We start from the raw sequence: 57,425 nt of genomic DNA, 5'->3' as shown, positions 1-57,425 counted from the left end.
TTAGGGTTGCCATAAATTGGAAACGGTTTGAAGGCACAAAACAACAACAAGAAACATAGTCTCATGAAAAATCCACCCAGTGCCCAAATAATTTTATTTTGGAAAACAGGTCCATTTGTAACATAAGGTGGCTTTTAGAAAACTGCGGGTGTGTTTTGTACTGGTTGTGCAAATGCCTAGTCTCCCGTTCTCTGACTGCTTCATTCTGTCTCTAAAAGCCATGGTGATGTCACAGTGAGTTACCACAGAATGCCCCACAAAGGATTCCAGGAAGAAAATACGAGACTGGCCCAGAAGAATGACTTGAGACGCGGGCCAGTTTTCCTTATGAATCTGTTACCGTTTATGATCTTATCCTTATTGATATTTACAAGAGCTACTGAAGGTAGGGTCTCTTCAAACTCTATCTGTCCCCTCTGAGAAATGTCTTGTGATATTATTACTATCTTAAAACTATTGTGTGGTGTGTTGTTGTTACTGATGCCGCTGTTGTAATACTTCAAAGCAACACCACAAGCAAAATAAAAAATTGAGTGCGTGTGGGCAGCATAAACAACCTTTGTATGGTACCACTTTCTATCCTGAATTTAATCTAGACCTCTGTTTCAGCTGGAGCTTTCTATCCTGTTTCCAAGACTGGGGAACATTTGGCACACAGATGCCACTTTATTGTTGGCCATTCTCAATGGGGCTGGTAGGAACTGTAGGTCAAAACATTTAGAGCACCGGTCCCCAAACTTTGGTCCTCCAGATGTTTTGCACTTCAGTTCCCAGAAGTCCCAGGCAGCTTGGTCAACAACAGGAATTCTGGAGCTGCAGTCCAAAACATCTGGAGGACCAAAGTTTGGGAACCACTAATTTAGAGTGTCAGTGGTTCCTCACATCTCTTCTATGAGCATGTTTAACATTCCTCACTAGATATTTTAGGACTGTTCCCTTTTATTTCCAACACCTCTGCCCAAGAAAGTGTCTGGAACTAGGTAGCTTCTCTTCCTTTACCTCTCCTTCAACTATTATTCTTTCCTCATTCTCCAGTAATTTTAAGATCATAAAAGAGCCAGTAGATCAGAGCAAGAGGCCATCTAGTTGTGGGGTGGCCAACCTCTGGTCAGCTTATCATGTAAAACATCTCCTGAAATTCCTTCTTCTATCCAACTATCAAAGGCTCCCATCCTCTTTCACATCTGACCTACTTGTGGAGCTCCCAGTATTGTTACCTATAATTCCCATGAACCTTCACAGTTGGCTATGCAAACATGGGGTGCTGGGACTTGATGTTGGGAGGACCACAACCCACTCTCTACCAGGACCTAGTGCTTCCTGCACAGAAAACCAGATGTCTCTGGAAGCCCACAAACTGAGTTAGAATGCAATGCGCATCCTATGCCCACAATCATTTTCCATTTTCCCAGTGGCATATTAGAGGTTCAATATTGACATTTTGACTAGCAACCAGCCACTTGTAGGCTTAGCCTCTGTAAACTGGTAACTCTAGCCCACCTTTGAAGCCCAGGGGAATCATATTTTGTGGCAGTGGACTGTACAATACAAAAAATTAAGTGCTTTGTAAAGAAGTTCTTATATCAATACATCCCAAATCTTATTGCCAGTCAGTTTCACTGGACAACTTCCAAGTCTCTAATATATGATCATGGACTAAACCTCTCTATCTCCACTCCATACTATCCCCCCACCACTTAACCTGGAACATGTTGATAAAGAACATGCCTCTGATCCCAAGCAACAGTTCTCCACATCAGACTTCAGTGTACATCTCATTGAGATGAATGAAAAGGGTTATGAAAAAGCTAAGGCTAGAGTCTTTATTTTTTTAAATGTCTTGGGGAAAGAAGTTTCTTTGATTAATGCTTTTTCTCCATCACAGGCCCTGCAGCAACCCTGTAGAAATAACTTATGTGCGGGTTGTTAGTTTTTTGACATGGTGAAGCAATCCAAATTGATTTTTATCTGCTGAACCTCTCCTGAGGAAACATTTTTCTGTGCCCTCGGCCTATCTTATCTTGTAAGCTAAGCAGGGTCAACCCTGCTTAGTACTTGGATGGGAGGCTGCCAATGAATATCAGGTGCTACAGGGTATATTTCAGAGGAAGGAACTGGCAAAATCACCTCTGAGTATACCTTGCTTATGAAAACCCTGTGGAATTAATTGGGCTGCCGTTAAGTCAACAGACAACATGAAGCCACATACACACACAAGGCTTTTTCATCCTTTCCCGTGTTCTCATCTGAACACCAGGGAAGGTACATGGATCTACTACAGACTCAACACCTGAGGAGGTGCATTGGATCTGTATGACCACTGTGATTCCCATGAGCATAGAACTATTCTAAGTCAAAGCACTCTAGTGGGGTCAATTCCCACTAATAGTTCCTTTAGTAAGGGTTGATCCTATGCAACAGGACCAATGCAAGATACTTTTTGCCTGAGGCGGAGCAGAAAATGATGTCCCACCACAAATCACCTAAGATCTATGGCCCCATACAGACAGGCCAAAATAAAGCTGCTTTGGGTCACTTTGGAAGTATTCTGTTTAAATGTTGCATGCGTCCTAAGAGTCCGGAATCCACGCCAAAGCCATGATCCAGTCCTAAGGACTGGAGTGCAGCTTTGGCTCAGCTTCTGGGCTCTTAGGACACGTGCATCATTTAAACAGAGTACCTCCAAAGTGACCCAAAGCAGCTTTATTTTGGCCTGTCTGTATGAGGCCAATATTATCCAAGTCCAGTCAAGTTATTTTGGAACCAAACCAAAAATACATCTCTATTTCTGGTAATAAAGTCCCAATCATTGCATTCACTACCAATTAAGTAACTAACATTGTGCTGCCCTTTCACAGCACTCCAAATCTGTTGCCCGAAGCAGACAACTCCCCTTGCTTAATAGAGCCATTGCACACAACTGAGGTGTTTCTGAAGGTCCCAGTGATAAGTAAAAATTGACCATTGAGTGTGCAAGAATGGTGAATCAAATGCTATTTCTGCATGTTTAAATTGGAAGTAAGTCCCAAGTGCGGGAAATAAGTCCAGTGGGGTTTTCTTAATAGCAAAGGCATTTAGAATTTCATGCTTTGCTAAGGATATCACAACAAAAATGGACAGAAATTGTGTTTCCCTCCAGAGGTTGTTGGACTGCACCTCCTAGTACAGTGCTACCTCGGGTTACGAAATTAATTCGTTCCACGGCGCCGTTCGTAACCCGATACATTTCGCAACCCGAAAAGGCTTTCCGTTAGCGCTGGAAAGCCGCTAGCCGCGCTTCACATTTGAATTTCGTGCCGAAATTAATTTCGTAACCCGAAAAATCTTTCGTAACCCGGAACAGTTTTTTCCAATCTAACTTTTTCGTACCCCGGAAATTTCGTAACGCGATCAATTCGTATCCCGGGGTACCACTGTATTCTTTACCACTGGCTATATTGGCTAGGTTTTATGGGATCTGGAGGACAGTAGGATTCCCTGCCCTGATCTAAAAGTCCAAAACATGTGTTATTCTGTAGAATCAGTATGTAGAGAGAACTTGTAGCACCTTTGAGACTAACTGAAAGAGAAGTTGGCAGCATGAGCTTTTGTAGCCTTCAGTCTGAGTCTACAAAAGCTCATGCTGCCAACTTCTTTCTTTCAGTCAGTTTCAAAGGTACTACAAGATCTCTGTACAACTTTACTGTCTATTGACATTTGGGACCAAAGGGACTAAGTATTTAATATCTCCTAAGCTTTGGTTCCCTTTACAATAGCTATATCAATCTTTTGCCATCTGCCATTTTTCAGTAAGTAATTTTGCCCTCACTCATTTATCTTGTCCTTTGGCTCTAGGGATGAGGATAGCCGGATACATGCATTTCTGCACTGTAATTATTATTAGCGTATTATGCAATTTCTATTTCGTTATCATTTGTTTCAGTGGTACAAGTAATGTGTTCTCCTCCGTGTTCTTGTTTCCTTGTCTTGTGAAGTTACAATAAAGCCTGATTTTTTTACAGTTGCCAATTAATAGAGCTCAGTTAAATTCTGTCTTCATCTAGCACTGTTTTACGTGAAAGACTAACTGTTACTAAAACATTACATGTACTTAATTCATTTAGCGTCTCCCAGACTATTTGTTACAATAAATGATGAGAAGGAAGAAAAAGAAAAAGAGGCGGCGGGTGATACACAGCATGTCATCATACAACCTACTGTACATATTTATATAAAGAAAGGTAAACTTACAGTAGTGACCAAAAAATACTGTACTGGCTGTAGTGAGTAACCACCTGAGTTTAAAATCAAACATCCTCTTTCAACCATAGTTGTCACTTGCCTTATTAGATCAGCCTCCACTAAATGACTCTCAGTCACAAAGGCTGTCATTTTTATCACTTGCCTCAGCTGTTTTCTACTGTATGTTTAGGGACAAAGGAACCAACAAGAGACTTTTCCATTTATTGTATTTTTGCATGTTGTTGTTGTTGTTTGACGGTGCACAACAAATAATAACCCAAAATCTAATGTAGTGTAAGGGAGACCAAGGCTCAAATCCTCACTTGGCCATGGAAACCTACTGGGTGATGTTGAGCAAATCACGCTTTCTAAGCTAAAGAGGAAGGCAATAGCCATGTTCCCCTGAATAAATACAGTGAAGAATATGATGGGGTTGCCATGAATCAGAGTCAGCATGAAGGCACATAACAATAGATAAATAATAACAAATACTCCATTTTCTGTACCTCTCCTCCACTTGCAAGGCAGCTTCCAGACATCTGGACGGTGCTGCCATGACCATTTACTGGTTGAATGGGGAAAGTAGGAAGCACTCACCCATCATCTTGCAAAGAGCTTATATAGCTGTTTCAGATCTCCAGGAAGTAGCTGGAAATCAAGGAGAGCAATGTCAGCTCTTTTCTCCTTGCTGTAAAACTGCAACTGGGTGCTTCTTGGGTATTTCCATTCACTCACTTGTCCAATAAATGCCCATGGCAGTGGTGTTTGGAAGTTGCTAGAAGTAATGGAAATTGCACAAGGAGATACTGATTAACTCCTTCTGCAATATCAGGAAAGGAATGTATGTACAACCCCTGTTCTATGTCCTGACAGAATTACAGCCATCACCATTCACCAGTTTGGGGAGGAAAGTTAAATTGAGAGCTGTATAGACTAGTGACATAATTTCATTCTTGCAGGCATGAATGAATACCCCCCCCCCAAAAAAAAAAAAAAAACCGATGAGATTATGAGAGTTTCTGTACATTTCTGTCCATGCATGTTGGGATTATTCTTGTGTGTGTGAAAAAACATGTTTATTCATGCAAAATAAACTGTTAAAAAAGGGGGGGTTCCAAAGTGTGGCAAACTTCACAAATAGTTGCCTGTTTTTTCAATGGGTTGTTTCATTGGGTCCAGGCACTTTTGCTTGTTGACAACAAGAAAACGTATTCCTTGAAAATGCATTTTCTGAAGATGCCAGCCACAGATGCTGGCAAAACGTCAGGAATAAACTCTTCTAGAACATGGCCACATAATCTGAAAAAACCACAAAAAAATGGAAAAATGTATTAGTATTCTTTATATCCTGGCTGTGGATTCTATACTTAGAAACAACCAAACAAACAGGGGGAAAAAATGAACTGGTAATTTTCAGCAAGGCAATTTTAGTTGCTTGTGCAGATCATGAAAACAAAACGAAAACACTATGCATGTGATCTCTCTCATGTTGTGTAATTCTGCAACTTATTTTTTTTCAAAGTGTTACCAATTTTTACTCTGAAAAATAGCTGTAAAGGCCATTGTCTCTCTGTAACCCACCTTCTCTAGGATGTTTTTATAGGGGGAGGGGGGAGTTGGTGAGTTTTTGATTTTTGTTATTCGTTAATAGTAAAAAACAACAACATTATAACAACTTACCCAATTATTCACTTCAGAAACTGGAGTGCTTTCTGAGATTACATAAAGCATTAGGCAGTTTTGAGACTACATTACCAGCAATGAAAACTATTCCCTTGTGATTCTAAGAAATAAACATGTGGTCATGAGGTTGTGACATGTCTCTCAAGGGACTTTTAAAATGTGGGCAAATGTAGCGAACAAAGATCTTGTATCTTCTAGCTGGATGCATAACTACTGCCAATAAACCTATTTGATCTAAGCAGTTGGATACACAGGTACCCAGCGGCACCCCCTTTTTGCCTTGTAAAGGGCTTTCTGTTCTGTGGGACATTTACATACAAACAGATAGGATGAGAAAATTATGGATTAATATGAGGATTGCAGCATCTGCAGCACAAGCAATTGCCACATATGCCCTGTCATGTTCACTCCTGTCAGTAGATCTGATAGTTCAGTCCACTGTACCCCTCCTGGCTGGCTTTTAATATTATGGCCTAAGGGTAACAACCATCAATATGTTTTTGGTTTGTTCCTATTCCTCAGATATGCCAGATCTTCATGCAGAAGCTAGTGGCAATAAAAATAATGAAGCCTTAAAGTTGCACAATAGTTTGGAGAGCCTGCGAGAGTACTGTAAGTAAGAAATGAATGTGTGCCCATACAGTGGCAGACATGTGTAACAGTTTCCACTTGGTTTTCTTTTACATGTGGTTTGCTAATCCAGTTTATCCACCAATCCTATGAGATTATCTAATTCCAAAGAAGGGAGAAAACAGTGCCATAAGTCTGTTCAGTATATATTTAATAAAATCATTGTACTGATCTTCGGGCTTTTCCTAATCCGTGAATCCTTTCTACATTCTTGTCTGCTGAGAAATGTGTTAAAAATTCTCCCCAAAGGGGACCTTGTATTGCAAATTTGGAAAAATGAGCTGAGATACTTCACTTGGAGATGTAGCTACAGAGACATAGCTATATCTCTGTAGCTATGGCTGCATCTGCACTACAGAAATAATGCAGTTTGACACCACTTTAACTGTCATGGCTCAATGCTGTGCAATCCTGGGATTTCTAGTTGTGACACAAACTTTGCTCTCTGACAGCGAAGGCTAAATATCTTACAAAACTCCAAATCCCAGAATTCCACAGCACTGAGCCATGGCAGTTAAAGCTGGGTCAAACTGCATTATTTCTGTGGTGTCTCCTGGTGCTATTTCCCAAAATCTATGTTTTAAACTGTGCAGGACACACACACACAATAGCAATTTCAGTGTTGGCAGAAACACATAAAAGAAGGTAGGTTTTGAGGGGATATTTGGTCACTGAGTGCTTGGAAAAGATATAGGACCTGTGCAGTGACCATAAAAGTGAATTGCAATGGCATGAGTGATACTTACGCCATCGTAATTCATGAACACGGTCACAGCTGCATTCTGGAGTACAGCTCATGTGGAACACTGGGCCAGTCCTACAAAGTCTTAGCACTGCCCCATGTAAAGTAACAGGACAACTTCAAACAGTGGTTCCCAACCTTGGATCCACAGATATTTTTGCCATTTAATTCCAAGTCCGAGCCCAGAATCCTGTTGGCAACTTACATTGGTGTAAATGCCTATGCTGTCTTAACTGGTATGCAGGTGCAAGGCAACTTCTGAATGGTGTGTAATGATAGTGGGAGGCAGCAGCAAAGGCCCTTTCTGTCAGGAGAGAAAATAGCTCTTTTCGCTTCTGGGCTGCTTAGGCAGGACATATTTCTCTCCTGTTGAGGATGGCTTTAGCTGCTCCGTATGCCCTTGCATTGTTGCAGCACCCTTGACCAAGTCATCTTTGCTGCTGTGCCATTACTTATGTACTTCTTACACTGATGTATTTATACCCGCTAGGGTGCAGTGGGAACGGCAGCCAGTTGCTTCCCAAGTGACCAGGAAATGGATCCCTGTCAATCACAACAGCTGCTTCCTCATAAATAAAGACTGGGGGACTGTCATGGTCCTTACATACCCCACAAACTAGGGGCTATTTGGGGGGGGGGACTATGACTATAGCTTTAGGAATATAGAAAACTGCCTTATAAAGAATCAGATCATTGGTCCTTATAGTTTGGTCAATCTAGACAGTCAAGGGATCTCTAGGATTTCAGGCAAGATTCTTTCCTAACCCTAACACCGATGGTTTCATGTCCAGGCTTGAACCAGCTTTCCAAAATCAGACAAATGTGGATGTATTCAAGTTGGGGTGTGTTGGTATCAAGGTCAGTAAGATCATTGTATTGCAGACGATTTGGAAAAATGAGCTGAGATCTTTCACTTGGAGATGTAGCTGCAGAGACATAGCTATATCTCTCCATAATCCATAATCTATTGATTTTCCAAAGTGGCAAAAACATATGTAAGGATGGGCTACACAAATATAGAGAAGTATAACTAAATTGGTCAGTTAACTATGTTTATTTTGCAGTGGAGGAGATTAGCATGAAAAAGACAGAAGGACCAAATTCTAAAACAGAACTTCCAGAAGGTAAGATTTATGAAGGGCACATCATATGAATTTATTGCTGCTATTTAATTTGACCTCCAAGGAATTGACACAGAGTTGTGTGAAGGCAACACAGAACAGGGCCACCTCAGCTATGGCATCCAGACTTTGGCACTCAGGAGGCCTATTACATACCTTTTCTCTTGGTTTTCCAGATATTAATGAAGACTATCTTTACTAATCTATTCTATGATCACAATTTCTACCCCTACAAGGGAGAATAAATTTGAAAACCTGGAGATGATCATATCCCTGACTAATGTTGGGGAGACATCAGAGTCCCCAAGTCTCAATCCCATTATCTTTTATCAAAGATAATGCGAAGAGCTAAATTTCAAAATGGCAGGACAGTAGTATTTAATAATTGGTTCTTTATGCTTAGAAACCCTAACATAGTTATTGTAACTTATATATGTGGTGTTGTAGGCATATCCACAAGGGGGTCTGCAGGCTTTTGCTGAAGTAGGTTGTTAAACATTTCAAGATGAAGTAGGATGTTAAAATCTTTCATTTTTACTGGTGAGAGTCTGAGAAAGGGATGGAGTGGCAGGAAAATGATCAGAACAAAAGTAACTGGACACTGAGATGAATCGTGTCAGACAGAAGATACTGAAGAAAGTATGTCTTTGCAGCAGACACATGGAGATTCTTTCTATTACACCAATTTTAGGTGGGCTTTCAATTTGGATTGATTCTGGCACTTCTGTTGTTCTATTTTGCTGCTCTTTTTCTTAATTGTGAGAATTATTTCATACCTAAATGTGACTTTATTAATTTTGAGAACGGGTTCTTGCTGTAGAAAAATAGTGGAAATCTACCTAATATATTTTCCATTGCAAGTAACATGCACAAAAATTATTTTTGATGCCGTTATTTTAAATTTTTAAATCTCAGCTTTACGTGATGAATTTGGACCCCATTATCACACTATGAATACAGAAGAGCCTCCACTGGAACTACCTATAGAAGGTATGGGACCATTAAAATAAATATAGTTATAAAAGCCTAAAGAGAATGTTTAGTTTTGAAATATACTCAAACTAAATTACCTTAGGGCATGCTTAAAAATATAAATAGATGCATTGTGTTGTTTTACACCAAAGATAGGCAATTAAACCTGTTCCTCAACAGAGCTGGGTGTGGGCTGTCCCCTACTCTATTAATTTTTTTACTCAGTCCTCTTGACATGAAGAACCCTTTCCCCATATTTTCATATATCCTCCTACATTTCACAGATGAAAACTGGAACTCATGTGGACAAGCAACATCAGAGTGTGATTAAGATGGCAAACGTTATTAATAAGAAAGAACACACAAGCTAGGATAGGCTTCAGCAGTTTGCTTTTACCTGAGCTTACTGGGAAGGGCCAGATTCTGCCCCTCCTCTACTGTCTCACCTGCTGAGTATACTGAGTGCAAACTACTTCTGAACTCTGAACTGAGTTTGCAGCAACTGAAGCAAACAGAGGGCAAAGGGAGAAGGAGAGAAACAGCGATATCTTAAAAGCATCCAAATAAGTGGGATGATGGAAGATTGACTGGGACTTTCCCAGCCACACTGGGACATTTGGAGGGTATGTTTTCACTGTCTGGGCTGTTTTGTGCCCAGGAGAAGTTTTTCTCCCTTTTCTTTTTAAAATAGTAAATGAGTGGAAGTCATATCTGGTTTGGTAAAAAGTTCCAGGTTATAAAACAAACTTGGGTGGAAGCAAAGATATGGTGAAATGTCTCCTATGGCCCCAGAAGGATGGGGGGGGGGCATTCTGAGCAAAAAAGGAACCTTTCCCCCCAAAAAATAATAATTTAGGAGGACTAGATTTTGTCCACCCTGTGTTTATACAGTCAAACCCCATATCCATGGATTTTTTTATCCATGGATTCATACATCCATGGTTTGAAAATATCTTTAAAATATATACATTCCAAGAAGCAAACACTGATCTTGCCATTTTATTTTAAGGGACAGCATTTTACTATGCCACTGTATATCATGGGACTTGGGCATCCATGGATTTCTGACAACACTGCCAAGGTGCCATTACTGTCCTGGAGCGTCGCAGTGACGTGTCCTGTGTGCCACGCCATTTGGATGTGTCGCACAAGACACGTCATTGGTACACGTTGTATAAACATGCATGCACCAAAATGGTGCCGCCAGCATGCACTAGGGCTCAGGAGCGTGCAGTTGCTGTGTGCCCCCAAACCCTAGAATTGGTGCCAGCACTCCACTTCCTACCCGTCTATACTAGGCCATGATCAGTTTTTTGTGGAGAAAATTGTGTAAAGAAATTGGGAAATCTCGTTTGCAAAATTTCAAGATATACATTATATCCAGTAGCGTCTTTCTTCACATTGCAAGGAGGATAAAATTGTTTTGGAAATGTGTTTCATGTACCAGTCATACAAAACACAAATGCTCAGGAGTGCTAGTAGGGGCACGCAGACCGTTCCTACCAAATTTTCACTTCAATCACATGAAACTATGTACATGTAAATACATTTAGGCTGTGTATATGATATTGTAATTTAAAGGTATAATTTTAATTTTGCTAGTTTATGTCACAACTCTTGTCATTACATTCGGTGATATATGGTAATTACTATTTATGAATAACTTCAGTACAATTTTTTTCTAAGGATTTTGTATGGGGTAATATGGGAGAAGGTCAATGAAGCGTGACACCATGAGTTATTGCACCAGCTGCCCCCAAGTGTATACTATAGACAATACTCTTGATTCCCATGATTATTTTATATAGGTATCTGAGCTGGGCAACACAAAAAGAATTGAATGTATTAATATTCTTGTTTGCATGTTTATTGTGGGATGGTTAAATGCTGCTCTGAAGTTCTGGATTACAAAAGCCTAGGAACACTCAAAATGATAAAGATAAATTCTATTAAGAGACAGAATTCTTAAAAAGAGATGTTTTAGGAAAACTTTTTAAAGTTGGCTATACTCATACCAAATTCAGCTTGGCAATTAATAAAACAATATTATTCAGAAAATATAATATTAATTTTTAAAATTTGCTCTGATGGTGCAATCCTATACTTTTATATTTGGAAGTAAACTTTGTTGCATTCATCAGTATTTCTAGATATAAATCTTTGGGCCAAAACACACTGCAGAAATAATCCAGTTTGAGACCACTTTAACTGCCCTGGCTCAGTGCTAGGTAATACTGGGGTTGTAGTTTGTTGTGGCACCAGAACTGTTTGACAAAGAAGGCTAAATATCTCTCAAAACCACAGTTCCCAGAATTCCCTAGCATTGAGCCAGGACAGTTAGAATGGTATCAAACTGGATTATTTCTGCCATGTGTTTTGGCCCTATAGCACTGGAGCTTCAAGGTCTGACCTTATTTAACCCAGTGATGATAAACTGGTCTCATGATACTCAAACCTACAAATTAAAATGCAGATATCAAGAACTGATGCTCCTTTTAATTACTGTGGTTACAGTTAGCCCTCCACATTTGCAGGACCACCAGGAGAATGTGAAAACTACAAATACAGTTGCTGCCAACAACTCTCTCCTGAACATAAGAGTTTTGGTCTGGGGAGAGAGGACCAGTCTTCAACCCTGTCGTCATCACTGACATACTCCCCAAGACCAAGGCTGTTCTGTGTACATTGTTGTGTTGACATGGCATCCTTAGGTCTCTGGAGATGGGCACCGGCTGCGGAGGGACAGTGGCAAATTCACGAATAATCAAATCCCTGGATGTCAAACCAGCAAATGTGGAGGGCCAACTACACTCAGTTCATTAATCAAATGAACTACATGCACGAGAAAATACTGGACAAAGGAAGTAATTGCTTTTCACTGAATTGTCTATGTATTGACTTTATTACAGAATTACAGGTTAACGAAGTATTCGAAGATCGACCAAAAGATCTCTTTTTCCGTCCAGTACCACGTAAGGTCACAGATTAGCAATATTGTTTTCCCTTTTGATCCATCCTTAATTGATATCATTAATTGCCACAAGAGGGCTAGCATCTTGTTAGTCTGGGGTCTATAATGACCCCAGTGCTAATTTCTAGGGTTGGAAGAGAAGATTGAATAGGTTACTCTTTTACTGTGTTCTTTTTCCTTCCCCTGCAATGCCCTCGAGCTTTAAACAAAAATTCCAGGAGGTTACATCATGCTAAATGTTGCACATACATGAAGCAGCTGTTGCATTGTTAAATTCAATTTCTCTTGTTTAGGAGAATTTTGACCATGATTTCAAAAGTTACAGCAATAATATAACTAGGTGGTGATGGTGGTGGTGGGGAGGAATTATGACAATGCCTCCCTCCCCCCCAAAAATTGTTCCCCCATCCCATGGCATTTATTTTTAGTTCCCAAATTTCTAGCACTGCTGAGGTGAGATCCTGAGAATCCGTTAACACCTAGAACTCCCATATTCACTGTGTTTGCATTCCCTTGGTAACTTGGCCTGTCCCTTTTCTTTGGATGTCCAAAGGCTAAATGCTCACCTGAAGTTTTAAGTAACTGCAATGTTAGAAATTTGGAAAATTGAAGGAAATTTTCATTGGGGAACATAACTCTTATTTGAGGGAGTAACACCATTATTTTGCCATTGCCACTCCCCAAAGTAACATCTCTGGAGTTTCTCACATTAACACCTTTAATGGAATTTTCTGAGGTAGAAGAAAAAATAGAAGAAGCAGCTGGGGGGAAAGGACATTTATGAGCAGAGCACAACATTGTGTGACATTCCTATAAAATTCAGTGAATACAATGGGGCCCTGTCAGCATGCGCCAAACAAAACATCCTTCCCTTGTCCTCTCGATGGAGACTCCAGATGACACATAGCTGAAATCCCCATTGTGGTACAAACCGTCCACATGACACCCGATCCATTCACCACTAAACCCTCCATATGCCCCCCCCCCTTATAACGACTTTTTAAAAACTCACCTTTTGCTCTGACTCTTCCCAGAAGACCCTGAGCCCGCTGTTGCAATGTTGGGCATGTGTTAACAACACACACTCCTGTGCCACCCAGCACCACCACTGCTGCAAGTTGCTTGCTCTGAGGTCAGAATGAGGTGCCCATCCATGTGATCAAGCCTGAGCACTTCGTTCTGACTTCAGAACAACTGACACATGGCGGTGGCCATTCTGGGTTGCTCAGCAGGATGCATGTGCAAAGAGCCATCCAGTGGCACAGTAGCAGTGCCAGGTAATGGGGCGACATCGAAACAGCTCCCAGGCCAGGATACTCTGGCTTGATCCTAGAATATTCTGGCCCTTGAAGACCAGGACATGGTGACAGTGTGATCCAAGCCAACTCTGGAACTTCTGTCATTGAAATAATATCTCTAAAATGAGTCATGATGCGTAAGAAACCTATCCTCTGAAAGTCACATGTGATTGCCGTTTTTGGGCCACATCAGGTGGAGGGGATGCATATTTTAAAACTGCCAAATTCCCCACCCCACCCCTTGCCATATACATATAATGCCAGCATATGAGAACATTACTTTGAAACCTCTTCCATAACAACGATTTTGTACTGTAGGCACAATGATGTATAGATGAGCATTCAGCTATTTGATTCTCTACCAGCTGTCTGAAATGGTGCAGGCTGGGGAGGCATATGGATTGTCTATAAAGCCCATTCTGAATACTTCAAAATTCATGGGAAGATTACATATAGCTGTTTTCTTCGGTAGTGAGGAAACATTTAAACTGCAGATACTCATTATAGCAGTCACCATGGTTCCCCATAGAGGATCCAGAAATGCAGACTAGTGGTAGCATTTCTCATGTCCACTGGAAGCAGCCTTTTGTAAAGCAGATGTGTCTTTCTTATCCACTCAAATCAAACTATTCGAAAATGCTTTTTTATTGCAACAGGGATAGCTCACCACAATATATGTCCGATGAGGGGAAAAACTATCTCCAACATTGGGAACAGAGAAGGCTGAGGGATGTGTACATGATGCCATCACTCTTGCTAAAATAGAAATGTCCTTGTGCTCCAACCTTGTAACCCTGGGCCCTCTGTATCAATGCTTCCTAAGTTATTTGATATGGGGGACCAACAGGATTCCCCCCCCCCCACGTGCTGTGGCTGGCACCATATTTGTGCCCATTGGCTACAGTTGTTTCTTCCCTAAAACTCATCAGGGACCAGCATGTGATGGCTCATGGGTCAGCACTGGTCCACGAATCACAACTTTGAGTAGCACTGCTGTCAACATCACTGTTTTCCTTTCTGTAATGCTAGCTTTGTTTCAAGTTGTATCAATGAACTAGCTCCATTTGACTCTTTTTTTTAAAAAAAAATAACTTTCTCCCACCCCTTACTCCAAATTTAAGTTTCAGACAAGGCAGAGGAGACTCAGGAACGTGTACAAAGAGTAATGAATGAGGATCAACACGTCCGGGAAACAGTTCTACTGGGCGTATCCTCTGCGACACTTGCGATTTTATTACTGCTCACAATATGCTGTGCTGTATCTATATACCACTGTTCCAAACAATATACGTAAGTTTACTCAGTGCAGCCATACTGAATCCCCTGCTTCCATTATGCCAACAATACATGCATTCTAAGAGTATAGATCTTAATGTATGCAAAATCGCATCATCTATGCAGAAGAGGGTCATAGAAGCATGCTTTGGAAGCCTCAAAGTTTGCAGAAAGACAATCAATATGTCAAGGGATGTTTTAGCACCTTAGAGACAAAAGAAAGAAAGGGAGAAAGAAAGAAAGTAAGTCTCAAGTCTACAAAAGCTCATGCTACCAGCTTGTTTCACTTGGTCTCAAAGGTGCTACAAGGTCCCTATGCATACTGAATGACTATTGGAAGAAAAACACAATAGTCATACTGAATGACTATTGGTGGAAAAATGGGCTGAGGGGAGAATGAAATAGAGCTGTGGTGGTGAGCCTATGGCATGCGAGGCAACAATGGCACATGAAGCCATTTTTCAGGGTACGCGGAGGGCAGGGAAGAGGAGGAACAGGCGCTCACCTGTTCCTCCTCTTCCTGGCTGTCTGGACCTTCAGCTGCCTCTGAAGAAGCAGTTGAAGGCCCAGGAGGGTGCAGGGGGAGGAAGAGGAACCTGTGCGCCTGTTCCTCTTCTTCACCCCTCACACACACCCCCTCGGCCTTTAGCTGTCTCCAGAGAGGCAGCTGAAAGCCCTGGATGACAGGGGGAAGTCCTGCCCCAAGAAGGTGGTAGTCTTGCCCTGGAATTCCCGTTCCCCACCCACCCGTGCCGGATGCCTTTTAGTTTGGGCACTCAGTCCCTAAAAGGTTCACCATCAGTGGAATAGAGTATTTTCAAAGAAAGAAAGCTGGGAGGCAGATTGAATCTACATGTTCCATACCTACTGCAACAACTGTGTCTACTGAGTTAGAGTAGTAATTGAGCCCCCCCCCCCAAAAAAAAGGGGGGGAAAGCTACTGAGAAAAACAAAGGAGATATCAGCATTAAAGTTTGCATCAAAGAAAGCTGGTGATGTGGCGGGCAAGAAACAATGTCACTCCTAAAATATCCTAGTGAAAATTAAATCCACCAGAAGTTGTGACTCTGACAGGTTGGTTAACCTCTGTGTGAAATACTTCTCAGAATCTCACAAAATCACACAACCCAATCTTCTGCATGCTTACTCAATAAGGCCCACTCCAAGCTAAGCACACACAGGATTGTAGTTTCAGTATTCTAACATAATGTCAGATGGATAGATTCATCATCTTCCATACATTTGATCATTTTTCTCTTCCCATCACAATCCTCTTTCTTTTAATGTTGTGTGTTGGTAAGCCTATAGAAAGAGATTTCTTATTGATCTTATGCAAAGACCAAATCTATGAGTCTTTATTATTTAAAAGCAGGGTGAAAAAGCTTTCAAGCAATAAGGAATAAATGCATGTGTGCTGATAAATTAAAATGAAAATTTGACAATTCTATGTTATTAATCTCCCCCCCCCCTCTATTTTGCTTTTCAGCTATTGGGATAATTTATCACTTACTTCTTCTGAACAACGAGCTCTCTTTGGGCCTTCCTATTACCAGTCTGATTCTTCTGATGCTCAGCGTGAAGGTGTGTTATTGCCAGCATTGACCCCAGAGGCACAGACCAGCTCACAGATGAAACTCACAAGAACACTAACATTTTCTGCCACCATCCATGCCGTGGATGAGGTGTCATCATTTTCAGATGAGTCAACACGCACTACTGAGAAAATAAGGAGCACAGAGCAAAGCGAGACAGAACAGAGTGACGTAGGAGCACTTGGTGCACCAAAGCACGTTACAGTGAGACCGGTGAGTGCACCGCAACCAGCACTGGCACCACCCCCAAGTACACCACAAGGGGCACTGGCACCCCCACCTCCAAGTGCACCAGGAGCAGCTCCACCAGCAGCCCCATCCACAGGTGCACCAGCATCAGCTCCACCAGCACCGCCTCCCCCAAGCACACCAGGAACAGCCCCAGCAGCCCCACCACCAAGTACACCAGGAACAACTCCACCAGCTCCACCACCAAGTACACCAGGAACAGCCCCTCCAGGCCCACCAACAACCACACCAGGAACAGCTCCACCAGCCCCACCAACAACTGCACCAGGAACAGCCCCTCCAGCCCCACCACCAACCGCACCAGGAACAGCCCCAGCAGCCCCACCTCCAACCGCACCAGGAACAGCTCCACCAGCCCCACCTCCAACCGCACCAGGAACAGCTCCACCAGCCCCACCTCCAACCACACCAGGAACAGCCCCACCAGCCCCACCTCCAACCGCACCAGGAACAGCCCCACCACCAACTGCACCAGGAACAGCTCCACCAGCCCCACCACCAACCACACCAGGAACAGCTCCAGCTCCACCCTCTGGTGCCCCGGCATCATCAACTCCAGCCCCCGCACCCCCACCCCCTGCTCCACCACCCCCAGTAGGAGTCCCACCACCTACAGAACCGAAGAAGCCACCACCGAGTTAAGCTGAGCAGAAGCAAAAGTGACTGTCAGCTAAAGCAAGGATGTTGAATCCCAATGCCAATAAGAGTAATATACAGATGTATGAATTAAGTTCCCAATTTGCAGTTGGATCAGAAATTCAGAGAAAGAGATAACAGAGCTTATAGTTCTGAATTGCGGAGAAGATTAACCAAGGATCAGGACTTCACCTGTTTGAAGGCATCTGCAGGAATGAGATGCAACAGTATGGTGCTGAAAGAGAGAGAGATAGAGAAAGAGAGAGGAAAAGAGGTCTAAAAGAAGGCCGCCCAAGATCTGTAGAACTTTTTTTGTATTACAGTGAGGAAAAATGACTTAATAGTCTTTGAATCAGTATGTGAGGCAATTGCTATGTAGGATTATATGAATAAAAATCTCTGAACGATAAATCAGTTCTGTGAATGAAGCATTGTCTCCCTTGCATCAAGATGCATCATTAGTGCCCCGTTTCAGGCAGATTGCATCTGTTTGAAGATCTCTAAACCTGGTGCTGAGACCCCACGATGGATGGTGTTACTGAACCTGGGGATCATATAGGTATGTCTGGGAATGGGTGTGTGTGTGCTTTCAGACATACAGAGGCTGATGGAGTTGCAAATTCACAGTCCTTAACCTCCCAGCAGAATTGTAAGCAACCGTTCACACACTTGTTTTTGTGCCGATTTGCCACTATGTTTCCATTCACATGTTACTGCCAAATGTTGATGGTCCATCCCTTCTACTATGGCCCTTCTCTGTCCTTACCATGTACCTCTATAAACATGCACCCAGTTCTTGTTCACCACTATAAAAAATGGCATTTGCAGTCACTTTTCCATTTACAGAACCTTTGCTGCCATCCAGGGGGTTGGGTACTGCACTGCACCCATGGCAATTTCCTCACAGCAACAGCCATTTCAGCTGGGGCTATGTAATGTCACCTGTGGTGATTTTATTATAGCATTTTCATGGTAAGATTTGTTCAGAGGAGGTTCGTCATTGCCTTTCTCTTGGGCTGAGAGGGAGTGAAACTCTGATCTCCTAGAGTCCTGGTCCAACACTCAAACCATTCCACTTTGCTGAATCTCTACACTATTCTGGCTGTGTTGATACTTAAGAGTGTTTTTTTTTTTTTGGGGGGGGGGGGTTACCAGCTGAACAGAAAAGCATAGGTCTTCTAAAAGAATACCCTTTGCAGCATATTGGGATAGGAAGGATCCCCACAACTTTCACTTCTATCCCTGTGTGCATTAAAATCAGGAGAACTGCCAAAAGAATGCACTGAATTCCATTAATTCCATTTCTGTAATCACTATTTAAATACATTTTAATTGCTTGCAGACATTGCTGCCTGCTATATCAAATTTAGTGCCTCTGTTCTTAGCCCCCCGAATAGAGGAGGAACAATTTTAAGAATGAAAACAGGCTGGACATGTCTGCACTCATTTAGGAGTAAGAAAAACTGAGGCTCAGCTGCATGTATTTAATGTATCACTTTATATACCTCTAGTTATCAACGGGCTAAAGGGATACAAGATGAACAATTATATAGAGTCAGTGACAGATACAAACAAGAAGCCCACGCCAAAGGTCCCTAAGTTGCTATACTTGCAATGATTCTTCAGCCCCTGACTTGATTAAATTATTTAATGGTTTTTTGGGGAAAACTTAAGGGAAATGTCCGCACTACCTGGCTTACTAACTCATAAGAAATAAACACTTGTTTTTTTTTTCCAATACTGTACAGGTAAAGTGAGAAGTGTCAGCTTGTGAGGAGACAGTTAGTAGAATGTGACCTATGCCAGTGTTCTGCAATGGCCATTTGGATGGGATTATTTTCTTGTTTTTTACTCACCGTGGCACTGCCTTTCAGTGATGGTGGGTTGCATGCTCCAGCAAGGCAAGAGGCTGCACTGAGGGTAGCAGTGCTGCTAGTAGGGTCTCCCGTATTAGACAGGCTTTTGCTGAGGAGCTAAACTAAAGGTGCTAGACTGCTACTGGGTAGAAGCAGTAATGGTGAGTGATTGGAAGAGGATCTCGCTATGGAAGTGGCACCATAGCTGATGCTTGTTAGTATAGTGCAGGAGGAGGCACGGTAAACTCCCTTTTAATGTCTTTTATCATGAAAACCCTAGGATGAAACAGTTCTGGAAGATGAAATCCCAGGTTGGAAGATATTCAATAAACTACTGGGATAGAGCAGAGGACAACTATGAATAGCACTGTGGCTAATGATCCAACTGGACTCAAGCTGAAAGGATTTTTAACTGTTGACATCCTCAGAGGTAGAAGGAAAGTTTGAAGCTGGACAGCATATATTATGGGGATATGGAATGTGAGAAACATGAATCAGGAGATGTTTGACACAATAAAAGAAGAAATGGGACATGTAAACATTATACTACACACACACACACAGGAAATTGATCACACAACAAAACATGACTTCTTGTTAATCATAGGCGACTAAAATATAGAAGTAGGAAAGAGAGCAGACTCAAAGATTGTAAGAAAAATTGGCTTAGGATCAAGAAATGAAGCAGAAGAGCAACTGATTGAATTTTGCAAGGCCAGTAGTTTGCTCATTGCCAACACATTCTTCAAGTAAGCCAAGAGGCAACTGTATACATGGACATCACCTGATGGCCAATATAGAAATCATATAGACTACATAATTGGAAAGAGACAATGGAGAAGCTCTATTCTCTTTGCAAAAACAAGACCAGGAGCAGATGGTGGCACAATTATCTTGGTTATTGTTGTTGTTAACTGCCTTCAAGTTGATCCCAACTCATGGTGGCCCCATGGATGAGACATCTCCAAAATTCCCTAACCTGCACTGCTGTGCTTAGGTCTTTAAAATTCATGCCTTTGACCTCCTTGATAGAATCCATCCATCTAGCATCCCTCCACCTTTCCTAGCATTATTGTCTTTTCCAATGAGTTGTGCCTTCTCATGACGTGACTGAAGTATAACAACCTCAACTTTATTTCCAGAGAGATTTTAGGGTTGATCTCTTCTAGGAGCCTTTTGTTTGTCTTTTTGGCTGTCCACAGTTTCCTCAGCACTCTTCTCCAGTACCATATTTCAAATAAATATATTCTCCTCTTATCCACTTTCCTCACTGTACAGCTCTCACATCTGCACATGGTAATAGGGAAAACAATGGCTTGTATACTTCGATGATCAGTTGTATATCTTTACATTTTCTTTATCTTCTCTCATAGTTGCCCTCCCCATTCCAAGTCTTCTTCAGATCTCTGAACTACAATCCCCATTCTGATCAATGTTTGACCCAATGTTTTCAATTCCTTCATTATTTAGGTTGAATTTGTGTAGACTCTTTGTGGTCATTATTTTTGTTTTGCTTAAATTGAGCTGTAAGCTTGCCTTTGCATTTTCTTCTTTGATCATTTTTAGTAGCTGTTCCAGGTCTGTGATGTTTTCTGCTATTAGTATGGTGTAATCTGCATATCTTAGATTGTTACTATTCTTGACTCCTCCTCCTTCTGTGTCCAGCCCTGCTTTTGTGTAATATTTTCTGCATACAAATTGAACAGATAGGGTGAAAGGATGACCCTTTAGCCAATTGGGAACCATTCTGTTGTTCCATATTCTGTTCTCACAGTAGTCTTTTGTCCTGACATTGTCAGGGAGCAATGCAACAAGTCCCGATCAGAAGCCAAAAAGAAAATCCCGCTTTTGGGGGGCCCTACCAGTCCCAGTCCGGTTTGGCCCCCAGCCATGCATTGCTCCCAGACGGGGCCCGCTCCTGCGGCCATTGCCGCTGCGGCTAATGCAGCTGGCTGCGGCGCCAACCCACCTCCTCCTGCTCTTCCTGGAGTGGTGGGACCGTGGGCAGTGCCAACCCACCTCCTCCTCCAGCTCCGCCTTCCTCCGCCTCATCGGCGGCAGCAGCGCCACCGCGGCCATGGCGCCTCCCGTGCCAGGGCCAGGGCTTTCCTGCCCGCGCGTGCAGGGGGCTCTAAAGAAGGAGCTCGTCCCCTGCTTTGGCCAGCCAGCCAATGGCCATCTGGCCAAAGGGGACGGCCTCCTCGGTGCGCGCCACCCAGGCCTCAGCAGGGGCCAGCGGCAGCGCACGCGCCTGCCCCATTTCCCTCTGCGCGCGTGCGCCAGCCTGAGGAGGAGGAGGGGGAGCAGGAGGAGGGGGGAGCAGAAGGAGCCGGAGGAAGGGTGCCTTGAAGGGCAGAATTGGGGCAGAGGAGGAGGAGGAAAGCAGAGTCAGTGGCCATTAGGTCTGCCTTGGTTTTTTTGGGTTTTTAAATTATTTTTTAAAAATATAAAATACTTATTTTATTTTATTAATTTTATTATTTCTTGTTTTTATTAATTTTTATTATTTCTTGTTTTTTATTTTATTAATTTTTATTATTGCTTTTTTATTTTTCATGATTTTTATTATTAAATATATACACCCCTGTCTTGATTTTTATTTATTTATTCATGATTTTTATTATTAAATATATACACCCCTGTCTTGATTTTTATTTATTTATTCATGATTTTTATTATTAAATATATACACCCCTGTCTTGATTTTTATTTATTTATTCATGATTTTTATTATTAAATATATACACCTCTGTCTTGATTTTTAATTTTTTGTCTAGGAATAATGCCAGAATGTCCTCCATTTTGATTATGCCTTAGAAACATGCATTTAGATTAACATTTTTTAAAAATCATCAATTTTTTTGCATGTCCTCCATTTTTATAAAATGTGTCCTACATTTGAAAATGTTGTCCTACATTTGTCCCGGTTTGGAGGTCCTGGCTTATGGCAACCCTAGATGAGGAGACAGTGGCTGCATCCACACTGCAGAAATAATGTGGCTTGACACCGCTTTAACTGCTCTGGCTCAATGCTATGGAATTCTGGGAATTGCAGTTTGTTGTGGCATTGAACATTGAGCCAGGGCAGTTAAAGTAGCCTAGACGTTGTTGGAACTGCATTCCTCACTGCTGACTGTGCTGATTAGGGCTTCTGGGAATTGTAGTTCAGCATTGGGATTGAAGTAGGGTGCATCTACAGTAGGAGTAATGCTGTTTGACACGACTTAAGTGTCGTAGCTCCATTCTATGGAATCCTGGGATTTGTAGTTTTACAAGGTCTTTAGCCTTCCCTGCCAGAGTGCTGTTGCTTCAGAAAACTACAAATCCCAGGATTCTGTAGGAAGCAGTCATGACACTTAAAAGTAGTGTTAAACTGCATTTCTTCTTCAGTGTAGATGTGCCCCTAATCAAACCTGAGTAACTATGAAATTGACTTTTTACAAAAATCAGATTTGCGAAAGAACTGTGTGTGGTTCTTGTTATTGTCATGTGCCTTCAAGTTGTTTCCAACCTATGGCAACCCTAAGGTGGTTTTCTTGGCAGGTTTCTTCACGTTTCTTCAGAGAGGGTTTGCCATCGCCATCCTCTGAGGCTGAGAGTGTGACTTGACCAAGGTCAACCAGTGGGTTTCAGTGGCCAAGCCATGATTCGAACCCTGGTCTCCAGATCCCAGCACTCAAATCACTAGACCGCAGTGGCTCTTCATTGTGTGCCAGCATATGGCATTTTTATTCAAACCCAGCACCCCAAAAATACATTTTAAAAATTAGTATAATTTTGGGTGGGTGCGGGGGTCCCAAGTTTTTTCAGGGAAGGTCTGTGTAAGTGAACCAGTGTAGTGTAGTGGTTTGAGCAATGGACTATTGACTGGAGACCAAGGTTCGAATCCCAGCTTGAAAACAGGTCACACTCTCTCAGCCTCAGAGGAAGGCAATGGCAAACCTCCTCTGGATGAAAATAAGTCTAGGAAAGACTTGAAGGCCCACAACCACATTGATTAGTGCTCCCTCAGCTCCCACAATTCTGCAGGATTCAAAGATATAGCCATGTTAGTCAGTAAAATCAGTATTTCTTTGACAGATCTTATAGCACCAAGAAAGAAGTTGACAGCAAGAGCTTTCTTTCTTAGACTCCAGTCTACTTCCTCAGGTGCATCTGAGGAAGTAGACTGAAGGTCCAAAACACACTGCCGAAATAACCCAGTTTGACACCGCTTTAACTGCCCCTGGCTCAATGTTGGGGAACTATGGGAACTGTAGTTTTGTGAGGCATTGAACCTTCTATGTCAGAGAGAACTGTGGTGCCACAGCGAACTACAATTCCCAGGATTCCCTAGCACTGAGCCAGGGCGGTGTCAAGCTGGATTATATATCTGCAGTGTGTTTGGAACCACCTGAAAGCTAAGAAAGCACATGGCGCCAGTTTCTTTCTTTCAGCCCCGCAGTTTAAAATTTAAAATTCCCAACAGAGAGAGGGGGAGGGGCTGTTTTCAGTTTAACCGTCACTTAGGCCACGCCCCTTAGTGGGCGGGGCGAAGGCGTCTCTATTTAAACACAAGGCGAGTGAGGGAAAGGCGGGCTGCTCAGAACCAGCTGTGAGGGGGCGGGGCCTGAGGCGGAGGCGTCAACGGGCGACGCGCGTTTTCCCGCCCTTTTTGGAGAGAGTGGGGAGGGGGATAATGTTCCGCTCTGCTGGCTATTTCAAAGACTTCCTTTGCCCCTTCTTCCACGCGGGCGGCTGCGGGAGGCCTCACTGCCAGTACAGGCACTCGGGGGCGGGGCTCTGGGAGGCCCCGCCCACTGCCCAAAGGCCTTTGAGGGCCCCCTCAGAGCGGGGTGAGGAGGAGGAGGAGGGCTTTGTTTGGTGTTACTTTGAGGGCAGAAAGTGAGCCTCTGAGAGGAATGGTTTGGGAAGGAGTGGCATGGACTCTGGGGACCAGGGTTCTAATCCTGCACTGGGTGACACTCTCTCAGCCTCAGAGGTTTAGTAATGGCAAACCTCTGAGCAAATGGCCTGACTGGAAACCATGAAGCCCTCTGAAGAGGGAGCTGGGGATGTTTAGCCTGGAGAAGAGGAGGTTAAGAGGTGATACGATAGCCCTGTTTAAGTATTTGAAGGGATGCCATATTGAGGAGGGAGCAAGCTTGTTTTCTGCTGCTTCAGGGAATAAGACTCGGAGCAATGGAGGCAAGCGACAGGAAAAGAGATCCCACCTCAACATTAGGAGGAACCTCCTGAGAGTAAGGGCTGTTTGACAGTGGAACACACTCCTTCCTCGGAGTGTAGTGGAGTCTCCTTCTTTGGAGGTCTGTAAGCAGAGGCTGGATGGCCATCTGTCAATGGGGATGCTTTGAGAGTTCCTGCATGGCAGAATAAAGGGGTTGGACTGGGTGGCCCATGTGGCCTCCTCCAACTCTACGATTCTGTAATTCTATTTTAAAAAATCTTGCCAAGAAAGGCCTGCCATAGGGCTGCTGCAGGGTCACCATGAGTTGGGAACGCCTTAGAGGCACACAACGACAGCAGCAACAACTTTTCTCTGACCCACTAGGTTCGCACTCTCAGTCTCAGAGGTTTGGTAATGGCAAGCCTCTGAACAAATCTTGCCAGGAAAGGCCTGACATAGGGTTGCCATGAGTCAGGAGCAACTTGAAGACACGCAACAACAACAACTTTTCTCTGACCCGCTAGCTCACCGGTTCTCAACCTGTGGGTCGCAACCTTTGGGGGTCAAACAGCCCTTTCACGGGCCGCCTAAGACCATCGGTCAGGGGTCACCACAACATGAGGAACTGTATTAAAGGGTCGTGGCATTAGGAAGGTAGAGAACCACTGCTCTAGGTTCACAGGCAGAGTTGTGGGGACCCAAGAGAAAGCTGGCTTGTTCCTACACTTTGGAACTTCCTTCCTAGGGAGTTTCGAATGGATCTTTCTCTGTTTTCTTTTGTGGTGACAGGTTAAGAGTGTTGTATCCCAGCAAACCTGAGCTGTCCCCTAAAGTCAAGTCCGGCTGTCGTGCTTTAGACACATTGTGAGAAGACGTGGCTCATTAGAAAAGGCAACGATGCTTGGCACGGTGGAAGGCAGCAGGGAAAGAGGGAGACCACCTTATAGGTGGATTGACTCAACCGAGGAAGCCATGGGCCTGAATGGACAAGACCACTTGACGATAGGATGACTTGAAGGTCTCTCATTTGTAGGGTTACCATAAACTGGGCTTGATGGCATGCCTTGTTACATCCCATGCTTGAACTTAACGCTATTACACCTTCCTTCTCTTGGGCTCACATCTGGGACCTTTTGCCTGCTGAAGATGCCCAGCAAATGTTCTGGATAACGTTCTAAGCGCTGTTAGACTAGTGCAGACAGGAAACGTTCCCCCCCCCCAAACGTGCAGCAATAATAGTTTTAATGCTTGTTCCTGTAATTCATTTCTCAAGTATTTATTTCTTCCACCCATCACTATGAGCGGCCTACTTCCTCTCCCTCCTTTCCATTTCCCTCCATATTTTGTTGCAGGCGTGTTCGCTGTTTGGGTTGTGTGTCTTCAAGTTGTTTCCAACTTATGGCAACCCTGTTATGGGCTTTTCTTGGCAAGGTTTGTTAGAGGAGGTTTGTCATTGCATTCCCCTGAGGCTGAGAAAGTGTGACTCAGTGGGCAATTGTTAGTTGGAGAGTTGCTGTTGCATCTGAGGAAGTAGACTGGAGTCTTTGAAAGCTCATGCTGCCAATTTCTTTCAGTGAGTTTCAAAGGTGCTACAAGATCTCTCTACATACTGATTCCACAGACTAACACGGCTATATCTTTGAGTTGTTGTTTGACTTCCAAGTTGTCTCCAACTTTCAGTGACCCTAAGGGAAACCTTGGCTAGTTTCTTCAGAGGGGATTTGCCATTCCCATCCTCTGAGGCTGAGAGTGTGTGTGACTTGCCCAGGGTCACCCAGTGGGTTTCCATGGCTGGGTCTGGATTCGAACCCTGGTCTCCAGAGTCATAATCCAACCTTCAAACACTACTCCATGCTGGCTCTTGGTGGAAGGAGGAAACTCAATTCACTTTCCTCTAGGTTTTCCTGCATACACACTTCACCATTTGTGCCACTAGAGGGGACACTAGTGAATTAAAGTTTGGTAAAGGAATTGAGCTCCTGGAAGATGGTGCTGCCTAATTTTTTTCCTGCTCTACAGCAGGAACACTGGCAGCATTGTATTAGCATGGGGATAATGTGCTGTGTGAGCCTTCTGAAATGGTCAGTTATGAAAATTTTTGGTTGTTATGATGAAATCTGGAAGGAGTCCAACGCATCTTCAAGCCTCCATCCTCTCCTGTGTCCAGTTTGACCAGAGGTCCTCCTTTTCCAGAGTGTTTCCTACATTTCAGCCTTCTGTCCAGGAGGGATTCCAAAATGTCCTCCGTTTCGTACATGACAATGAAGCACGGATTTACATTTATGTGAATGTTTTTAGCTTTTATCCTACATTTCTCTTGAAAGTCCTGCATTTTGCCATGCCTTGCCCTCCTTTGTAATTGTGACAACTGGTCAAACAAAAATCCCATCCAGCAGGGTTTGATGTGGGTCCTTACAGATCTGGAAATCTGAGTTTTCATTTTCACTTTTCCTTCCTGTGGAAATGTTAAATGGGGGGATTGGGGAGCAGGTGTTTAGCAGTACTGTATGCTCTTCTTTTAAAGATAGGTTGTTGTTGTTTTGGGTTCCCATTGCCTTCATAGAAGTGTAGAGTTGGAATTGGGAACTGACTTGAAGGTCCCTCCAGTCCAATCCCTGGCAGTTCAATTGTTGTGGTAGTTTGTTGTGTTTCAGTTGCGACAAGTGTTGCTGTTGTCATGTCAACTCTGACTTACGATGACCGCTATCCTAGTGTTTCCTTGGCAAGATTAATGTTGTGGAGGTTAGCCACATATTCTCCAACTGCCCCAGTTTGCCAGGGGCAGTTCCAGTTAATCCTTTGTCACCTCACTTCTTCCGCTCCTTTTAAAATGCTCTAGTTGTTGTCTCCTTCTGCTTTCCCCCTTTTCCTCACCTTACTTCAACTGCTGCAAAATAGTTCAAAGTGCAGAAATTTATATTTTAACTCAGCAGGAGGAAGGGACAGAGACTATAGTTTTTTGAGAGATTTAGCCTTCTCTGTCACATAGCTCTAATGCCACAAGAAACTACAGTTCCCAGAATTCCCTAGCATTGAGGCATTGCAGTTAAAGTGGTGTCAGACTGGATTATTTCTGCAGTGTGGATGTAGCCCAAGCCTCCCAGGATCCACTTCATCCCATGCATGTGATGAAGTAGACTTAAGTCTTTTAAAACTTATACTACCAACTTATTTTTCTTAGGAGTTTATCAGACAAGGAAATTGGAAGTATAATCCAATGGCAATCCGAATGCAATCATGGGGTTTAACGTTATTGCGTGATAGACTACCACACTCAATTTTGGGCAGTGGGAAGTCAGTCCAAACGCAATCATGGGGTTTCACATTGCGTGAGAGGTGATCACATGCAATTTCGGGCAACAGCAAGCTATTTTTGAGCAATGGGAAGTCAGTTCGAACACAATTCGAATTCACGTAAATTCGCTGAACTAGGGAATTCACGTGAATGCGTTCTGGCCCCACTTTCTTTTCATTTGAAATTAAGAGAAATTCCTCCGATGTGATAAACTCATTAGTCTCAAAGGTGCTACAAGATCTTCCATACTGATCCAGAGTTAACAGCTATGTCCTTGAGTTCATTTGTTCAGTATCAAAGATCCAATTTTTATCTTTGGAACATAAAGTTTCTTCTTTGCTCATAGGGCCTTCTGGTGATACTGACTATACATTCCCTCATTCAACAGAGTTCAGATTGCTAGGTATCCAGAATTGCCACTTATTGCTAATGGCACATACACTGTATACACTCATATGTAGTTTTTAGTTCTCAATGCCTGTTTTTAGAATATTTTATAGAAGTTCTAACAAAATTATATGTAAGGAGCCTTGAGCTGGCTATAAAAACAAGGATGCACAGGGACGTAGCCAGGATTTTGGGAAGGGGGGGTCCGGACCCCAAGAACACTCCCCCGGTTACTTCCCTGGGATGCATATATTCAATACATAATGAAGATCTAATCTGATCTCCACCTGTTCCAGACTAATTGCTGTTGAAGGAAATGGGATTTATTTCTGAGTGGGCATGTATAGGGCTATGCGTTTAGTGTTTTGGCAGCTGGTGCCAAGAACCTGCTATTTGTGGTCATAAGGCTTTCTAGAATTTAGCGAAGATTTCCAAAGCTCCCAGCTGGGTAAACCTTAATGTATTCACTTTTGAAATACTTTTGAAGTCAGTGAGAATCAGAAACTGATATTTCTTGGCTCATTCATAATAGCTCGGTCGAATTATTTGTTCAAGAAAAAAACCATTTCGTGAAAGTATAGTGTCTTGACCACATGCTTTGTATCATGGGATGTCAGCTAAAGCGATATTACAAACTTTTCCATTTTCTCTTTAAAAAGCTATAATGACACCATTAAAAATTTAGCAGATGTTATAGAACTCTTCATCGGAAAGCTCAATTTAGACATTGGAGTCTTTGCATAGAACCCATATACATATTAATATATATATATTAAACACACACATATATTTTCCAATCAGCAGGGCTTGATAAAAATATCGAAGAACTGGAAAGGATCAACAAGGAAATTCAGTCAGTGAAGACTGAATTTGAAGAGCAAAAGAAACTCTTGTATTATAGCTTTGGGAAAGATAATATTAAGAATTCCTTGACTCCTGCAGGAAATTACATGCAAGGAAACAAATCTTTTTCTGATGAAGACGATATCTGTAATACTCATATAAAAGCTAAAGATCGTGACATTTCAGTCTCAAATAATCCTAGTAAGTCAAGTAAATACACTCTTGATCGTAGCTTCCCAGCTACCGATCTTGAATACGACCCCTTACTTAATTATTGTGCAGGCCTTAGGAGTTCCTTGAAGGCAGAGTATAAAAACGACACTCACTGTTATAAGCATGTGAAAATGTTTCCGTGTGGAAATTTGGAAGGGACTACAAAAAATCCTCCATGTGAAAACAGATGTAGATCTTCAAAGAAGAGATCAAGAAATCCTTCCCCAATAAAGCTTGAAATAAAAATGCAGGAGTCAGAGGATGATACGATTATAATAGATGCTCCGCCAATGAATATAGCAAGGAAACCAAGAATACATATGACTTGTAAAAAGCAGAATAGGAAAGAAAGCAAGGAAGGTTCCAGAACTAGTGCAGAAACTGTGCAAAATTCAAAGACAATAGAGACTTTAAGTAGCACGGTGGAGAAAAAACCAAAAGATACTACTGTTGGATTAGGTAATATTAATTCAGCTAACGGAAATAAAATTGAAATGAAATCAACAAATGGAAGTTGCTCTTCATCAGGTTTAAAAGTGAATTTGTTGAATCTTGGAAATGCAGATAAGCATTGTTACTTTGCTACTGAAGAAAGTAATGTATCTTCTCAGATGAAGACTGAGACGAACAAAGAAATATCTTCCTGTGAAGACATCTTTCTTGAAAACTCTCATAAAGACTCTGGAATTAAAAATGTTCATGGGGATATCGAAGGAACCGAGACCAATGTGTTAGACTGTCCAGAAGAAAAAAACTCTCAAGATGATACTGAACTTTTTGAATCTGATGATACTATGGAAGAATGCCGGAGAATTTTCAATGAGTTTGTTGAATGTGAAATGCGAAAGGAAAAACGGACAAAGAAGGTACCTCTGCTTTTCTCCATCTCTGTTTCATTTCTATTGTTTGTATTTAGTCCTTTCTTGAACACTTCAGCAGTGCAGCTGACTGAATTCTTGGGCCTCATTCCCACTTACAGATAAATTGGTGTGCGATGTGAGTCGATGGATCGATTCGACAGTGGAGTTCCCACTACATTTGCCCCGATCTCATTTTTTCCCTCTAAAATAATACACTTGTGGTTCACATTCATGCATGAATTGATTCAAAATGGACCCACTCCAGCCAGCCGAAGGGCAAATTTAAATTGATTCTGATCCGCATCTGGTTCACACTTGCGCAGAATTGATTTATCAGAAGACATCAGCGTCAAAAAGACATGAGTTTGAACCAGAGTCGTTTGGACCGGTTCAAACAGATTTGCGATCTGGTTTAAAAGGTAGTGGGAACCACTAAGGGGCTTTAGGGATCACAAATGGTGGAGGGGACTTCTGTCCTTTTTAGCTACTTTGAGCAATTTCCAGAGGGTGTCTGTGTGTGTGTGTGTGTGTGTGAAATAAGGCAGGAAAGGAATCAAATGGGAGTGGGGGGGAGGTCAGCCAGAGGGCTTGCAAGGGTGTCCAGGCTATTAGGTGTTTCAGGGTTAATTCCTGGAGAGTAATAATACAAAAAACACATTTTGTACAGTATTTCTTTTCCACTTATAAGAATTACAGTCATCCCTCCACATTTGCAGCTTTGACTTTTTCAGATTTGATTATTTGCAGATTTCATTAATAGGTTCTGTCTAGGAATCTAAGCCCTCCAGTGCAAATCTGCCAAAGGTTAACCATAAAGTTATGCTGCAAGACCTAGGGATTCCTAGAGAAAACACATTTTGAGGCATTTATAGGCCCTTGAGCATGATTCTGTGGTCAACCTCTGCTGGAGGATGACCAGTTGAGCTGGAGGACCTAGAGATTTCTAGAGAAGTGTTCTCTCGGGTTTAAAAATATTGGGGGGGGGGGGGGGTTGTGTTTTGTTTTTGTTTTTTCACTTTCGTGTGAGTCCTACACCTCTAACCCCAGTGAATGTGGAGGGCCCACTGTACAACAAAACCTTGAAATTGTTCAGAAAGCTATCTTCTTGTGACAGATTCTTTGTGTTATGTACGAAGCTAACCTTTCTTCTTTCAAAACAAATAGGCCTTTGCCACTGCAAAGGATCCAGGTTTGAAGACAAGTATGCTTCCCAGACAGAAGAGAAGAATTGCACACACTGCAAAATTTGGTGTGAGTTTTCACCCGGACATCTAAAGAATATTTGATAATATTTTATTATGCAAACAGAACTATAAATTAAGTTACTGGCCATTGGGAACAATACAGGCTTAAGCATCTGCAGATTTTGGTATCCGCGGAGGGGAGGGAAGTCCAAAACGAACCCCCTACGCATACTGAGGACCAGCTGTATAACATAATTTGTCAGTCTGGCTGAAAACCTTGGATTGTCAGTTCACTTCTTTAGAAAACTGGTTTTAAAAAGACCATGATGTGGTGGAGTCTCCTTTGGAGGTTTTTAAACAGGCTGGATGGCCATCTGTTGGGGGTGCTTTGATTGTGTGTCTCTGCCTGGCAGGGGTTGGATTGGATGGCCCTTGTGGTCTCTTCCAGTATGATTCTATGATTCTTGGTTTGGTCAGAGCAGCAACCCAGGGGTCAGCTGAAGTAAGAACAGAAACCTGATTCACTCATCGTCCCAGTAAGAGGAGGACAGTTGTGTGTCCGATCACGACACTGCATGTGTTCTTTTTTGCTTATACACATAATGCTAAATCCCAACTTAACATTATATGCAAGTGGAACAAGTTGAGTACTCAAACAGGCATATAAACAGACATCAAGTAACTAAATATTTTTGAACAAATTCTTAATGGCCAAATTGTTGTCAGATACAGAGCACTCCAATGCTCTGAGACATATGAACATCTTTGTGAAAAGATTGAGTTACACATGTATTGATTGTTGGTAGTATTGCAATTTTAAGCTTTTGGTAAGTGATAGTTGCTGAAGAAAAGGTTTTTTCTTGATACCCAGCAGGTTAAAGCCAGCAAAGAAATAATAGTGCCTTTGAAAACACCATTGCCACAGCAGATTTGTCCATCCAAACCCCTGCAAGCACAGCAAGAGGCAATCCAAATAGCAACTTCTGTTAAAAGTGGTCAAGCTTTTGTTGCTGCAACTTGTGACTCAAAGAAGAGTACACCAGTAATGCCAGCAACTCCAATTCAAAGCATGGGACCTATGGGTAAGTGAAGAAAAACATCTTGAGCCTTCTGGGAACCAGTTGAAGGCTACATCCAGGTATGACATTTTCTTTCACCAACCTCCACTTTTCTTACAAATCTGTGCTCTTTTTTCCCCTTTTAATATGTTGGGAGTAGCTAATGAGGTAGGGTGCCCTTTTTATTTCTGTTTTGCTGATCACATATGTTCAGTAACAGTTTCTGGAGGCAACTGCTGTTTTATTTTATAGATAGACACAGGACTACAGCATGAATGACTGAAGTAATGTGCAGCTTGCTGCACTGTTTGCTGCAAACGCCGCCTGCTGCAACCCAGCACTCTTCTTGCAGCTTGCCTTCATCGTCTTCCCAGTGTAGACACTGATTTTATAAAAAACCTCCTACCATCTAGACTAAAGATAAGGGATAAGAGGGGAAGTGGGGGACATAAAATACCTTTAAAAATAGCTTTTCTGTCAAGAGGCTTTGTTAACTGAGGTATGCCAGTGGCTAGAAAAAAAAATTCAAGTATTATTTCTAATGATGCTTGTTGCTTTCTGGATGGTGAGGGAGATAACTTCCTTTATCTATAATCCAGTTGATCATTAAAACTAAGGAATTCCTTCCAGAGCTAAGGATTTTAATAAGAGCCAGAAATTTTCAGTGAGATTAAATGTTACATGACACATAATTACATGTATTATGCTCATGACATTGTCTCCACACAAAAGCTATTCCCCCAACATAGCATAATGTGCAGTCAGGTGCTTACTGTAGCTTATTTTTTGCTTCCTAGTAAGATGTCACTTTAAAACTGTCTTTTCAAGGAATAGATATGCATTTAGAAGCATACCATTAGTTTGCATGATGTTTATCTTTTTCAGTTTGTTTAAATGTACTTGAAGTTCAGCCTATTGCAACAAACAGTGGACAAGTGAATATACTACTTCCTGGAAATGCGATAACTGCAGTGCCATGTAGACTTTCCAGTCATGGTGTGAAAAAAAGTGCTTGCATGCCAGTTAAGGTATGCTCTGTGTTTGTGTGTCTGTATTACTTTTTTACCTACATGATTATGTAGGTTATGTATGATTGTCTACATAATATAGAACAAAAGTCTGCTGTGTTTGAATGACAAGCCTATCATGATCCCACCATGGTTATCATGCTGGAATCAACACCTAGAGTCATTTTGCTTCAAATACTCACATTCTTCCCTGGGATATTGCTGAAACCAGGATCCTCACTGAAGTCCTTTCGAATAAGTTTGTGTATTAAGTTGTTCTTCTGATCTTTTAGTCACTACTTCACTGTAATACTGGATATGGCCATGTAGTTGTAGGTAGTTATTCTCAGTCTTTACTTCCAGGCCTATAAACACTTCTTCATATTCTTTTAAAATACTTAATATATTACTAAGAAGTAGTATTGTAACTTCAGTTGACCCTTTGCATTCGCAGCTTTGACTTTTGTGGATTTGATTATTTGCAGATTTGATTAATATGTTCTCTCTAGGGCGGGTTACAGACCGCCATTTAGTACGTATTCTATACGTACTAGGGTTAGGAAGGGGCGGTGCTTCCGCACCCCCCTAACCCTAGTACGTATAGAATACATACAAGATGGCGGCGCCCTGTTCATACGGGCGCTGCCATCTTTACGTATCGGACGCTGTGCGTCCGAACGTGTCGCGGCGCTAATGACGTCGCGAATGCGCCCCTGGCGCCTCGCGACGTCATTAGGGCGCCACAAGAAGAAGCTCCATTTTGGAGCTTCTTTTTTGCTCCGTAACGGAGCTGCGTGGTTTGGCTGCGACGGCTCCCTTACGGAGCAAATGGCAGCGGCGGCAGCAGACCGCCTCAAAGCGGCGGTCTATAACCCGCCCAAGAAACTCTAGGTCCTCCAGCGCAACTCTGTGGCCACCTTTTGCTACACGTTGCACTGGAGGACCTAGAGATTCCTAGAAAGAATACTTCTCTAGGCATTTGTAGGACTCCAGCACAATTCTATGGTGGAGTTGCACTGGATAATCTAGAGATTCCTAGAGGTGTTTTTTCAGGTAAAAAAATAATGTGTTTTTTTTTATTTGCAGTTTTTCCACTTTCATGAACATCAAGGGCCCTCTGTACTTCACATGATCTTCCCTAATAGTCTTGTCACTTCAAAAATCAGGCCCCATTTCTCTGTCTTCTTCAGAAACTTTATCTTACCTGACTACATCCTCATTCTTATCATGTTGTTCCCTCAGAGTCTCGCACTCTCTTGACCAATCAAATATGCATGTGCAATCCACCAAATGCCCTGCACCTGTCACTCAGTTGTCATAGACACTCACAATTATAGATGGAAATAGCATTCACGATTAGTCATTCATAGGTTGAAAAACAGAGTTCCTAACGGTTGGGCAACCCTGTGAGGAAGAATAATAGACCAACAGGAAGGTTGAGCACTTTTCTCAGTACTGTACTAGAATGTCCCAAAAGTATAGTGAAGGAATTACCCTGTGTAGAAAACCATGAGGCTGCTTGCTCAAAGAACTTGTTTTCTGCACACACACAATTTTCCTACACAGAAAACAGTTTTTTTGTACAAATAAAATGTTTTTCTCTGCAGAAAAATTTTTCCTCGACACTTGTGGGCATTTGAGTATGGGAAGAATATTAGGAGGAGTATTTAATTTCTCCTGCAATTAATGGGGAGAAAACTGCCATAATTATTCATTTTCATATGCAAGGATGAAATAGTTCAGGATATACATGCCTATTATAAGCCCAGTAAGCCTCTTACGTTACAATATAAAAACACAAATCTTATTACTTATTATAAAACACCACATTTCCAGTATGATTTTATGTGCCTATTGGTTATCTTACCTCATTTCACCTTGTGAATTTTTTGGATTTCAACTCCTGGAATCCCTTAACCAGCATGGATAAAATACAAGGAAGAATGCAGTGTATGAATAGTGGAGACTGAATCAAGCAAGACGCAGTGTATCATACAAAACTACTGGAAACCTTAAACTGGATTACCGTCCAATGTTTGTTTTTTGTTATAAAAGAAAAGCAATGTAGTACAGTTGGTCCTTCACATCCATAGCATGAAAATGTTCGAAAAAGATATAAAGCAAACCTTGATTTTGCTATTTTGTATTAGGGACACCATTTCACTGTGCCACCGCATTTAATGGGACTTGAGCATACACTGATTTTGGCCCACGGTGGATCCTGAAACCAAACCCCAGGGGATACCAAGAGCCTACTGTGTGTTGAGACAAATTTTCAGAGTATAATGGTTTTAATTTTGCAAGTTCTGGGGTGGGATTAGAGAAAGAATATAAGAGTTTGTAATTACAGTAGAGAAGGCATTTATATTACAATTTTTTCCAATGGTTTGCATCTCTTTCAAAGATATGTTTTTTCTTCATATGGAAGAAATTATTTGTGTGCAAGATGTGTACACACGGTCTGTTAAATGTAAATAATAATATTTCAGATGTCAAGCCAGAGAAGGTCTGTAGTTCCAGAGCTGGGATCCAAAGTACCAAATGACATAAGACAACGATATGTGAATTTGTTTGTTGAAGAATTCTTGAAAACGTGTGATACAGTAAATGAAGCTTTTGACAAGGTTTGCATTAATTATCTTTTAATGGCGAGTTGAATAAAACTCTTAATGTGAAGACTGATTTGTGAATAGCATGTTGCAAATACACATGGATTACAATCCTATGCAGTTTATTCAGAAGCAGTTTCCATTGCTTTAAGTAGGGCTAGTAATTCCCCCTGGTTTCCCTTAAGGTTTATTCCTGCCTCCATTGATGTCTCCATTGGGCCAAAGATATTCAGTATATTACTAAAATACTCTGAAAACATTTAATTAAACCTAAAGGTTTAAGTCAGCAACACTTTCTTTTCTGTAATGCTTTATTTTCATACTGCTGTTACAGAAAATGATCTCATAGAAAATACCTCTTCCCCTCTCCAGGGGCTGGAAATACATATACTTCACAAGTTCATTATAATTGTTTTAAATTAATTTTCTAACCCATGTTTTAGTACTCCTGTGTAAAAATTATATCGGCGAAGGGAATGGTTAGTGATAAAGTAGTTAGGAGAATAACTTTAATTCTAAGGTGGCTGGCATCCTGTTTGTGAACTATGATGATGTGGAATTGAATATATGCTGTTGCAACTTATTTTTGGTTGGTTCTGGATGTTGGAATTCCACAACAACACAGATTCTCTCCAAAGTTGGAGAGCAGTTCACCTGCTTCCCTTTTCCCCCATGACCATTTCGCCTTCCATAGACCTAACTCAAGTTTTAAAAGCCTAGTAATAATAAAACCTGAACACTGCATCATTAACAATTGCACCATCTATTAAACCTTCCCTCAGAGGCGCCAGAGGGGAAGTGAAGACTTTTCTCCTTCTTCCAGCCAGTTTGTGGCTGGAGTGGATTGAATGGCAACATGCAGGCCTACCCAGCCCGTCTTGGCTCCTATCACATGACGATTTTGTTGTAGGGAGGGACACTTAAAACAAGCACCTGAGATGATATGGGGGGGGGGGGGGGTTGTGAACCTTTTCTTCCAAACACTCTCTTCAAACAGTGACACAACAAACAAAAACCTTTCGTGTCTCCAGCCTGAGACAGCTACACCTCCCTCAAGACTCCCAACTCTTCTGCTACCTCCTCCTCAACCACCTCTGTCATCTCCAAACTTAAGTTCCTAAACTTTGTAACTTTCTCCACCACACTGAAAGGGGGAGAGAAGATATGGCTGTTCCTTCACTATCACACTGCCCTCACATAGGAGGTCAGACCATCCTTTTGTAGTGTGCATGCATCCTGAAGCCACGTGTTAGTGTTTGCAAAATGTTTACATTCACATTTCTGACTGAAGGTTTATGGTGAGAGACTGGAAAAGAACAAATAAAAAGGGAGGGGAGGGGGAACATCCCAGCAAAACTCAAGGAAATGCAGTGATCCTGAATGTCCAACTTTACAAATGCTTATTGAAGAAATGTTTCAACCACACTCTCCCTCCCCAGTTCTTCATTTGGAGGGGAGGAGACTGAGATGAGGAAAAGAAATGGGTTGGGTAAACAAGGAAGCAAAGGAGCTGGCACCCCTTCTCAGCACTGATGTTGAGAATTCAGAAGAAAAAGTTGGTGCCCTCCAGCTAAAAATCTGGAGCAACTGACTGCAGTTTACAGAGAACTTGGCACTCTGGGAGTTTATGCCTCACAGTAACTTTTGGAGGATTCCCATCACACTGGATCCCTTACAAACTGCAATAAATGCTTTTCAAACACCAACATGTCGCTTCAAGGGGCACGCTTACCATTAAATGGTGCTAAGCCTGATCCCATATGTGAGAGTGGTAAAGTGAAGAAACATCTGTATCCCTTTCAGTGTGGAGAAGGAAGTTACAAAGTTTAAGAACTTGAGTTTGGGGTTGTAGAAGCGGTTGAGGTGGTGGAGGAGTCAGAGTCATGCAGGAGTGCAGCTGCCTCAGCTGAAGGCTAGAGACATGAAAGGGTTTTATTGTTGGTGTCACTGAAGAGACACGTAACAGACAATGCACAGGACCATCCATCCAGTCTTGGTTCCTGTAATGTCGCCATTCAGCTGAAGGGGAGACATGGTTCAAGCTTTTGCAGATTTTCTGTGGGAACAACAGGGTCCCCAAGCTAAGAACCACTGCTATATAAGATACAAATATATCATCATGCAGTTAATCCAAATGATCCCCTGGGTTATTTTGGATGCCCTTATTATTTGTTAACTGGATATCTGATGTGATTTAACACATTGAAAGCTGTTCTTTCCACAATGCTCCCTTTGCAAATAGGTTGCATTAGTAGCTGCTTACTACATTATAGGTAATATTACATTTCTGCAAGTCAGCTTGGGTTTAATGGTTGTAATAACAAATTGAAATTGGAAGATTCTGGATTACAAATAAAATAGATTATTAAAATATGTTTTTCTTCCTCTTAACTCTTCTAAAAAGGGTGAAACCCCAGACCAGAGCACATGCTTTGCAATCCAGCTTCATTCTTTGGCATATTCATTGAAAAGTTTTTTGAAACAGGGCTTGGCCCTTGGGTGGGGAGATTTGTACATCCATTTCCTGTCAGTGTGGGCAACAATGGACTGCATTGTCCAGTGCTCTTGACTTAGTATTCATATGAATAAGTATGATATTTTCATTGGTGTCCCTATTAGTCAGAATGTAAATCATTATATCTAAATTAAATGTCTTGATTAAACTAATCCCAGTTTTACTTCCCATACTCTGTACAGGAGGGGAATAGCCATGGGCTGTTTGTTTGCTTTGTGGTCTATTTTATGTTTACCTCTATTTTTATGTAGGCATTAACAGAAGAAAAAGCAATATATGGCCGTTGTGGTAGTAAAAATATGTATTTGAACATAGCTGTGAACAGACTTAAAAAACTGAGAGATCATGGCAGCGTGTCATCAGATGGTAAGTTGTGGTATATGGGAAAGGAAAACTGGAAGAGTGTGATCAGTAATAAACCAATTTTAATTATCACGCCTACTTACAAATAGCATGTACTGTTTTGTTTTCAGAAATGTTCTCCTTTAACACTTGTGCTTTGGGAAAATAACTATTTTTTTCTTTTATACAGGCCAATGTTCTACTAATAAAGGAACTATTTCAGCCAGTTTTAAAAAACAAGATGGAAAACATGGTAAAATAGCATTATTGTTTGCATTTGAAATCTTTGCATAGAGCTTTTAATGTCTTATGATAGTGTAATACTGTAATACACAGGTGTGTTTCTCTGGTTTTCTGATTGTCCTTTTATTTGGTTATCCAAATACAGATTTTCCTGGCCAGAGTTTTACTCAGCCTTTACGTCTATATGCACTCAGTTTGGTTGCTTTTGGGCTTCTCTGTTTATTTCTACAGACAAATCCAGTAGAAATCCTCTTGTAAATTATGGATCCTTGCACACGTCTTGTCCGCACCTAGAAGATTATCTTGGATAGAGGGAATTGTGTTGAGATTATTTCCTAATTAGGCAGAGGTTGTAATTTTAAAAAAAACGCTGACAGTAATACAGAATATTGGATACTTTCAAACTTTATAGTCTGTAATTTATATTAGACAGATATGTTAGTATAGAAGTAAAATATCCAGATGAACTTTTGGAGTCAAAACAGCTTATGGATTTGCACTCACTACATGACTCCAAACATTCTGATATGATGAAAGTTACAATTGAAACTTTGTTGCAATTACTAGTTTACTAGTATTTACTAGTTTAGTAATTGTTGCAATTAGTATTTATTAGGCAGGAACTGGATAAAGAGAATATCTCAAAAAAAGAGTATCTTTTTGAACAAAATCTTATGATAAATGGTGCACAGTGTGTTTTATAGATGTTCTCCAGTTAATTTTATAAGGACTTTGAAATTTAGATATACACCTGTCCCTCCATATTCGCTAGGGTTAGGGGCACAAGGCCCCTGTGAATATGGGAAAACCGCAAATAACAAAAACACCATGTTTTTACCTGAGAGGACACCTCTCTAGGAATCTCTAGGTCCTTCAGTGCAACTTGTAGTTAAAGTTGACCATAGAGTTGCACTGGAGGACCTAGATATTCCTAGAGAGAAAATATTAATCAAATCCGTGAATAACCAAATTCGCAAATATCAAAGCCGCAAATATGGAGGGATGAGTGTGTGTGTGTGTGTATACACACACACTGCCTCTACTGACTCTCTGTGACCTGAATCTGAAAATAATTCTAATAGTAGTATTGTATGATTGAAAACCCTTAAATATTTTTGATAATTGTTTCATTGGGTTGATTAAGATTTTTCAGGAATTGCTCTATATAGAGTTCTGAAAGATTATGTTTTGACTGAGGAAGAATTAAAAGAAAATGGCTTCCCTGAACCCAATCCTGAGAAACCTGGCAGTGCTCTGTTAAAAAGTGGCACTGTAAAACTAGCTATATCTGACAGTGAGTAATGCTGCTATTTATGTATTTGTACCATGATCTATTTCTGAAAATTCTGTTGAAAGTGGTTTGCACATCAAGCTTTTTAAAGCTTACAGTCTAAAACGGGAGTGAGCACCTGGGCTGCAATAGCCCCCCACAAGACCTTGGAGGGCTGCACCATTTTCTTCATCTGCTCCCAAAAAGTCAACTTTTGCCCCCAAATGCCCTCTAGGGAACAGAGAGCATTTTCTCCATGGGTTTAAAAAAACCCACAGGAATTGAGGGTAAGCTACTTCCTGTTCATTTCCTGTTTCAAAAATCAGCCCAGGTGAGCCCAAAACATGGTGGAAAACTCCCCCCCAACAAACGCAGAGGACATTTTGGGGCAAGATTTTTTTTAGGGGGGAGTAAAAACTATGTTTGACCTCTGGGGGCCCAAAGAGCCCAGAAACATGGTGGAAATGCCCTCCACTCACCCTAGAAGGCTTTTGAAGACATTTTGGTATAGATTTTTGACAAACACACACACAGGGGTTCCGGGGGGGGGGGGGGCGTAAAAATGCACTGCACTTTGCCCAGCTCTGGTCTAAAAGGATATGACAAAAAAGGAAAGCAACATGAGGAAGAAAGAGAAATGAGAATTCAGTTTTGTGATCTTTCAGCATAGTGGAAAGGGTGTGGCGGATGACAGTTTAGAGATAGGCTTTTCAGTAGAATTGGCTTCTCATAACTGCTAATAATTTCATAGTGTTGCTCCTTTGATACTAATATTCTGGATTTATTATCTCGTATTACTTAGCTGTTATGTTACCAAACACTTCAGCAATTTAATATAAATTGCTTTCATACCTATATTTCATAGAATCATAGAGTTGGAAGTGACCACAAGGGCCATCCTGTCCAACCCCCTGCCATGCAGGAATGCTCAATTGAAGCATACCCGACAGATGGCCATGGTTTAAAGACTTCTAGGGAGGGAGACTCCATTACACTTCGAGGGAGTTTGTTCCACTGTCGAACAGCCCTTACTGTAAGGACGTTCCTCCTAATGTTGAGGTGGAATCTCTTTTCCTGAAGCTTGCATCCATTGCTCCGGATCCTGTTCTCTAGAGCAGCAGAAAACAAGCTTGCTCCCTCCTCAATATGACATCACTTTATATTTAAATATTTAAACAGGGCTATCATATCACCTCTTAACCTTCTTTTCTCCATGCTAAACATTCCCAGCTCCCTAAGTCGTTCCTCATAGGTCATAGTTTCCAGACCCTTCACTGTTTTAATCAACCTTCTTTGAACGTGCTCTAGTTTCTCAATGTCCTTTTTGAATTGTGGTGCCCAGAACTGGACACAATATTCCAGGTGGGGTCTGACCAGAGCAGAATAGAGTGGCACTATTACTTTCCTTGATCTAGACACTATACTTCTATTGATGCAGCCTAAAATTGCATTGGCTTTTTTAGCTGCCTCATCGTACTGTTGACTCATGGGAGTTTATCACACAGGAGGAATTTCTCTTAATTTTGAATGAAAAGAAAGTGGGGCCAGAACGCATTCACACGAATTCGCTAGTTCAGTGAATTTACGTGAGTGCAAATTGTGTTCGAACTGGCTTCCCATTGCCCAAAAATAGCATGCCATTCTCCAAATTTGTGTGTGGTAGTCTATCACACAATAACATGAAACCCCATGATTGTGCTTGGACTGACTTCCCATTGCCCGAATTTGTGTATGGCAGTCTGTAACGCAATAACGTGAAACCCCATGATTGCGTTCGGATTGCCATTGCATTATACTTCCAATTTCCATTGTCTGATAAACTCCATGTTCAACTTGTGGTCTACTTGGACTTCTAGATCCCTTTCACATGTAGTCTCGTTCAGCCAGATGTTCCCCATCCTATATCTGTGCATTTCATTCCCCCCCCCCCCCCCCCCGTGCAGTACCTTACATTTCTCTGTGTTCAGTTTCATTTTGTTAGCTTTGGCCCAGCTTTCCAGCCTATTCAGATCATCTTGAACTTTGATCCTGTCCTCTGGGGTATTATTTGAATGAATAGAAACACAAATGAATACAAATTAAAATAATTTAGCTGAACTATTGTTTCCAAAGTATTACTGTTTTGACTTGTAATTTTATAATTATAAGAGCTGGAAGTTGTAACAGCATGAGTGGGAATCAGATGCCATTGCAACCTTTTGCAGTTGTCTGTGGTAATTAAAATCATATTTGATTAATTTTGCGGGTCTACATTTTGACTTAACATTGTAATGTTTTATTGATTACAGCATCCAGAAGACTTTGCTGTAGATGTGGAAAAATATATACTGTAACTTTATCAGGAAAGCATGTTAGGAAAGAAGAATGTAACTACCATTCTGGTAAAGTATTAAGACATAAAGGTATGGTAAGTTTAAACTGCTTTTTTCTTCAAACATAGATTAGGTGTACTAGTGAGTTTAAAACTAACAAGAGTAGTGCCTGGGGAAATAGTCATGAAGCTTATCCTTTGGATTCACAGAAAATGAAAAATGGAAAAAACAAAGCAATGTTAAGTCAAAATGTTTTTTTAAAAAAACACAAATTACTTTTGTTTTTCCATGTTAAGCAGTTAGGTAACCTTTAACAAATTTTGGGTTGCTTTGGCCATAATAAACTATAGTTTATTAAGTGGCAATAAATAATAGATATAAATGCCTCTCATTTCCTCAGGTACTGATTCAGTCAGATTGACTGAATTCTGCTGATCTTCACTGCTCTAGCCTTCAGGAAGAAGGGAAATAGAAGATTATCAAACTTTTTTGGTGGGGGGGAATTGGTAGAACAGAATTAGACATTGATGAAGAGGGAATGAACACCATTAGTAAAAGAAAAAATACAGCAAAAGAGCTCTGAGAACAAAGGACTATACTGAATGAAAAAGAAAAACTGGAAAGAGGAGTTAGATGATCCAGTCTTCCCATAAAGATCAAAGCTATGCTATGTTTTCCTAGACGTAATATGCACATGTCAATTCTTCCTGCATACCAATGCAGTATGTACTTTATGTCGTCAAGTATTCTGTCATGTACCAACTGAAATTTCCAGATCATCCTTAGAGACATCCTAAGAGCGTTACTGAATTAAAAACAAACGCAGCAGGCAAATGGAGAGAAGCATGTTTATCTCTCTGTCTCCACATGATGTCGGAAGCATTTTTGTTCTCTTCCAGTCATAAAAATGTGGGAGGGAGAACAAAAGTGCTTCAGTGTGTTGTGGAGACACAAAGATGAACACTTTTCTCTCCATTTGCCTGTTGGGTTTGTTTTTAATGTGGTAAGGTTCTAAGTAGAGCATGTAGTAATGCAGCCTGGAAGTAACCAGACCATAAATCACTGATGCATCGACTATTGCTTGGATTTACACAGCTCTTCACTTCACATTACCATCAGGTTTTTTTTTTAAATAAAAAAAGGATCTTAGATGCTCTATATTGTTTTTATAGCTAACCAATCTTGATTGCAGATGGATGCATTTTTCTATTGAAAAAAAAAAGTTTATTTTGCCCATCATTTGAAGGATACTCTTTTTAAAAAACCTTTAACAGACTTATAGACCAATATATCCAGTATTTATTGCCACTTAATAAACTGAACATGATCCTTGGAATTCAAGCTACTTTTGTTAACCATTTTAAAAAAGTAATACTGCTCATGTGCTGTAAGTTTGCTCAGCTTAGTAGGATAGACTAAAATTTTGGCTATGATGTGAAATTATTACCCACCTTTATTTATTTATTGTAATAGTTCCAGGTGGTTTGGAAACACGCTACAGTTGTTGTGAAGGAGTTGTTGGTTCTCCTGGATGTCAGGTTGCAAAGGTGAGAGTACTATACAATAGTGTTTTAGTGGGAAGGTGACTTGCCCAGGACCACAAACTGAGTAGGAAGCAGAGGTGGGTCTGAACCCCTAAACCAACTACTTCTAATTCATTCAGCATTTGCTGCTGTGATAGTTAACAGACAGTAAACCAGTGACTTCTAATTGGGTTTAAATAGAGAGTAAACTTGCAAAAGATGTTCAGGCCATGGGGAATTTACTTTGCCATTCAACTCAGTAGTGGCTTTAACAGGCCACTGTTTCTTATCTTTGGCCCTCTGTCTTTAACATAGGAAGAATACAACTTGACTGACTTACAAAGTTAGTATTAAATAGCATCATAAGTAATCTTTGTGAGGTGATTTTAACACTTGGTACTGTGGTTATAATTTAATCAACAACCTCAGAGAGGGTGAAATGAAAATAGAATAGTAATTTGAGACTTTATTGAAGATTACTATAATATTTAGTGTAATATAACCTTTTCTTGATTCTTTGTAGCTCCATGTTCATGATGGCAGAAATGAAAACACTGATGGTTTTGTGAAGACTTTCATCAAACCGCCACCTCTAGATGGAAATCATGGTGTATTTGCACTAGATTGTGAAATGGTATGCCAAGAAATGATCTTATATTTAAAACTCCAATTTTAACAAGTTTTATTTACATCTACCCTGTCATAGGCAAATATTATTTAAAAGGACATTTGTTGTTGTGAACTGCTTTCAAGTAAACTTTGATTTATGGCAACCCTATGAATGAGAGACCTCCAGGTCACCCTGTCCTCACAAGTTCTTGCAGACTCAAATTTATGGTTTCATTTATTGAGTCTTTCCATCTGGAATACAGTCTTACTCTTTCCCTACTGCAAAGGGATGCTCATCCTTGTTTTACACTGTAAACCTGATGGGAAGGACTTATCTTTTTAAAGTGTGATGTGTAAAACACTTTCAACAGTATTTTCAGCAAAAGAACATACCGTATTTTCCAGCGTATAAGACGACTGGGCGTATAAGACCCCTTTTCCAGTTAAAATATAGCGTTTGTGATATACTCGCCGTATAAGACTACCCCTCTTCCAACGTACACCAAATAAAAATTAAAAAAACATCAGATTTGATTTCAATATGGTAACTTTAATTCAAATGCTTATGACATGCAGGTACTTAGCAGGAAAACTTGTATACAAAGCCTGCTTGGATTGGTCAGCTCTCCCTGTCTCCAAGACTATCAGAGCAGTAGTACAAACATGGCTCTTTTTTCCATACCCCGGGCATCTCAGACACCTGCAACTTGCTCCGCCCTTCACTTACACCTTCCCAGTGAGGCACCCCCTCACCTCATCATCAGGATCGCGTTAAGTCACTTCTTTCCACGAATCCTGATGAGTGGATTTTCTTCTACTGTACTTGTACAGCGCCACCCTTGCTGGTTTCATACGGTCACCGCATATGGTGGGGATATGGCTGCGGCCGTTTTTGAGCTCCCCCCACCATTTACAACCTCCATGTGGGTTGGTTAAGAGTCCTTGCACATTGTAGACAACGCTCAAATGCGTCACGGATGGATTCTTGGGGACAGATGTGGCTTTAGTTTTTTGCTTATCCCATTTCCCACTCCCCACAGAAAAACAATGCAAAAAGGGAAAGATGCAACAAAGAGGGAGGGGAAAAAGCAATGAAAGAAGGCTTTTTTAAAAAAAAAAATAAGAGGCAAAGTGGACAGAAGGAAGACAGGGGTGGGGGTGGGGGCAATTAAATAAAGCTAAGAGAAAGCAGAGGAGCAAGAGTGTAACCTTTCCTGGGCAAGGCAGGGAATAAAACTGAGAAGGAGCTAGGGATCGAATAGGAAATATTCTTCAAAATTATTCTTTAAAAATCCCTTGCCTCACCTGGATGGCAGCTGGAATTAACCCTTCCTTGAGTGGCTCCTTCTCAGTTGGCTGAGGAAGGCCTGTTCAGTGCTAAACCCTCTCCTTAAAGCAGCCAGAATTGCCACTGGCAGCAACAAAGAAGTAGTGCTCTTCTTACAGTGGGAGACAGAGGCTAAAGCTTTCTTCTCCCAAGAAGTGGAACTATTGCTTCTATGTCATAAACAGAAAAGCAGAGATCCTGGTTGAAGTTGCTCTAAGGAGGGCTTTAGCTCTCCCTCCCTTGTGTGCCTTCTAGTTGCCTGTCAATTTATGATGACCCCATGAATTTCATTGGGTTTTCTCAGGCAAGAAATATTCAGAGGTGGTTTTGTTAGTTCCTTCCTCTGAAATACAGCCCACAGCACCTGATATTCATTGTTGATCTTCCATCCATGTACTAACCAGGACTGACTGCTTAGCTTCAAAGATCAGATGGGATCTCTGGAATAGCTCCCCACCCTAGTGACCCTGAGCAATGTTTATTGGATAGATGAGGTTAAAAATGATCCTGACCCACACCCACTATACTACACTATGTATGTTGCTCCTAGATGACACCAGATCCTATATTATATAGAATATTGATGAATTCTAGTCCTGGTTGCCTTTTTATTCACTGGCCCATGGCAAATGGACACGATGGTGTAATTAATATTTAGATAACAAATCAAGAATACACAAGTGTAAAAAAAATTCTGCAATTTAGAATTATTGAAATTACTAATAATATTCTTGTATGTATTTACAGTAGGTACTAAAACATCCCAGTCTATATAGTATAGTGTACTTATACCATTAACATACAGATGTAAAAATCATGTCATTTTAAAAAAATTATAACATCTGTTACTAAGAGCTTTCTCACATGAGAAAAGAATGCCAAAATGGAGCAGGAAAGTAGCAGCTTTCTCCATGCCTCTCCATATGTTGTTGTAGCACTTATGTTCTACTCCCAAGGGAGATAGTTGTAGAAGCGAGCCTTTTGTCAAACAGATTTTTCCAGACACACTTTTACAATCATATCCATTGGGAAGAGGACATTATTGCAAAGTGCTACAATGGCATATGGAGAGGCACAGAGAAAACCGCAACTCTCCCACTTTTTTCTCATGCAATAATGCTCTAAGGGTATGTTATCTGTAAACACTATTTCAGAATTATAATTGTTCTTATTTCAGAGGCTTGGTCTGAGTATAAAAAAGAACCAAAATTGATGATAGATTATGTTTAACACATTTCTTTTTTCCCCCTAGTGTTACACAACACATGGTCTAGAACTGTCCAGAGTCACAGTAGTTGATCCTACTCTTTATGTCGTATACGACGCATTTGTAAAACCTGATCATGAAATCATAGATTTTAATAATAGGTATGTCTAGTGTTTTAAACATAAAATCTTTGAAAATTACAAAGTTTAAGCTGGGGCATTTATCCAAAGTGTCATACAAAGCTGATGCACTGTTACGCCTTTTTGCTCTTGTATCTCATTTCAGACAGATAGTTATCTGTCAGTATTGTCAGGGAGAAATAACCACTAGTGATCCCAGGATGCCTGTTTGGGTACTTGTAATGTTAACTGCTTAAGCTGTGGGTTCATTATTGCATGACTGAAAATATAAAAAGTTGGTGGAGAAAAATACTTGAGAAAACAAGTTATATTTTAGTTGCATTAAAAATTGTTTAAACATTGTTTAGGCTAAGTGGATAGTAATTTTGGCAATTATATATCTCTGGTATATGCGGACAGCAAGTGTGCCAGCTAGTCCTAGGCACTGCTATATTTGGACTGTGCAGTTGAGTGTATATTTCAGTGTACTGACAAGCATGAAAATAGTTTGAAATACTATCTTGATGTATTTCAAATCTGTTTAAAAATTACAAATTACTTCCTTTATAATTGGCTTGTTAAACTGACAGTTTTTGAAGAAAGCATGGCAATACATATAAAAAAGAAATTAAAAGTATCTCCTCTGAATGCCAAGTATGGGGGGGACTGTTGCCAGCCATTTTGATCTCTGTCCAGGCTGGGCGCCCACTTGGTTTGGCATCAGAAATTAGATCTCATGTTGATCAGGAATTCCAGACCTCACATGACTTTCAGTGTGACCACATCTGAAGTCACGTTCAAGTTTTTGCAAGGATGGTTAAGGCACCCCAAAGTTCAGTGGGCCATTTGTAGGGCTGACAGGTCTTGGATCAGCCATTTTGGATCTGACTTTAGTGCAGCACAATTTTCTTCTTTGTATCTGTGTTACATTCCATATGTATGGCCCCAAGTTCATAGTGGTTGCCCATTTGGGAACTAGGAGGAATTTTTTTCTCAAGTCACTATGGCTCATTTTTTTGGCTTCTTTGGAAAATATTAATCCCAAGATTTTTTCTGCTACGTTTTGAAGATGCTCACAGAATCTGTGATTGCCTCAAGTTGATTTCATCTTTTTTTCACTGTCAGCAGTTATATGAAGATATGGGGGAGAAAATTGACTACCCTAAATTGATGGGAGGCTACACTGTGCAGAGCTGGGAGGATGCATAAGGTGGATGGTGTTACTGTACAGATCTGGGAAACTGCAGACTTGACACATTTCAAGTTGTCCACCTAGGAACAGCAGGAATTGGCCTTTGCCTCTGGCATTATGCTAGACTAGATTAATAGGAATATCAGTTACATTTCTATACTGCTTTATAATATTAAGCACTCTCTAAGCAGTTTACAATGTGTTAGCCAATTGCCCCCAACAAGCTGGGGACTCATTTTACCGACCTACAAAAGAATGGAAGGTCGAATCAACCTGGAGCCCTGCAGGATTGAACTCACAATGTGTTGGCTGCAGTACTACCATTTAACCCACTGTGTCCAGCCCCTGGCATGCTTGGCCTCTGGCAATCAACGTATGGGTTTTCCTTTCATGTGGTAGCATATGTCTTACTGTTGACAACTGTACACAAAGCTGTGGCCTTAGACTTCCATCCAGATTTTTAGTCCTCTTGATGGATTCTTCCAGGCTGTTATACTTTCTTCCAAGGGAAGTTAGGCAGACTCCTTCCTTCTTGTTCTTGTACCAACAGCTGAGGATATTTCATGCAGGTGGGCTTTTAGCAATTAACTGTGTGCTGTGGAAGGTAATTTTAATGAGGGAGGGCTGTACTTTTTATTTCACTGCTTATAAGTAACTATTAACTTATTTGTGTTCTAATATTATAAATTGTTTAATTGTGGTTTTAATATTATAGGGTTGTTTGGTATCTTTTCATTAGTCTTGCTTAAGTGGCAGTACTGGGAAAGAGGCAGGGTGTAAATAAACAAACAAATAGATGCTTAGAACCTAAGTAATCTTAAATGGGATAAGAGAACCTAGAATTTCTAAAGATTCACACTTCCCTATATTCCAAATTTTAATTGTATATCATATTATTTTGCTTGTCTTGGCTTTCTTCTTTCTCCTTACCTTCTTTAGACTTTGTGGAGTGAAAGCTGAAAAAATGAAGACTGCTGTAACATCCATTCGGGATGTGCAAGCAGTATTACTGAACTTGTTCAGCACAGATACTATTTTAATTGGACATAATTTACAGAATGACTTATTTGCTCTTAAGGTAAATTTTGTGGAATAATTTTATCTTTTCAATGGTTTGAAATAGTGTCTTCTGAAACATGGGTTTGCTTGCATTCTTAACATAAAAATTATTCAGAATTAACTTTTTAAGTTAATATGTATTCAGTAAAACTACATAGGGGATTATCACATGGAGCCCTTACTGTGGGGAAAACATTCCTGAAGTGCTTCTGAAGTGTGAAGGTGTGATCGTCTGTTGCGTGTCTAAAATGTCATTGAGTCGTCCCTCTTCTCTCCTGTTGACGAAGCGTTCGCAGAGAAGCCATTTTTTTAATAAGAGAAGATCCTGTAATTTAAAAATGGCTTCTTCGTGAATGCTTCATCAACAGGAGAGAAGCGGGATGTCTCAATGGCGTTTTAGAAGCACGATGGACGATCACATAGTGTCACCTCATCCCGCCTGTAGAGTCAGCCACTAGATTGATCAAAGGAGGCCTGTTCAGCTTTCATTCTGAGCACAAGGAGGATGACTTCATACTCACTCCCACTAGTGTGTGAGCTTGTGGCAATCAGAATTGGACCCCTGTTTCAAATCCTCGCCACAGCCTTGCCTATTGAGCAACGTGGTCATGGAAATGTCATCGTTATGCCCCTTCAGAAGCTTAAATAAGCATCCTTTGTCCATTTTGGTGGTTACCTCTACTGATGGGCTGGGGTTGGTTGGGGGCGGGGTCTAGAAGACATAACTAAGTAGCTGATCTAGGATTCCAGAGATTCTGTTTAAGAGGAATGTAAGATGAGCCCAGCTGGATCAGACAAAACCCTCATCTAGCCTTGCATCCTCTTTTCCACAAGGAACCAGCCATGCGTCCATAGAAAGCCCACAAGTAGCACATGAATGGAAGATATCTCTCTCCTGCTCTTGTTCCCCAAAAACTGGTATCCAAGCAAGAACCACACTGTTCCTAGTCCTGGAGGCAGCATATAGCCATCATGAATAGTAGCATTAATACCCTTATCCATCATAATTCTATCTTTTAAATTATCCTTTAAAGTCATCTAATTTGGTAGCTATGTAATTTGTGGCAGCAAATTTCATCATTTAACTGAGAGTAGTTAATTATAATTTAACAGTATAACTAATTTACTATAATTGTGTGGCAAAGTACCTTTTTATAATTAAGGTGAATTGGTTACTCTTTATATCATTGTTGTATGTTTGCAATTGCTCAAAATGATCTTTCCGTGGCCTTTTACAGCCCAGCCTGCTCTGATTACAAAGAGGGTCAGGATTCATTCTTCCTATTAATTCTTGGTTCCAAGAAATAACTATGGCCCGTTACAAACGGGCCTTTGCAGCGCCCCCGTCATGTGCTGGGGTTGGCCGAGGACCTAGCGTCCATACCGGCCTCACCCCTAGCACGTGACAGGGTCGTAATAATGGTGGCGCCCTATACACACGGGTGCCGCCATTTTGACGTATCGGACGCATAGCGTCTGCACGTCGCTCCCCGTATGTGATGCTGCGAGTGCGCGAGTAGCGCCTTGCGGCGTCCCATCCAGGGCGCAAGAAGAAGCGCCATTTTGGCGCTTCTTCGCTACATCCGGGAACCGTGCGGTTTGGCTGCCGCGGTTCCCGGACACAGCAACTGGCGGTGGTGGCAGAGCACCACTTTTCAGCAGTCTGTAACCCACCTATAAGTACCACATAACTATAAATGCCAAAGCATTACCTCTTAAAGACTGCTCATACATAGATAACAGTCTAGGTAGAATGCCAGCATGGTGTAGTAGATTGAGCATTGGACTGCAGCTCTGGAGACCAGGGTTCAGATTCCTGCTTGAGTATAAAAACCCACTGAGTGATCTTGGGCAAGTCATGCATCCATACAGAGGATGACAGTGTTAAACTGCCTGAAGAAACTTGCCAAGAAAACCCTATGATACATTACCTTAAGGTCACCATAAGTCAAAAATGACTTGAAGGCACAAAACAACAACATTCTAGAAAGTGCAGTCAGAGGGTACTGGAGAACTGAGTCCTTGAGAGCACAATATTTTCTAAGGCAGCGCCATTCAAAGTGGTGTTGCCTAAACCAGTGCCAGTCCATGTGTCATTGGCTGCTGGTCCCTGGTGCATTTCCAGGAAAGACAGAAACAGTTGCAGTTGGTGGACACAAATGCAGTCTCCAACGTTTGGAGATTTTGGAACCATATGTGGCCATTATGTCCTAAAATAGGAAAACTTGGGAAAGAGGTCTTAACTTGGATAAGCTATATAAAATGAGAAAAGGTCCACTTCAGAGGGGCATTACTACTTATTTCTTTATTTGAAAATGAAAATGAGAACTTACCAAATAAAACCCTTACATTATTTTTGCTCTGTACTGCAAGGATAGAGATATTCAAAGTATGGGGAAAATGAGAATCTTTTGATACAGAATCAGTTAAATAGACTATGGGCCATAGGATTATCTAAAAAATTAACATACAAAGTAAGGTTAAACAGAGGAGGAATTTAAAATAATTATTTGAGACTGTATGGATACCATTTATCAGTTACATGTGTCAGAGTAATAGCAGATTTAAACCAGTGTCACATCAAGTGAGATTTTGGATAAATGATTAATGAAAGATATGATTAATATTAATGAAAATAGATAATTAAATAGAAATAATTTTTGAAGTAGGAGGATTGATAGGTGTATGACTGGAGAGGGAAGGGACTGAATAACATTAAAGGAAGCAAGGAGGTTATGACTTACTGTATTATACTGCATGTGTTATAATTTTAATTAATTTTTTTAAAATGGGCATAAATGTAATAGTGATCTCTGGCACATTGGGGAAAAAACTGCCAGTACCCCACATCAGATAGCCCTTGGAACACTGTCCTAGGGGTACTCTGGCAGCTGTAATGGACATGCTGCATGATCCTTTGCATTCTCCTTTTACTGCTGCTGACCAAGACGAGAATAGGAAATAGTAGACATGCTAGAGAGGGAAGTAATAAAAAATAAAAATATTTTTAAAAATATGTTAAATGTATATAAAGTTGGAATAAACAAACAAACAGAATTTGATTGGCACAAGTTCATTTGGTTTAAATTATTTTAATTTGAATGAAAGATGAAGGTTTCAGGAGCATGGCCTTAAAAACCATTTAAATAACTGATTTACTTAATATGTGGGATGGTGCACGTGTGCATATCTCAGGATCTAATCTCCTTCACCAACAATGGATGCAGCTTTGGGGACCAAAAAGGAGGTCTAAGGAAGCTATATCTGAGGAAGTATTGGGTCCCAGAAATATTCCGTTGCACATGGCAGGGGGCGGCGGGGGGATGTGTGCGTGCAAAGCAACATAACATTTCATATTGATGAAAACCAAACTTTGCTTGTCTGCCATGCTGTAGAGGAGTGTATTTTAATATTTACTATCTAGGAAGTGGAACCAGCATAGTATGGTGGTTTGAGCACTATGATTCTGGAGATGAGGGTTTGAATCCCGTGGAAACCCACTGGGTGGCCTTGGGCAAGTCACACACACTCAGCCTCAGAAAACTCAAACTTAGTTGCCATATGTCAGAAATGACGAAGTCACTGAAAAACTTTAGAAGTGTAATTTAAAAAAACCCTGACTCTTAGAAGTTATTAATTTGAGATCTAGTGTTTTGTTCTAACCAAAAGCACAGAAAATTGTCCTAAGGAGGGGAAGGTTCATTAGAAGTACCATGGAGCTTTCCTTGCCACAGTGTATTTTGCATGAGTTTTGCTTCCTGTACATAGCTTTCAGTGCCTTTCATTTACACTGAATGAACGCAGACAACCTCAGGAAAAGAAACACCTGCAAAATCATGTTAATTAAGACCACATAAGAGAGAGGTTGAAAAGGCTCATATAAGATTATGCCAAGGATTGTAAAAGCAATTTTATCAGAATGTTGGTTTATAACACAGAAATATTTTTGGAGACTGTTCAAAATCCAGTTTAAACTGTTAACTGAATTGTCCAAATACATTTTTTCTTGCAGCTGTTTCATAGTAAGATTGTGGATACATCAGTAGTTTTTCCCCATCGGCTAGGCTTGCCTCATAAAAGAGCACTTAGGAATCTTATGGCGGATTATCTCCAGAGAATTATTCAAGATGATGGTAAGTTCATTTTGCAAAAATGAGCAATGTTTTATACAATTTTCAGCTTCCGAAGGGACTCTGTGTAGGCGCAAACCCTGTTGTGTGAGGCACAGAGACAATGAAGAAGAACCTGAGATACTAGCAGAAACCAACAAGGACCTGGAGCAATTACTGAAGAAGTTCTAGGACAGTGGTTCTCAACCTTCCTAATGCTGCGACCCTTTAATACAGTTCCTCATGTTGTGATGACCCCCAACCGATAGGCTCGGTTCTTAAGACCATCGGAAATATGTGTCAAGACAATTTTCAAACTAATATGGGAGCTCCAGAAATGAATACAGCAAACATATAGGTTTACTATTACTATAGTTCCCATTAAATATTTACTCAGTGCATTTTTTTCAAGTTTTTTTTATCTACATGTATCTTGTTCTTTCTAGTTGGTGGTCGTGATTGTAGTGAAGATGCAACTGCCTGTATGGAACTTATGCTTTGGAAAGTAAGAGATGGCGCTAAAGGCCGAAGATAGTGAGATTTATCAACAGTAGCCTTTCTTCCATCGTTGGTTAAAGAGAACTGTTAGTATAAAAATATTAAGACAATTTTCTATCCCTGCTAATTATATTAATGCAAAAAGAGTACTGTACTAAATGTAATATTTGTTGTAGAGAGTGGTTTGGATCAGCTCACCCTTCATTGTACTGGATCTTTTTCCAGTATAATTAGAATTGATTTGAGGGAACTTTTTCACTGTTCAAAATGGTTAATGTTTGAGCGCTTCCTAATGTTGATAGTTTGGAAGGCTGCACTTATTTTCAATATATATCCTGTACAAAAGTTCGCTTATCTTGGTTTTCAACTGTCACACTTTGCAGAAGTAAAAGCTTATAAAACTGAGGTCCAGCTTTCTCATGTATAAAACAAATGGCTGTTTTTTCAATTGGTGACTAACTCTAGGAAGTTTATTTCTAGAAAATTATACAAGCATGCACATACACAGGCTTGTGTAAAAAAAAAGGGGGGGCACAACCTCATGGCAATCATGCTTTAGTGTATTTCTGCTTTGATCTGTGGCCATTAACATCATAAAACAAACTAGTTTTGTAAATTAAATTGGGGATTAAAGGGAGCTGTTAAAATGTGTATTTTTCAATGATTAAAGAAGAATAAAAGTCTGTTACTATAAAAGAAGTAAATACTCATTTCTTTTTCCATTAAATTTCAAATCAAGTCCCTGACTTTGATCCAACTCTAGATGTTTAACAACTTGTGACCCTAAATGAAAATGTACATCTGTTTAGAATAAAGGTGGAGAGAGTATGGGTTATATATGCCCTCTAGGGCCATTTTTGTGGCGCCCATTGCCCCTCAGAGGTCAAAAAATATTTTTGGAGATTTCTATTTTGCATCTCCCATATTGGAATGCCCTAAAATGACATCTAGGGGCACGGAAGGCTCTTCCACCATGGTTGGAGCCCCCCTGAGGCCCCAATGGGTAATGGAAAAAAATATAAAATTACTCTAGGGGGTGTGAGTGGGATTCCACTATATTTTGTGGCAAGAGCCTGCACTAATTTAGGGCGCCCCCCCATTTTTTGGAAGTAACTTCCACTCACTTCCTGTTATTAAAATGGCCTCTTCATGGTCTCAAATCACCCAAAACATGGTTAAAATGGCCCCAAAAGATGTGAGACCAAAAAAAACCCTTTATGTTTTTTGTAGACATGGCTATGAGGAAGGGGATCCAGCCCTCCAAAGTTTCCTGGGGTATTAATATGGCTTCCTACCCTCTCACAGTTGCCCAGCACTGGTTCAAACCATTCACCTAATCAATTCAAGGAGCAAAGATAAGCATAATGGATGATTCTATGAGGATTTAAGCAACCAGGGCACCATTGCTGCTGTTTGTCTTTTGTTTTCTTGTTGGTGTTTCTATTACTTTTATGTATTAGCTATTAGTTTAAACTGCTCTTATGTGCATGGCTCACATTCATCTTCCAGAAACAACTAGAAATATTGTGAAGGCGTTCTTTTGTCTCAAATGAGAGCATCGACACTAGTGGGCTTGATACAGTGAACACAGGTCTTGCTTGTTTTCTTTGCCTCCCTCGTGGCCTGACCTATATATGGCCTGCCCAATCCCATCCAAACCCTTGTGAGACCTACAGCCCCACAAGACTTCAGGCCTGATCTGGCCTATGAATTGCACCCAATCACGCACATGCAGAGACTTTGTCGGCAACTCCAGTGTTAGACTCGCTGTACTGGCTCAACACAAAAAAGATCTCTACTTATCCTCGGGGTATGCTTTTTTTCTTAGTCAGCTTGTCCTAATGAGGAACCTTGTAGCTCATCAGGGACGTAGCCAAGGGGGTGCAGTTTCTTGGGGTCCGGACCCCTCCTTCCATTAGAAAAATGAATGGTGCATGCTGCTGCGCCGCCGCACCCATGCCCCATTATAATGGTGGCACGTACTCTGGACCCCCCATTCCTAAAATCCTGGCTACGTCCCTGAGCTCATACTATTACAGGGGTTGTCATAAGTACTCTCCATCACTATATGAATACATTGGTCCCTTCCCTTACGCGGGGGATCCGTTCTAGACCACCCCGCATAAGGGAAATTCCACATAAGCTCAAGCCCAATTAAAGCCAATGGGGCTCATGCCCATGGCGGTGTGTGGTGGCCATGGGCACGCATGCCATTACTCTTTCCATCGCATAGCACCGGTTCTTCCGGCGCGACTTCCAGCATATGCTGGAAGCCGCGTAAGGCACAACAGCGTATGACACGGGTGCACTGTACCTTTGTCGGTCCAGGAATCTCTTATTACACTTGTCCTCTGTATCACTGTCATTTCTCTCCCATAATAACAGTTGTCGTTAAGCTCCAAGTTGTTCTTTGTCTTAATCGGCACAGATCTCAGTTGTCGTCTTGTCCCTCCCCATGAAGTCAAGTTGAGCCATTCCTCAGGGTGTCTTTGAGAGTCTCGGGCACTCTAGACTCTCAAAAAATGACACATTTTTAGAAGATTATTTGAATTTTGTCCCAGTTATGATGGATCTTCCAGAAGACAAGGCTCAACTTGTGACCCATACCTACAGAAGTTAACTGTATTTGTTTCCTTGTGGATAAGATGCATGCCCAGAAAAGATATTGAAGCAAATTCTCTTTTATGAATTCTGACTCGGCTTACTCAAAGTAAACCTTATAAATGATAGAACAATTCAGTTCAGTTTTAATTGCTTCAGCTATCAGAATTTTGGGAAAGAAACATATACTGGTGTCCCCATGCCTGGCGTCACAGAGCATGGCGCTGGCAAAAGAGCACCTCACTCTTCTTGGCCACAGTGGCACTATGGTGGTTGCACATTCACCCTTCTCCTTCACCACGGTGGCAGCTTTCTCCTGAGGAAAGAGCTGTGACAATGATGAAATCTGGAGGGGTGTGCTCACCCTTGTCCTTCCTCTTCAGGAGGAGGCTGCTGGTGGGTCACACTTGCCCCTTCTCGATCTGCAGTGGGAGGAGGATCAAACAGATGTCACCTCTTTTCTGAGGTGTCATCCAGTGCGGGCTGCACCCCCAGAGTGCCACCACTGCCTGAAACTGCTTGTGCCATCTTGCTATCCCTCATTCAGCATGAAAGGGATATGACAGATATATAGGAAAAATGAGTAGGTAGACAGAAAATTGAGGTCATCTACTAGGAAAGTAAGTAAGG

General features: G+C 41.2%; 3 protein-coding genes across 9 annotated transcripts; all 3 read left to right on the top strand.

Annotated features, from left to right (window-relative positions):
* Positions 1-249: 249 nt before the first annotated feature.
* On the top strand, positions 250-12,358 carry LOC149323166 (uncharacterized). The gene is made up of 6 exons (XM_089536723.1): positions 250-385; positions 4,104-4,220; positions 6,427-6,516; positions 8,341-8,400; positions 9,313-9,387; positions 12,279-12,358. Exons 1-6 carry the CDS (start codon positions 250-252, stop codon positions 12,356-12,358), a joined length of 558 nt encoding a protein of 185 aa, XP_089392849.1.
* Positions 12,359-14,765: 2,407 nt separating this feature from the next.
* Positions 14,766-17,764, top strand: LOC149323165 (uncharacterized). The gene is made up of 2 exons (XM_089510134.1): positions 14,766-14,928; positions 16,400-17,764. Exons 1-2 carry the CDS (start codon positions 14,804-14,806, stop codon positions 17,394-17,396), a joined length of 1,122 nt encoding a protein of 373 aa, XP_089366260.1. The 5' UTR covers positions 14,766-14,803; the 3' UTR covers positions 17,397-17,764.
* Positions 17,765-23,873: 6,109 nt separating this feature from the next.
* Positions 23,874-54,868, top strand: LOC149323164 (RNA exonuclease 1 homolog). Of its 7 annotated transcripts, none has more exons than XM_089488116.1 (16): positions 23,876-24,081; positions 28,900-30,017; positions 31,176-31,262; positions 32,067-32,277; positions 33,139-33,281; positions 35,750-35,884; positions 38,636-38,750; positions 38,917-38,979; positions 40,114-40,263; positions 42,528-42,620; positions 44,025-44,098; positions 44,598-44,708; positions 47,263-47,378; positions 49,468-49,606; positions 53,600-53,720; positions 54,143-54,868. In XM_089488116.1, exons 1-16 carry the CDS (start codon positions 23,925-23,927, stop codon positions 54,229-54,231), a joined length of 2,922 nt encoding a protein of 973 aa, XP_089344242.1. In that variant the 5' UTR covers positions 23,876-23,924; the 3' UTR covers positions 54,232-54,868. The 7 variants fall into 7 exon arrangements, 6 of the variants coding, with proteins under 6 accessions (XP_089344242.1, XP_089344254.1, XP_089344234.1 ...); XM_089488108.1 differs by having other exon boundaries at positions 23,877-24,081; positions 32,070-32,277; positions 42,528-42,641; XM_089488100.1 differs by having other exon boundaries at positions 23,877-24,081; positions 42,528-42,641.
* The last annotated feature ends 2,557 nt before the right edge of the window (positions 54,869-57,425 follow it).

This window comes from Sceloporus occidentalis, unplaced genomic scaffold (assembly GCF_023333645.1).
Source record: "Sceloporus occidentalis isolate IW3139 unplaced genomic scaffold, rSceOcc1.0.p SCAF_1, whole genome shotgun sequence".
NCBI classification, from domain to species: domain Eukaryota; kingdom Metazoa; phylum Chordata; class Lepidosauria; order Squamata; family Phrynosomatidae; genus Sceloporus; species Sceloporus occidentalis.
This window is presented reverse-complemented; position numbering and strand designations above follow the sequence as displayed.

Excerpts from the sequence above, each read along its gene's own strand:
- LOC149323165 (XM_089510134.1), top strand. The coding sequence starts at position 14,804 with ATGAATGAGGATCAACACGTCCGGGAAACAGTTCTACTGGGCGTATCC. Across the intron at positions 14,929-16,399 it reads CACTGTTCCAAACAATATAC|CTATTGGGATAATTTATCAC; the intron begins GTAAGTTTACTC and ends TTTGCTTTTCAG.
- LOC149323166 (XM_089536723.1), top strand. The coding sequence starts at position 250 with ATGCCCCACAAAGGATTCCAGGAAGAAAATACGAGACTGGCCCAGAAG. Across the intron at positions 6,517-8,340 it reads GGAGAGCCTGCGAGAGTACT|TGGAGGAGATTAGCATGAAA; the intron begins GTAAGTAAGAAA and ends TTTATTTTGCAG. Across the intron at positions 8,401-9,312 it reads TAAAACAGAACTTCCAGAAG|CTTTACGTGATGAATTTGGA; the intron begins GTAAGATTTATG and ends TTTAAATCTCAG.
- LOC149323164 (XM_089488100.1), top strand. The coding sequence starts at position 23,925 with ATGTTCCGCTCTGCTGGCTATTTCAAAGACTTCCTTTGCCCCTTCTTC. Across the intron at positions 38,980-40,113 it reads AAAACAAGATGGAAAACATG|ATTTTTCAGGAATTGCTCTA; the intron begins GTAAAATAGCAT and ends GGGTTGATTAAG. Across the intron at positions 40,264-42,527 it reads AAAACTAGCTATATCTGACA|CATCCAGAAGACTTTGCTGT; the intron begins GTGAGTAATGCT and ends TATTGATTACAG.